At 37.0% G+C, this 72,089-nt stretch overlaps 1 long non-coding RNA gene, 1 other non-coding gene and 1 pseudogene across 2 annotated transcripts; 2 read left to right on the forward strand and 1 right to left on the reverse strand.

Annotated features, from left to right (window-relative positions):
* Window positions 1-23,437: 23,437 nt before the first annotated feature.
* On the forward strand, window positions 23,438-25,028 carry LOC127078652 (pentatricopeptide repeat-containing protein At5g06540-like; annotated as a pseudogene).
* A 6,945-nt stretch (window positions 25,029-31,973) lies between these two features.
* On the reverse strand, window positions 31,974-32,056 carry TRNAL-UAA (transfer RNA leucine (anticodon UAA)). The gene has a single exon. It is a non-coding gene; the product is annotated as a tRNA-Leu (tRNA).
* A 19,986-nt stretch (window positions 32,057-52,042) lies between these two features.
* On the forward strand, window positions 52,043-53,492 carry LOC127085003 (uncharacterized). Its single transcript, XR_007788882.1, has 2 exons — window positions 52,043-52,750; window positions 52,856-53,492. It is a non-coding gene; the product is annotated as an uncharacterized LOC127085003 (long non-coding RNA).
* Window positions 53,493-72,089: the final 18,597 nt, after the last annotated feature.

Here is a 72,089-nt window from a genome sequence, read left to right on the forward strand (position 1 = left end):
AAGTGGCGTACGCTGAGCAGAGGAAGCCAGGTGCTTCAATCACTTCTTACAAGCAGGCTAAGGAGGTTGTTGATTCTGGCAAAGCTGAAGGCTGGGGCAAGATGATGGACTTGCCAGTTAAAGAAGACAAATTTGGCGTTGGTTACGAGCCTCTCCAAGCAGAGCAAAATGGTCAAGCGGGTCCGAGTACCTTTACCAGCGCTGGGCTGATGAATCATGGTGACGTCTCCGCAACCGGTATTGAAGACTGTGACAGTGATTGTGATTTGGACAACTGGGTTCGCCCGTGTGCACCAGGGGGGTCTATCGACAACTGGACGGCTGAAGAAGTGGTTCAAGTTACTCTTCTGACAGAGTAATTTTCTGTTGTTTTGTCATTTTTGCATGAAAATCCTACGATCTGCCCAAGGCGTAGCGATTCATTGTAGGGCCTCATCATGTTTTAATGATTATCATTAATGAAGGACATTTTTTGCAATCAAACTTTGTGATCCATGTCTTTCTATTTTTTGTTTTCATCTTTTTTCAAAACAATAAAAATGGCAATGTTTTTGTTTTTTGTGACTTTTTGAACTCTTTTTCTAAAACAAAGCATTAAACATGCAGAAGCGATCTTATGGCATTCACTATGAACAGTTCTGTTATGGCTCAGTATGATTTCGACAATCCCATCTACCAAGCTGAAGAGGAGAGTGAGGAAGACTGTGAACTCCCTACAGAATTGGTCAGATTACTGAAGCAAGAGGAGAGGGTCATCCAACCTCATCAGGAGGAGTTGGAGGTTGTTAATTTGGGTACTGAGGACGCCAAAAGAGAAATCAAGATTGGGGCTGCTTTAGAGGACTCTGTCAAGAGGAGGCTGATTGAGATGCTGAGAGAATATGTGGAGATATTCGCCTGGTCATATCAAGAAATGCCTGGTTTGGATACAGACATTGTGGTGCACCGATTACCTCTTAGAGAAGGGTGTCCTGCGGTCAAGCAGAAGCTTCGTAGAACGAGTCCTGACATGGCAACTAAGATCAAGGAAGAGGTCCAGAAGCAGTGGGATGCAGGTTTTCTGGCTGTTACAAGTTATCCACCGTGGGTGGCCAACATCGTTCCTGTGCCGAAGAAGGATGGTAAAGTCAGAATGTGTGTCGATTACCGGGATTTGAACAGAGCGAGTCCGAAAGATGATTTCCCATTACCTCACATTGATGTATTGGTTGATAATACGGCTCAATCCTCGGTATTCTCTTTCATGGATGGTTTCTCCGGATACAATCAGATCAAGATGGCGCCAGAGGACATGGAAAAGACGACATTCATCACACCTTGGGGCACGTTCTGCTATAAGGTGATGCCATTTGGGCTAAAGAATGCTGGTGCTACCTATCAGAGGGCAATGACGACTCTCTTTCATGACATGATGCACAAAGAAATCGAAGTGTACGTAGATGATATGATCGCGAAGTCGCAGACAGAAGAGGAGCACCTGGTTAATTTGCAGAAGCTGTTTGACCGGTTGAGAAAGTTCAAGCTGAGGTTGAATCCGAACAAGTGTACGTTTGGGGTGAGATCAGGGAAGCTTTTAGGCTTCATTGTTAGTGAGAAAGGGATTGAGGTTGATCCAGCGAAAGTCAAAGCTATTCAAGAGATGCCTGAACCGAAAACGGAAAAGCAAGTCCGTGGGTTTTTAGGGAGATTGAACTACATTGCAAGGTTCATATCTCATCTAACTGCCACATGTGAACCAATTTTCAAACTGCTTAGAAAGAATCAAGCGATCAAGTGGAATGATGATTGTCAGAAAGCCTTTGACAAGATTAAAGAGTATTTATAGAAACCTCCAATCCTTATACCTCCAGTTCCAGGGAGACCTCTGATAATGTACCTGTCAGTGACTGAGAACTCGATGGGGTGTGTATTGGGACAGCATGACGAGTCTGGTCGAAAAGAGCATGCCATATACTACCTTAGCAAAAAGTTTACCGACTATGAAACAAGATATTCACTGCTCGAGAAAACTTGCTGTGCTTTGGCCTGGGCTGCTCGCCGACTGAGACAGTATATGTTGAACCATACTACCTTATTGATTTCTAAGATGGATCCAGTAAAGTACATCTTTGAGAAACCGGCTCTCACCGGACGCGTTGCCCGTTGGCAGATGATTCTAACAGAATATGACATTCAGTACACGTCTCAGAAGGCCATCAAGGGTAGTATTCTGTCAGACTACCTCGCCGAGCAACCGATTGAAGATTATCAGCCTATGATGTTTGAATTCCCTGATGAAGACATCATGTATCTGAAGATGAAAGATTGCGAAGAGCCTCTTGTCGAGGAAGGACCGGACCCGGATGACAAATGGACACTGATGTTTGATGGGGCTGTGAACATGAATGGAAACGGTGTTGGGGCAGTATTGATCAATCCTAAAGGTGCTCATATACCTTTTTCTGCCAGATTGACTTTTGACGTCACCAACAACGAAGCTGAGTATGAGGCTTGTATCATGGGGATAGAAGAAGCCATTGATCTGAGGATCAAAACTCTTGATATATTTGGAGATTCCGCTCTAGTGGTCAATCAAGTCAATGGAGATTGGAATACGAACCAGCCGCATCTGATTCCGTATAGAGATTACACCAGAAGAATACTGACGTTCTTCAAGAAAGTGAAGTTGTATCATGTCCCCCGGGATGAGAATCAAATGGCCGATGCCTTGGCTACTTTGTCGTCTATGATCAAAGTTCATTGGTGGAATCATGTGCCACATGTTGCGGTGAATCGACTTGAGAGACCTGCGTATGTGTTTGCAGCCGAGTCTGTTATGATTGATGAGAAGCCATGGTATTATGACATCAAGAACTTCCTCAAGACTCAAGAGTATCCTGAAGGTGCGTCTAAGAATGACAAGAAAACCCTGAGGAGGCTAGCTGGAAGCTTCTATTTGAATCAGGATGATGTGTTGTATAAGAGAAACTTTGACATGGTCTTGCTCAGATGCGTGGATAGACCCGAGGCAGACATGTTAATGCAGGAAGTTCATGAAGGTTCCTTCGGTACTCATGCCGGCGGACATGCAATGGCTAAGAAATTGTTGAGAGCGGGTTATTACTGGATGACTATGGAATCCGATTGTTTCAAGTATGCTCGGAAGTGCCATAAGTGTCAAATCTATGCTGATAAGGTGCATGTACCACCAAGCCCTCTGAATGTCATGAATTCGCCTTGGCCGTTTGCCATGTGGGGCATTGATATGATTGGGAAGATTGAGCCTACGGCTTCGAATGGACATCGCTTCATCTTGGTTGCGATTGACTATTTCACCAAATGGGTGGAAGCAGCTTCCTATGCTAATGTTACCAAACAAGTGGTTACCCGGTTCATCAAGAAAGAAATCATATGTCGTTACGGAGTTCCTGAGAGAATCATCACTGACAATGGTTCGAATCTCAACAACAAGATGATGAAAGAGCTTTGTAAAGATTTCAAGATTGAACATCACAACTCTTCTCCTTACAGACCGAAGATGAATGGTGTTGTAGAAGCGGCGAACAAGAATATCAAGAAGATTGTGCAGAAGATGGTCGTTACGTACAAGGATTGGCATGAGATGCTGCCTTTCGCTTTGCATGGGTACCGTACCTCAGTACGTACGTCGACCGGGGCAACCCCCTACTCCCTTGTGTATGGTATGGAAGCTGTCCTACCTATTGAAGTGGAGATTCCTTCTCTGAGAGTTTTATTGGATGTCAAGCTGGACGAAGCCGAGTGGATTCGAACAAGGTTTAACGAGTTGAGCCTTATCGAGGAGAGACGTCTAGCAGCTGTATGTCATGGACAGTTGTATCAGAGAAGGATGAAGCGAGCCTTTGATCAGAAAGTGTGTCCTCGAAACTATCAGATCGGTGATCTAGTCTTGAAGAGGATCCTCCCTCCCGGTACAGATAACAGGGGCAAGTGGACTCCTAATTATGAAGGTCCGTATGTTGTGAAAAAGGTATTCTCCGGTGGAGCCTTGATGCTTACAACTATGGATGGTGAAGATTTTCCGTCTCCTGTTAACTCAGATGTAGTCAAAAGATACTTCGCGTAAATAGACCCGCTGGACAAAAAGAAAAAAGAGTCCAGGCAAAAATGGGCATCCTGGTGAACCAAAAAACAGAAAGAAAAGGTTCGGGCAAAAATTAGGGATAAAATGAAAAGAATTCGTACACCCGGTAAGTCGAAAACCCGCAAGGGCGGCTTAGGCAAAAATGGGTATCCCGGTGGATTGAAAACCCGAAAAGGGCGATCCAGGCAAAAGTTAGGGATTAAAGCGAAGACTACAGTCTGAGTTATCTGTACTTCATCAAGCTTTGTCGTCTGCCATCTCGAAAGATGTGATCCGTCCAGTTATTCTTCTCAGAAAGCAAGGAGTGGGAGGAAAACTGATGATCTGTGAGTTATAACAGAATGGGGAAATAGTGGATGCCGTGTTCACGTTGCCATTAGGATAGATTTTTCCTTTTGTGCGCAATTACCTCTTTCTAGGAATTGCTTCCCAATGTATTCGCCTTTTCAGGCACATTTTCAATCAATAAAAGTCGTTATTCAGATAAATAGCTTTTTCTGTTTTTATTTTTACTGTTTTGTTTGCAAAATGTCCGAATTTTTGATAAGCATTGCATATAAGAACATGAAGGCTACACAATAACGTGCAGAAAGATAAAACATTTGAAAGTCATTTTGAATGTTGAGGACACTTGAGCGTATCTTGTCCATGTGTCCCCTGGGGGCATTTTGTTGTGCTGTTTTTCAGATTGGCATCTGTGAGGACGTTTCCTCAGCAGATATTTTCCCCAAGCAAGTTCGGAAGCTATCAGAGCTATGTTCCCCTGCAGAGACGTCTGTGGATAGTGCTTCCTATTTCCCAACAGATCTAAGGATTGCCTATCCCCAGCAGGCCTGTATTCGCCGATTTCCTCCCCGAGTGAGGCAGGTTCATTAAATTTATCTCCAGCATTTATCCTATCTGTGGACTGAAGGGTATCCCCAGCGGAGTTTACTTTTCCCCAGCAGCAGTGCTATTCTTCAACATGAGTGTGAAGTCGCTTTACCATTCCTCAAGCAGAGTTCCCCGCAGAGTATTTCCCCAAGAGGAATCTCCCCACAGAGTCAGAGTATCTGATCATTTCGGCTCCCTAGCCAGGGTTCATTTGCATTTTGCATGTAGTAATCATTGCATCCTCAAATTGCGTAGCATTCCCATTCAATATGGAGCATTACGCCATAGAAAAATTCAAACATATGCATTCATGTGTTAACTTCACCAGACCGTATCCCCGGCAGAGGCGGATCATTTCTTTCAACATCAGCACAGCAAGTCTGCTACAGTTGCTCTTGACAGCATTCAGGATTGATATCCCCATAGAGATTTATTTCCTCACCCGATGGCGACAGAAAGTTTGTTTCTCCCCAGTGAGACCCCCAGCAAATGATCAGCCTTGCCTTGACATATTTAAGATGTCGTTCTTGTGATACCGATAAGTGTCATGCCAACACCCGCGTGTGTTTTTATTTGGTGTCGGTAAACACCATTGTTTCGGTGTCTGTAAACATCGGATATTTTATCCAGTCATCAGTAAATGTCTGGTCATTATTTTTGGTGTCGGTAAACACCATTGTTTCGGTGTCTGTAAACATCGAGTATTCTCTCCAGTCATCGGTAAATGTCTGGTCATCATTTTTGGTGTCGGTAAACGCCATTGTTTCGGTGTCGGTAAACATCGAGTTCTCCCCAGTCATCAGTAAATGTCTGGTCATCATTTTTGGTGTCGGTAAACACCATTGTTTCGGTGTCTGTAAACATCGAGTCTCACCCCAGTCATCGGTAAATGTCTGGTCATTTTTTGATGTCGGTAAACATCGAGTCTCACCCCAGTCATCGGTAAATGTCTGGTCATTTTTTTTGATGTCAGTAAACATCATCTTTCGATGTCGGTAAACATCGAGTCTTTTCTGCAGTCGTCGGTAAACGTCTGATAATCCCCAGCCGGAAATCCCCAGTAAAGTCATCGGTAAATGTCCTATCTGGTTTCCAGTTGCAAATATTTGTATCTCCCCAATAAATTTCTCATTCCCAGTCATCGGTAAATGTCTGGTCATTCTTTTGATGTCGGTAAACATCATCTTTCGATGTCGGTAAACATCGAGTCTCATCCCCAGTCATCGGTAAATGTCTGGTCATTCTTTGGATGTCGGTAAACATCATCTTTCGATGTCGGTAAACATCGAGTCTCATCCCAGTCATCGGTAAATGTCTGGTCATTCTTTTGATGTCGGTAAACATCATCTTTCGATGTCGGTAAACATCGAGTCTCATCCCAGTCATCGGTAAATGTCTGGTCATTCTTTTGATGTCGGTAAACATCATCTTTCGATGTCGGTAAACATCGAGTCTCATCCCCAGTCATCGGTAAATGTCTGGTCATTCTTTGGATGTCGGTAAACATCATCTTTCGATGTCGGTAAACATCGAGTCTCATCCCAGTCATCGGTAAATGTCTGGTCATGCCTTGTTTCCTTGTTAACAAAATCAAGATCCCCAGAAGTCGTCGGTAAACGTCTTGTCTGATTACACCACAAAGATTTTGTTCCTCCCCAAGTGGAGATGCCATCGGTAAATGGCCCCGTTTTCTTCGATATCGGTAAATATCGGATCCCCAGTTGCAGTAGCCATCGGTAAATGGTCGAGTTGAAGTTGATATCGGTAAATGTCAAGTTTCTTTGAAGCCACCATCGGTAAATGGTCTTGCTTCCTTTTACATCAGATTTGTTTCCCAACAGCCATCGGTAAATGGTCTTGCTGAAGTTGATATCGGTAAATATCAAGTTTCCAGTTCCCAACCATCGGTAAACGGTTTTGTTTTTCTGAAGCTGTCATGCAGTTGTCATCGGTAAATGACGTGGTTCTTTTTGTATCATATCCAGCTGTGCAAATTCTACGGTTCTTTGGTATTCAATCCCTGTTTACCCTGAAAGTCTGACAGCCGTTGCTCTCATCCATTCGGGTTCCCAGCTGATTGAATAGGGGCAGCTGTAGCACCTCAAATTTGCACCTATCATTATGCATACATTTTCATATTAGGTCATAGCATATCATGGTCCACCGCATAGCATTGCATTGCCTCTCTTGCCTCAAGTGCAAGCCAATCAAGGAATTAGGTCAAACTGATCAGGAGATCAGTCAGTCAAGCAAGCAAGCACAATTCTCAAGGAGCCAAGGCCCTAGGATTTGTCCAACAAGTTCACATGACTTGGAGGTCCATTTGAAGTGTTAAAGTCAAGGGTTGAAGGCTCAGAGGTCATCAGTTCATGCACAGACAGTCAAAAGTCAAAGAAAGTCAACAGTCAGTCAAAGCAGTGGATGGTGACCATTCTGGTGGAATTTGGGCACCATGATCAATAATCAAGAGTTCATAGAACTTGGGACATCATTTGAAGTCAAATTCTCAAGGAATTAGGGTTTGGAAGTCCTCAGTCAATGAGCAGACAGCCAGAAACCCTAAAAGTCAACTGTTGGTCAACTGTCCATTTAATCAGTGATTCGATGATTGGAATTGGTTTGTGAGAGCTCATTCATGTCCAAATAGGCCTCATATATCATGTCAAACACCATGATGGAAGAATTTGAAGCCAGATCAAAAATTTCCAAAAATGGAAACTGGACCTGTAACTGAAACCTGCCATAAATGGAAAGTCTTGATCCTCAAACTTACATCATGATACAAGCTTCAAATGAATTTTTGCCCAACATGAAAGTTGAATATCTTGTTCTCCCATTTCCAAAAAGTCCAAGAACTCTCAATTCCCATGTGTAGTTGGCAAGTTATGATCGAATCGATTTCAGAAAATCTTGAACTTCAAAGGGCCATATCTCTCAAACCGTTTGGCCAATTTTGGTGGGGTTTTTTCCTACAAGTCACATTTGATCCCCTCTTTCCAAAAATATAAATTTCATGAGCCAAAACTTCACCAATCAAAATGGCATTTTTTGACCTATCTCATTTAAATGCAAGTTTGACCAATGTTTGACTTTTTGAAATAAACATTTTTCTAACATTTGGCCAATTGGAACAGCTCAGAAAAGTCATTTAAAACATGTTTGCAAGCTCAATTATGCAGTACATGAAGCCATTCTTTAACTTGCTTGAAATTTGGATAAAAGTACAAGTTTCACTATGCTACTCCATACTCCCATGAACCTTGCCATGCTTGGTACTTCTAGCAGCATTCTTAATCATTTTTCTGTCAATTTGAAGCCTCAATTTGCAGCCAAAAAACCAGCAAAAAGAAAGCCATCCCTTGCTTGCTTGGATTGAGAAAAAGTACATGTTTTCACCATACTTCCACAACCATGCTTTTACCACAGCATAGCAGTTTTGTGCATCATATTTTCTGTCATGGGAGTACATTACTGGCTGCACAACACAGCAGAACACCATGCTGCAAAGGCTTCACTTTGGCACTGTTGGAAGAAAGCTGTCAAAAACTCCATATTACCATGGCCATGCTTGGTACTGCAGAGCAGTCTTGTTCATTTTCTGTCTTACCACAAACCCTTGGCAACAGATGACCAACCAATTTTCACTCATGCAAAAGACCTTGCCTTGACATTTTTCAAAGGCAGCTGTCCAAAATTCCAAAGTTGCAACCCTGCCTTGCCACAGAAGCAACCTCTCAACAGCAGGTTTGGTGATGGATTTTTTCTGTCACTGAACACTACTAGCTGCAGCCATATGGGACAGACCAAGATTTTCACTCAAACTAAAAACCAAAAGCAACTGCTAAGGGCAGCCTAGTTCATGAATTTTTCTATCATTTTGGATAACACTGCTAGCAACATCCAACAGCAAAAAAAAAAAAAACCTTGCTTAACTCCCTCATCCTAAAACTGCCCTCACCTTGCTATTTGATTTCCAATGCTTCTGTCCAAACACAATGAACTAAACCTGGCTTGACAACATATCCTGCATCATTTCCTGTCACTTGTAGACAACAACTGCATAACACAAAGCCATGGCTCACTCATCCTAAAACTGCATTCATCTTGCTGTTTGCATTCAAAAGTTTTCTGTCAAAAGAATTCCCAAGGAACAAACCCTGCCATGCCAAGAGCAACATCCAACAGCAAACCAAACTTCATTTTCTGTCACTAACAAACTCTGCAGCTAACTTAACCAACAAACACAAACCATTGTGCACTCATTCTCCAAAAAATTCACTCATTGGCATCTTTCAAAACTCAGTCAAGAGCCCTCAATGAACTGAACCTTGGCCTTGGTTTTTTTTCCTTCATCCATTCATCAAAATCAAACCAGCTTGGCAGCCACAATACAGCATAAAAACATTGTTCCAAAAATTGCACTTTGGCCACTTTTCTAGAAAGCCTGTCAAAATCCAAAGTTGCAAGGCTTGGCATGACCACAAAAAGCATCATCCTAAATCAGTAGCAGCACAGCAATCCAAAGTTGCAAGGCTTGGCATGAGCTCACTCCAAGCCATTGCAATCCAAACAACCTTCACCATTCATCATCAGGAGGGCTCTAGGGCAACTGTTTCACTTCAATAGCACCAAACAACATCAAGAACACAACTGCCCTTCCCAATTTGGTAAATTTTCAACCTCCCTATTTTGTCAAATTGATGCATGCTTAATGTAGATCTTTTGATGCTGATTTCATGGATGGTTTTAGTTTTAAGAATGGTCAAGTAATGGTTGAGATGTTTTGAAATGAACATTGATGATCCAAACTTGTCTTACTTATTTCTCTTTGCCTAGCTTGATTTAATGAAAACCAATGTTAGGATGTTGTTGTTTGATGTTTGATGAACACAATGGTATGCTCAATTGACATTTCTGGAGAATTTTGAAAATCACGATTTGGGATGGTGATGAACAGTGGAAACCCTAATTTTCTTCAAGCTTGCCCAGAATTTCTTCCCTTTTCCCACGTGCATGGCTTTTCATTTCAATAGCCAATAGAAACATTTCAATTCTTGCCCAAAACGACTGTGTTTGGTTAAGTGAATCAGGGAATTACAAAAATGCCATTCTTTCAATATTAATTCAATTAATTTCTTCATTTTATTTCACTTTGATTACCAATCTTGCAAAATTCATAACTTGCTCATTTTTGATCCAAATTCAATGGGATTTTTTGTGTTGTGTTCATCATGATCTCTACTTTTTTATCATTATTTTTCCAGAATTTTTGGATGAGTAGTTTTTAAATGGCCTTAGGGTTTGTGACATGTGACCAATTTTTGTACACTTGGCCAAATCAATTGTGAAATGATGAGAATGTATCCAATGGCTCCCAAATTTTTTGTGCTTAAACTAGACACACTCATGGTGATTTTGGTGTAGAGTTTGTGAATTTATCATTTGTGGTTTGTGAGTTATGATTTTTTGAATTAGGGTGTGACAATTGGTGTCACACCATTAATGTCCAACTTCATGATTTTCATAGCCATGTCTCTTGACCTCCAATTGCCCCCAAATTTTGCATGAACCTACTCTTGTATGTCTAGTTTACATGTGATTTTTTGTGGATTCATTTGTGGCATTTCCTAATTGTTTGAGATTTTCTCCCCTGGTTAGTCATATGTTGACCTTGTGTGACACTTGTTCCCATTTCATTTGTGAAATTCTCATACTTTATTGGATGGACATGAAATTTTACATGAGATAACTAGACATCCTCATATTTGCCATGGTTTTGATCCCATTCATTTATCATACACCATCTCTGACTTATGATTTTTCTAAGTTGATGCATGTTTGGTTGACTTCTTTGAGCATGTTCAAAATTGCTTTGACTTTCTGATTTTCATTGACTGCCTTCCACTTGTCCAAATGAGATGAAATTTGACATGCTTACCATGCTATGTGTTAGGGTTGATCATGATTTATTTGATGATTTTTGGAAATGTTTAGGATTGCTTTTGATTCGAGTCTTGCTGTTGACTTCTATGAGCTTCTGTTTGCCATACTTTGACCTAAATGGTTCATGAAATGATGATGATGATTGATATGGATGTGGATCCAATTGGTTGTGTTTCCTAAATTGTTTGAACATGATTTTGGATACTTGCCCTTTGCTGTTTTGGCTTTCTCATTCATTTTTGACCCTAGGCTTGCCCTAGTGGTCCTGTTACTCACATTTGAGCTCATGTTTTCAGGTTGACCATCAAATGGCCATTGAGACCAATTCTTTTGATTGAGCTTGTTTAGAAATCATTGTCTAACTTGTTTGTTTTGTAGGTGGCTTGGCTCACATGCCCTAAGCCTTGTGCCTTGCACATCCATGTGCCTCTAATTGACTGTTGGTGTCTGTTTCTGTTTGTTTTGTTTTGAAGTTGCATACTAACATCTGCTTGACTGTTTCAGGTGCTTTAGTTGCTTAGTTCCTTGTGAACTTTTTGCTTTGCTTTGCTTGTATAAGCAATTTGCATTGAGGTATGTCTCTTTTACTTCATGTAGTCTGGAAGACCTGGCCTGTTACTTGGCCAGGCAACTGTCTGAAGTCCTCCTTAAGAGGCAATGTTTGTGGATGTTTAACTTTGTCCTTGCATAGAGTCAAAGTCCTCCTAAGTGAAGAGGCAATTGGTGGAAGGTAGGGATATGCAATCTATCCCCCACTATTCAGTGTGTCATCTGCTTTTGCTCACACCACTGTGTTGATGCATTGCAGATACAAACCCAAGATCTTGTACAATTGTACAGTTGAGTCAGTTTTAAATGTGTAGAAGGGTTCCCACTTTCTGAACCCACACATTCTTGTCTTGAGCTCTCCCAGGCCAGGGATAAGAGCTGTGAGGTCTCATCCTCACTTCATCCTTTCATCTGCTTCACCTTAGCCCCTCAATGGCAAGGTTAAGAGCAACACTCACCCCATTCCAGAGGTTTGTTTGTTGAGGTTGATATGACCCCTTGACTAAAACCTAACCCTTGTTTGAGCCACTTGCTTGTGTATAGTGTGTGCTATCTGTGCTTGTAGGATTGTTTGACTTGCTTCCTGTGCAAGTTAGGATTGTTTGACTTGCTTCCTGTGCAAGTTAGGATTGTTTGACTTGCTTCCTGTGCAAGTTAGGATTAGTTTAGACTTGCTTCCTGTGCAAGTTAGGTTTCGCTTGGCTTGCTTCCTGTGCAAGTTAAGTGTGTGTGGCTTGCTTCCTGTGTGAGCCATGCTTAGGATAGGTTGGCCCTTGTGCCATTTAGCTAGAAACCATAACTTAGGGTTGATTTTTTTTGCATGACAACATCTAGGCTCGAGTCGTAGTCTCCCTAGTGGTGTCTCCCTCTGTTATCTGGTTAGGCTAGGTCCTTTATCCCTCTGTAGGGGAACTACATCGCCCTGATCTTCACACCAGATGAAGTATGTAGGCAGGAGATTGAGCTGATCTCTCCGGGCGCCTTTTCTTTCTTTTGTGTGTGTTGTCTGACCTTTGCTAGGCTCGAGTCTGTGACTCCTTAGCATTTGCTGTCTGTCTGTGTGTGTGTGTTTGACAGTTATAGGCTCGAGTCCCCGACTCCCTATTAACCTGTTGTGTTGTTGTGTGCTTGGAAGCTGATGTAAGTCCATCGAGTGGCATTTGGGTTCCAGTGTGCGTGCGTTTGGTTCGGATGCTGATGTAAGTCCAGTGATTGGCATTCAGGCTCCACGTTTGCCTCTTTGTGTGAGTTTAGGTTCGGATGCTGACATAAGTCCAGTGATTGGCATTCAGGCTCCACGTTTGCCTCTTTGTGTGAGTTTAGGTTCGGATGCTGACATAAGTCCAGTGATTGGCAGTCGGGCTCCACGTTTGCCTGTGTTTGTGTTTGTTTGTGTGCGTGTCAGCCGAGCTACGAATGCTCTGATTCTTCTCTCGTCCGAGAAGATACGTATGCATAGGATGCGATATCCTAGCGAGCATGTGTCGTTTCCCCAGTCCGAACTACTTCGACTCTGATGTCTATGCCTGATAGACTAAGTAGGCCCAGGATGCGACATCCTGCCGAGTTCAGTTTCAGTCAGTCTCTTGCGTTTCTTTCAGCCAGTGTGTGTGAGTGTGAGCAGTGTTTAGCAACCGATTTTCCTTTCTAGTGTGCGTGGATCCCGTAGAGTACTACGGATGCGTAGGGGTGCTAATACCTTCCCTTCGCATAACCGACTCCCGAACCCATTCTCTTTGGTCGCGAGACCATGTCTTTTCCAGGTTTACTCTGAGCGTTTCCTTTCCCTCTTTTGGGATAAATAACGCACGGTGGCGGCTCTGTTGTTTCTTTCTTTTCCCGCCGGTTTTTCGCGTGATGCGACACTTGGTCCTTTTTATGACATGTTCATGATTGTTTAAATGAGCTTTATGTTGAGTTTTAGCTTCTGTTTTGACTTTTTTCTCTACCTTTGACCCTAGGCTTTGCCTTAGGGGTTTGAACTCACAATTTGAGCTTTGAATTTCAGGATCAAGCATTCATCTCCATGGTTGATGTTGCTTCCTCATTTGAGTTTTGCTATTTGCATTGTTTACTAACCCTTGGTTATTTTGTAGGTCCTTTGATAGTGAATCACTTGTGTTTGCCTCTTGTGGCTTACATGTCGTACATATTGGGATTGTCTGTCTGTTGTTATCTGTTAACTGTTGGTTGTTTGTCTGAATAGAATACTGATGGTTTAGATTTTCTTACAGGTACTTTAGCCGCTTTAACTCATTATTTGAGTTGCTTTGCTTTGCTTGTGGTTGGCATACCACCTAGGTAACCATTCTATTCTCCATGTAGTCTGGAAGACCTGCTATCTTTGGCAGGCACCTGTCTGAAGCCCTCCTAAAGAGGCAATGTTTGTGATTGTTTATATTTGTGCCATGTACTTCAAAGACCTCCTAAGTGAAGAGGCATTGGCAGATAAAAGGGATGTGCAATCCATCCCCTGCTATTCAGTTGAGTCTTTCATCTTGCTCGCACTACGTGCTGATGCATTTTGAATAAACACCCAAAATCTTGTATATAGAGTTAGTCATTGTGGAATAGAGTTCCTCATTCTGGACTCCCACACCTTCTTTGGTTCAAGCTCACCCAGGCCGGGTTAAGAGCTGTGAGGTCTAACCCTCATTACCTTTTCATCTGCTCACCCTGACGGTCAATGTCAGTGGTTAAGAGCCTCAGACACCTTTTCAGTATTTGGCTTGTTTGTCAAGGTCGATATGACCCCTCGACTAAAGCCCAACTTTGTATGAGCCACTTGTTTGCATATAGCGTGTGATACTTGTTCATCTATGCTTGTTTATCTGCTTTTGCTTCTCATCTCCTTTCTGTAGGAGTCGTATGATCAACTTTCGAGGAAGTTGAACGTACGTAGAGATAGACTTGAGTTGACTCACTGCCTGTGTGAGTCAAACTCTTGTTAGAAACCTCAACCTAGGACTATTGTGGATTGCATGACAACTTCTAGGCTCGAGTCGTAGTCTCCCTTTTAGTTGTTGTTTCCCGGTCTCTGGTTAGGATAGAAGTTTTTCCCTGTTAAGGGGAACTACGTCGCCCTGACCCTCATACCAGATGAGGTACGTAGGCAGGAGATCGTGCGAGATCTCTCCGGGCACCCCTTTTCTTTTTGTGTGTGTTTTGCTTGACAGTTATTAGGTCCGAGTTCCCGACTCCCTGTTAGTCTGTGTGTTCACCCTTTTTCTTTTGCAACCTTTTCTTTTTTGTGTGTGTTTGCTTGACAGCTATTAGGCTCGAGTTCCAGACTCCCTATTAGCTTGTCTGTTTGATAACCTTTTTGTGTGTGTTAGGAGTTGGATGTAAGACCAGCGATTGGCATTCCGTTTCCTATTTGTGGTGTGCTTGGAGTCTGATGTAAGCCCAGTGATTGGCATTCGGTTTCCCGTTTGTTTGTTGTGTGCTTGGAGTCTGATGTAAGTCCAGCAATTGGCATTCAGTTTCCTTTGCGTGTTTGTTGTGTGTGGAGTCTGATGTAAGTCCAGCGATTGGCATTCGGTTTCCCGTTTGTCTTTGTGTGTTCGGAGTTGGACGTAAGACCAACCATTGGCAGTCTGTTTCCGTTTGTGTGTTTACTTTGACGTCTCAGCGTTTCCTTTCAGTGTTTGTTTCGGCGTGCGTTAGCCGAACTACGGTAGCTCTGATTCTCATTCCAGATGAGATACGTAGGCATGGGATGCGATATCCTAGCGAGCCCATTCCCCATTTCCCCGAACTACGTCGACTCTGATGTTTGTTTTTGACAAACTACGTAGGCCCAGGATGCGACATCCAGCCGAGTCCGCTTCCGTCTTCTTCCATCTGTGTTTTATTCCAGTGTGTGTGCATTTTTTTCGAGCAGTTATTCAGCAACCTTATTCTATTCTTTTGAGCGTGGATCCCGTCGAGTACGACGGATGTGAGGGGTGTTAATACCTTCCCCTTGCGTAACCGACTCCCGATCCTTGCAATCTCCGGTCGTAAGACCATTTCCTTTCCAGGTTTACTTCGAGCGTTTCCTTTCCCTCCTTTGGGATAAATAACGCACGGTGGCGGCTCTATTTGTTTGTTTTTCCCGCCGGTTGTTTTTCGCGGATGCGACAGCAGCGATAGCAAGTAAAATCCGAACAGATTTAAGCATTGCAACTGGTGAAAAGGTTTCATCATAGTCAACCCCATGAATTTGTTTATATCCTTTTGCAACCAGTCTTGCCTTATAGGTATGTACCTTACCATCCATGTCAGTCTTCTTTTTGAAGACCCACTTGCATCCTATAGGATTAACTCCTACAAGAGGCTCTACCAAGGTCCAAACTTGGTTTGTGTACATGGAATCCATTTCAGATTTCATGGCTTCTAGCCACTTCTCAGACTCGGGACCAGTTATGGCCTCTTGGTAGGTCACAGGCTCATCTTTATCCATGAGTAATACATCACCTTGTTCTATTACGAGATACCCATATCTCTCAGGTAGGTGACGTATCCTGCTTGACCTACGCTGGTCTTGTTCTACTTGAGCAGGTTGTTCTTCCACAAATACTTGTGTTTCCTGCTCTAATTCCTCCATAGTTGTATCGATGCTTTGTGATTCTTGAATTTCTTCAAGCTCTACTTTCCTCCCACTGATTCCTTTGGAAATAAAATCCTTTTCCAGGAAAACTCCAGTTCGAGCGACAAACACTTTGCCCTCAGAGGGATTGTAGAAGTAATATCCTCTTGTTTCTTTAGGATACCCCACAAATAAGCATTTGTCAGATTTGGGCTCAAGCTTAGTTGAAATTTGTCGTTTCACATAAACTTCGCAACCCCAAATCCTCATGTAAGACATATATGGTTTCTTACCACTCCATATCTCATATGGTATCTTCTCAACCTTTTTGGATGGAACACGGTTAAGTGTGTAAGCTGCTGTCAATAGTGCATGTCCCCAAAAGGATTTTGGAAGATCGGCGTGACTCATCATGGATCGGACCATGTCTAACAGGGTTCGATTTCTTCTCTCAGATACACCATTCCATTGGGGTGTTCCAGGAGGAGTGAGTTGGGATAGAATCCCACACTCTTTCAGATGGTCATCAAACTCTAGGCTTAAATACTCACCACCTCGATCTGATCGAAGAGTTTTAATATTCTTACCTAGTTGGTTTTGTACTTCATTCTTGAATTCCTTGAACTCTTAAAAGGACTATGATTTGTGTTTCATTAAATACACATAACCATATCTACTGAAATCATCAGTAAATGTGATGAAGTACTGAAAACCTCCTCTGGCTAGCATGTTCAGTGGTCCACATACATCAGTATGTATGAGGGCCAAAAGATCATTATCTCTTTCACATTTTCCTGTGAATGGAGACTTTGTCATCGTTCCAATTAAACAAGATATGCGTGTCTCATATGATTCATAATCAAAAGAGTCCAACAATCCATTTTTATGGAGTTTGGAAATGCGTTTCTCATTTATGTGGCCTAATCGACAATGCCAAAGGTAAGTTGGATTTAACTCATTAGGTTTCATCCTTTTAGTATTAATGTTATAAATAGGCATTTCAAGATCAAGGACATATAGTCCATTGTTCATTTGTGCAGAAGCATAGAATATATCATTCAAATAAATTGAGCAACAGTTGTTCTTTATTATAAATGAAAAACCAAACTTGTCCAAACAAGAAATGGAAATAATATTCCTGCTAATTGCAGGTACATAATAACGGTTCTCTAACTGAGTTATTAAACCACTAGGTAAAGTCAATACATAAGTTCCTACGGCTAAAGCAGCAACCTTTGCTCCATAGCCAACTCGTAGGTCGACTTCACCTTTTGCCAAATCTCTACTCCTTTTTAGTCCCTGCACATTTGTACAAATGTGAGAACCGCATCCAGTATCTAATACCCATGATGCAGAAGTAGATAAATTAATTTCAATAACAAAAATACCTGAAGTTGAAGTCTCTACTCCATTCTTATTATCTTCCAGGTACTTTGGGCAGTTTCTCTTCCAGTGTCCGGTCTTACCGCAATGGAAGCAAGTGCCTTCTTTTGCTATACCTCCACTAGGCTTTAAAGCAACAACGGTGGGTTTGGGTTTGGCAACTTCCTTGCCTTTCCCTTTATCACCCTGCTTAGTGGGCCTTTTGTTCTCTCTCTTTCCATTTCCGATCATCAGAATGGACTTCCCTTTTGACTTTAGATTCTGCTCGGCAGTTCTTAACATGGCGAGCAGTTCAGGAAGCGATTTGTCCATATCATTCATATTGAAATTTAGGACAAATTGACTTAACCTATCTGGCAACGATTGCAAGATCAAATCAGTCGCAAGTTCCTTTCCGAGGGGAAAACCCAATCTCTCAAGGTTTTCCACATACCCAATCATCTTGAGTACATGGGGACCTACAGGGGTTCCCTTAGCTAACTTGCCTTGAAAAAGGGCTTTTGAAACTTCAAACCTCTCATGCCTTGCTAGCTCTTGATAGAGCATCTTCAGGTGTTCGATCATATCGAACGCTGCCATGTTCTCATGTTGCTTTTGCAATTCTGAGTTCATGGTAGCTAGCATGAGACAAGCAGTTTCATTGGCATCATCGACATGCTTCTTATAAGCATCTCTTTCTGCCTTAGGTGCAGAACTAGGAGGTTCCTCTCCAGGAACAGGTTTCTCCTAGACATACAACTTTTTATCATGTTTGAGGACAATCCTCAGGTTTCGGTGCCAATCTAGAAAATTTGTCAAAGACAATTTTTCCTTATCAAGGATTGATCGCAGAATGTTGTTAGAGGTGTTTGATGTCATGGTAATCTACATAAGGATTAATGAATTTGAGGGAATTTCAATTTTTCTGATCTCACCGGCTTATTTATCATATAAATCACCTCTCACATGCATCAACATACATTCACATGCATCAACATACATTCACATGCATCAACATACATACATACATAATGAAACAGTCATGACCCCTAGCGCAGTTGTTCTCCCAAGCCAGTGAGAGAACCTAAGCTAACCTAATAACGATCTAAGCTTCCCCAAGCAAGATCTTCAAGGTTGTCCACCTTTGACATTGACTTCTTTGCTTTCTTCATAACATTATATTACATAAAAGAAACTCGTTTTACATACGAGGGAGTGAGATGAGAAACGAAGTTACATTGAGAGATTAAAAGAGAGGCACGACACGCAGGTCGTATTTTAAAGACCAAAACAAAATAAAGGAAAACTAAGGCCATAACCGATCACCACAAGACAATAATAAACATAATATTATTGTTATTATTAATTCTTTTAATTAATTAAAACCAAATTAAATTTCGACGACCGATCACACTACGCAGAGTTAGCCGGGGGTCCGCTGCCCGGTCAGCGGGAACGGGTTTGAAAGGGAAGCGCCCCTGGCCGAAATTTTTAATGAACAATTCATTTAAAATCGACGTCGTTTTTTGCATCAACACTTGATACTTTAAAGCACTGATTTAGCCGAACGGGTGAACTTTGCCGTGCGTTAACCGGTTAACCAAATGCGTTAACCGGTTAACACTGTTTGAAATTTGTTCAAAAATTGTTTTCTGCCTTGCGTTAACCGGTTAACCAAATGTGTTAACCGGTCAACACTGTTTGAAAATCTCTTGGAAAACTGTATACCGTCTTGCGTTAATCGGTTAACCAAATGCGTTAACCAGTTAACACTATTTGAAAGTCTCTTAAAAGGCAGTATTTCGTATTGCGTTAACCGGTTAACCATATGCGTTAACCGGTTAACACTGTTCGGAAAAGTATTTAGAAAGCACAACTCTTGTGCAGTCACAACCCCAATCGCATAACTCTCTGACAACACAACCCTTGTGCACCAATTTCAGACCGTCAAACACATCTCGATTGTTGATTCAGTATGATTGATCAACACGTCATTGCTTCACCATACTAATGTCGGATCAAGAAGCAAATGACCATTGATCGCTCAAAGGAAAACAACCATTGAGTGTTTGAATGAACGAAACGAGAACATTATATCATATATAATGTATTTTGCATCAGGATTACATATATCATATATATAACTTGATCGATCTCAATTTAATCTTTGATTCATTCTGTCTTTAATCATATTAATACAGAACAAAAACAGTTATCAGATTCATGATTTCGTAAGTGGCTCTGATACCACTGAAGGAGAATTACCATCCAAGGCGCAGCGGAATTTAAAATTTCTCCATTTAGTGATCCTTACGAATGGGCATGATCAGTGATAGAATCGTTACCTCTTGTGGCGATCACGAACGTTGAACAATGACAACGTCTCTACTCAGTCCACACGAACGGATTCCTTCAATCGCAGTACTAGCTGTTATGAATGAAGGCTTTGAGTGAGAGAGAGAGGGAAACAAAATTCCAATTAGAGTTCACTTGAGTGTTAGTCTGAGTGACAATGCTTCTACCCAAGGGTTCTATTTATAGAACCACTTGTGTGGGCTTCAAGCTAAAAAGCCCACTTAAGTGTATTTTGGCCCATATCTTATAATATGCCCAAAATCACTTAAGTGTGTGGTACCTTACCATATTTCGTATTCCACTTAAGTGCACCGTACCTTACGGTGTTCCTTAGTTACTCTATTTCTCATTAATCCGTCCTTTGTGTGTGACCCTGTAGGTTTTCGCAACGTTGGCAATTATATTAAATCACGCATTTAACATAATAAACAGTAAGGGGTATCTAGCAACACATCACTGCTACCCAAGACACGAAAATGTCATGTGATCTGACAAAACCTCCGGTGATAATAATTATGTGTATAATTATCCCTTTGCTCTTATGTCTATATTGCACACAAGGTATAGACCGTGTCATCCTTGTCCAGTTCAATATTGGGTCCATAGACATTTATCCTGTTACGCGGGATGGGCAAATTCCATCTAGGTCACTCATGTCCCTCAGCATGCTTCGTGGAGTACCCATCAACTGTCTTTATGGTTATCCAGTTACGGATAATGTTGGATCAGCAACAAAGTACTCGACTCTACATCTAGGGTCTATAGTGGTTTCAGGTCGAAGAGTGGCATACACCATTATCACCATGAGAATAACTTATGACACTTTGCATAACTTTCTATATAGTATTCTCATAGCGGGTCAATCCGGTATAAATATTACTCTTAATATTCATACCTATGTTTAAGATTTGATAACTCTTTATCCATGATCCATGAGATGTGATCATCAGTCTACAAACATAATAGTCTTAATGCTTTAATGTTATCCCACTTCACAATAAAGCTCAACTATGGATACTTTAAGAATAGTGTCCTTATGTTTAATGTAATCTCATGATTAAGTCATACTTGATACATTAAACGAACTAACTATTCTAGCGACTTTATTAATCAAACATAATAAAGAAAATGCCTTTTATTATTAATAAATAATTCGATACAAGTACCAAAAGTATTGGCCTCTAGGGCTTACACCAACATGACGTCCTTGAATTAAAGCAAAGTTCCGAGATGGAAAAATAAAAATATCATTTTTATACCCCGACTTGAGTTTTGGAGTAATGTTCTAAATCCTAGACCGGTGATCATTCCAATTAAGGTACTGGATCATTGGGTCACTGGTCGGACCGCATGGTTGTTTATCCAATATATAAAAATAATAAAAAAAATATTAATTGACATAAAATTATGATTATAAAGCTCAAAATTTCCAATTATCAAGTTCATATAAAGTAAATATAAATTCTTTTCTAATAGGCGGTAACATAAAATTATTAATATTTAATTATCATTTCGTATCCAAAATTATCATAAGTACAAATATTAACATCAAACAAAACCAAAATAATGAGTCTTAAACCTTAAGCAAAATTACCAAATCAAATGACAAATGTTAAATGCAAAACAAAAATGTAACATTAAAATTGAATAACGATAACAATAATGCAAATGAGAGTAGTGAATTCAACAATAATAACAAAATTAAATAATAAGAACTAGTCATATAACAAGGAAGGAGATTGATTATGAGAGTGAAGAGTTTGAGGTGGATTAATGAATAAGAGGTAGATTCTTAAGACTCTAAAAGTCTCATATTTTGAGTTGAGACACGAGGGAGGAGATGTTTCAATTTTGGACTTTTATCACTCCTTACAAAATGTGTTAGTAAAAAAAGTGCAAACCCTTAATTCAAACAAACCCATTAGTTTATTGGTTTGACTATTTAATCGGTTCGGTCACACCGATTTTCACTTAATCGATTGAATATTCAGTCCCTTGACCTATTCAGTTCGCCATACCCTCTAGTTCACAGTCTGACCGGTCCGAACGGCCAGGTCAGGTCGGGTTTTAAAACACTGTTTGAGAAAGGTTAGTCTTTTCAAGGTCATTGGTGATGGGAATCTTATGGATAAGGTGTGTTTTGGGCCGTATGTAGAGCCCGTAGAAAAAGGTCCAAGAGCATACCTCAAGTTGAAAGGTGCTCATAACATGTAGACCTTTGTTTTAACCAAAAGCAGATAATTCTACACACCAACGCGTCTATCACTATCTGATTCAATCTGACACTTCTCCACATATCACGTTGCGTCACACATGAACAATTTTAACCACTCTTGATATATCAGGGCAAATCATGTCATTTTAGGTATTCTAGTCCTTTATCACTCACACATTACTTCTAATTTCTCCCACTAACTAGGGAATTTGAGCACTAATTTTTTAAGTTTGCCCCTTTGTCGCATCAGAAGTACTTATCTATTGCATCAGTATACGACTTCACCATCTCATTTTTCATATTTAGTTCCTAACCAAACATGGTGGAAGAGAAGGGCATGGTCGAAGAGGAAAAGGGCATGCTCCTCATAGAGGGGAAGATCTCACGTGTAAATGATTCTAATGAGAAAACAACTCCTATTCAGGAAAATTAGAAGTTTACTTTTGTTCTTATTGTTTTTGTATTCTATGCATTGTCTTTTTGTAACTCTGTCCTCGTAGGAGCATAAGATAGAATGAATTTTCCTTCGCTTTTGTTAAGTTATCAATGTAAAATTCTTTGTGGTGAGTACAATAATAGTGATCATACTTGTAATATGCTAAGCAATAAATCCTTAGGTGAAGTAATACATGACCTTGCCTTAGAGCTAGCTATATATAGTTTCATCTGACCTAACTAAACAAGCACGATATTAAGGCTATAGTCTTAGGTATGATTTGTGGATCACGTTTTATTAAACAAAGTGATGGATGAATCATCGTTGAAAACATAGAGTTATATGCCTAAAGAAGCATGCCATTCCTTGAGACTAACATCTCGACTATGACTTTCATCACCCCAATCCACTATGCAACATTTTGGGTGATTCATCGTCGAAAATGTAGGATGACACGACGAGATCACCTTTATGATTTGACATATCTCCTGCTTCACCTATCTTCGTTTAAATTCTCTATATGTATCTTATGTGACAATAGATGAGTGGACCGATGTCTATTGATAATGTATGAGCTTAGCTCATTTATTTCATAATAGTCGAATATTTCTAAAGCATAAGACATGTAAGAATGAAGTGGTTAAAGTGGAATAGAACGTTCTTTCAAACAAGCGGAGTGGTTTAAGTGAAAGAAAAATATCCACTCAAATTTTATTTATGCGAGTGTATAGCAATTAGGCAAAGGGTATACATGGAACATGACTCAATTTATTTTGTAAGTTGCCAAGATTTAAAAAAAAATAGTGGAACCGAAATATTATCTTTCTCTCTCAACAATTTCATGCAAACCAATCGAAAGAAGTTAATAAGAGTAACAATATCGATCGTTTTCCAGTGTCTTTGTTATTTTTAAAGCCATCGTGTCGGAGTTATTTGAATAATTGTTGGTATAACAGAGTTCTTTAATTCAACAACGTTTCTATATTAAAAAACGTTGCTTGAGCAACATCCTATGGTGGGTGTTGTGAGGTAATGAGCTCAACCAGACACAGTCCATGTCTTCATCTCTTACAACAATGGCAAAACCTAACCATGAAAGAAATGAAACAAATCCATGCTCACACCATCACCAACAACCTCACTCGTTTCTCCTACATCTCCAACAGAATCTTAGCCTTCTGCTCTTTCTCACCACGCGGAAATTTTCGCTATGCAGAAACCCTTTTCACCCACATCCCCAATCCCAATCTCTTCGATTACAACTCCATCATCACCTCTTACACAACAAACTCGCAATTCCACAAATCACTCTCAATCTTCACCAAGATGCTCAACACTAACATTCGCCCCAATTCAAACACTTTCACCGTGCTTGTAAAAGCATGTGTTACACTTTCCTATCTAGAGCAAGTCTTCACTCTGTCAATGAAAATGGGGAATTCATCTGACGTGTATTTCGTGAGCTCTGTTATCAATGTGTTTTCAAAACACGGAGCGATACACCTTGCCCGTAACATGTTCGATGAAAGTTCTAACAGAAAAGTGGTTTGTTGGACGAGTCTCGTGAGTAGCTATTGCAGTTGCGGGTTGGTTAATGATGCGAGGGAATTGTTTGACGAAATGCCACAATAAAATGATGCATCGTATAGTGCTATGGTTTCTGGGTATGTTAAGAACGGTTTTTCAGCGAGGGAATTGAACTTTTTCGTGAATTGAAGAAGAACAAGGGTTATGCACGTGTGAGACCCAATGGATCACTTTTTGTGAGTGTTCTTAATGCGTGTACCATGGTGGGTGCTTTTGAAGAAGGGAAATGGATTCATTCTTATGTTGAGGAAAATGGTTTGGAATATGAACTTGAACTTAGAACTGCTTTGATTGATTTTTACATGAAATGTGGATGGGTAAAAAGTGCAGTGCAAGTGTTTGACAAAATGCCTGTTAAAGATGTTGCTACTTGGAGTGCTATGATTTTGGGTTTAGCTATTAATGGGAAAAATTTGATGGCTCTGAAACTATTTGAAAATATGGAGAAGGTTGGAAAAAACCTAATGAAGTTACTTTCATTGGAGTTCTCACAGCTTGCAATCATAAAAATATGTTGGGTGTAGCGTTGCGGTCATTCGGAATTATGACTGAAAAATATGGCATAACACCATCCATTGAACACTATGGATGTGTGGTTGATGTTTTGGCTCGAAGTGGACAAGTAATAAAGGCCTTAAGTTTCATTAGAAATATGCATATTGAACCTGATGGAGCTATATGGGGGCCTTTGCTTAATGGGTGTTTGATGCATGGTTATTTTGAATTGGGACAGACAGTTGGCAAGTATTTGATAGAGTTTGAGCCTCAACATAGTGGTAGGTACGTCCTTCTCGCGAACATGTATGCCAATATGGGTAAGTGGGAAGGTGTTTCTGAGGTAAGAAAAATGATGAAAGACAGGGGAGTGGTGATTGTTTCTGCTTGGAGTTTCATTGAAATTGATCAAACCATCCACAAGTTTGTTGCTGACGATAAGTGTTGTTTGAATTCAGGAGAAATTTATGAAGTCTTAAGTGACTTGGGAAGGAAAGTTGAGGAATTTTCAGGAGACAAGGATGTCCTTTTTTTCATTTGAAATTTGAAAGAATATCTTATTTGGTAAAGATTTTGGAAATGAATTGTATATGCAAATTGAGACATTTTTTCAAGATAAATATAAGCATTTTAGCATGAGAGAACTCTCCCCAACACTCCATACTTTACTCATAATGGAATAGTTTCATGACATTGACTAAATTAAATAATGGAAGAGGAAGAAGTAAGTTGATAGATGATAATGAATTAAAGTCCTCTTCATGTTCGATTATTGAAATAGTTTCGCGTCATTTTCCCATGCATGACTCGTGAATATAAGAAGAGTTATATTTGAAATTCAAAGATTTGAAAGACCTTTCGATGAGTTGTGAAAATATTTTGAAGAAAACGAGTAAGTTATAGTTTCGAAGCAGGAACAAGTCAATTTTAAAGGAAGATATGCTCGAAGGACATATAGTTGGAGACCGAAGAGTACATCGTAGCCGAAGTGAAGTAATATTCATCCCAAAGACTTCCTAAACATGTCATATTCAAAGGAAGATATGCTCGAATGACATATAATCGAACACTAAAGAGAACAACATGATCGAAGTGAAACAATATTCGTCCCAAAGACTTGCTAAATAAGTTTTTAGACAATTAAGACAACTTTCGTTTAAGCAAAGCCACGTGCGAGGCATGCATACAAAAACATTTTATCTCGGATTGAGCAACCTGGTCAACCATCTCTAAAAAATCAACCTTGAGACGTTTTTAGATCAATTACTGGTTCAAACTTATATTTTTCTTCTCAATCTCGAATTTCCTCAATTGTTTTTTGAGTTTGAAAGTTTCCTTCTTTGATTTGAGTTCTGGTTTAGAACAAGCATCAAATTTTTCTTTCTAAACCTCTATCTTGAACTTGGTAGAAGATACATCATGGAGATGACGTTCGACATCCTAATCACTTTTCAACTTATGATTTTTTATCTTTATCCAACTCAAGATTAATTTGGTAAATCTCCTTAATATTATCAACCATTTTATTCATAACTTCGTGTTGCTAAGTAGTTAATAGAGTTTCATGGGAAATGAGTTTTGTCTTAACTTAATTTACAGTATTTTAAAGGGGCTTGACTTACTTCAAAATGTTGAGACAAATATCATTTTAAATCTATCTCTCAAAGTTATTGGTTGGGAGTTCTAATATTCACATCAACGCGTTTAGATACATGAATCCCAACTAAACATTTGCATTAGAGTCTTTTGAATAAATGAATGAAGAGATCAAGTCATCTATGGAATCAAAAACATCTTGGCTAAGTTAACTTTAAAAGGCATATACATCAAACCAATGGCTTTAAGAGCCACCAAACATATCGGAAGGAAGGTAAAGTTGGTCCATACTTATAATAAGATTGTCTTAATTTAGGGATTTCTTTGAAGAGTGGGAGTAATATTGGTGTTAACGAGATAACACATGTACTTGTTTAGAATTAACCATCTGGGAAAGTGCTAATGTGGTGCTCACATGGTGCAACATCGGGCAAGACATTTGGCCCTTTTTATGTGAGCTTTTGTGTTAGTAGAATTTTGCATTTCCTAATATTAGCTACTAATTGTTTGTATTATGCATGACCAAATATGTGAATGATTGCATTCTGATAATTGTTAGTTAGTAGGATTGCATGCTACTAACTATGAGTTGACTGAGTGTCATGCATGACTAAGTTATGAATGATTGCATGTCTGTCTGATTGATTCTAGAGCGTTGTTTTGTGTGACATTTATGACGAATGCTACTAATTTTCCACTGCTAAGCTTATCTCTGATATTTGGAAGACTGTTGATGATTGTATGATTTAAAGTTTGTCACTTATTATGGTCTAAATAAGTGATATATCTTGAAGAATTGTTTTGCATAATTTGACAAAAGGGGGAGATTGTTGTTCATTTTGGATTGAATACATTTTGTAAAACAATAACATAGAGAAGTGTCCAAAGTGTTCGAGATTAATCTAGTTTGCTTAAGCTATATGGAGGTGCAGAGGGGACACATGATGGATGAGATGTCACAACATATTGATACGACATATGGGTCTTACGCAACAAGTTCTTCCTGTTGTGTTTTGGAAAACTTTCTGGTCAAAGATTGGATCAGATTTTATTGCTAATTGATTTAGCAATATGATTAAGTGATTTGTTTGACAACTGGCTGATGTTTGATTCAGATTTAAATGAATATTTAAAATTGAGATTAAATTGAAATAAATCATATCGTGTTAGAGATATTTATGGAACAAATAATATCCAATAGATTATGCATTAATTCTAGACAAAATTAACGCTAATATCTAAGGGGAAAATCCCAGATTTATTATGCTATATAAGGAGCTCAAGCCTACATTAGAAAGAAAGCATTCACATTGAAGACTTTAGAGTTCTAGATTTTAGAAGAGTCCTTGTTATTTTATGTACACCTCTATGTTTCAGTAACTTAGCATAGAAGGTTTGTCTAGTTGAGGTGTATATTCAACATTTTTATGTACACCTCCATGTTTCAGCAACTTAGCATAAAAGATTTGTCTAGTTGAGTTGTAATATTCGACATTGATAATTGGGTCAAACACAAATCACTAGGATTTAGTGATTGAGAGAAAGTGGGATGGTTTCTCATTTTTAGGGAGAGTCCTAAATAGAAAGTCATTGGGTAGTGTTAGGAAGATATATTGAACAACATAGGATTTGTTGTTGCTTGTAAGAGTAATTGTACTAAGCTACCAATAGTGAATTTCCTTTCTTGGGTTCAACCTTTTAGACGTAGGTGATGTTTGCATCAAATTGGGTTACCAATTGTTGTGTTCTTTATTGCTTCATCATCTTGTACAACTTAATCTGTATTATTTATGGTGATTCTGATTCAACTTGTCGAACCAGTTGTCTAAGACATCGTGTTCGACATTTGTCCCCCAATGAACACAATTTCAAGATGAATTGCATTAAAGACTAAATGCAAAGATTATGATACTTATCAAGAAAAATAATCTAAATATGATAGTGAAAAGTATGATGAAATATAGAAGCCCCAGAAAAGAATTTTGATAAATTTCTAAAAAGAAGCAAGGCTATGAAATCAGATCAAGTAATAATTTTGTAAGAAATGATTAAACATCAAGTTCAAGACAAAAATTCACTTACTTTGAATGTGAAAAACTAGGATATTTTAAGAGTGAGTGTCATTTTATTCAAAACAAGAAGGATATAGAGCCAAAAAGAGCATATATATCGCTTGAGATGACAATGATGTTAGCACAACCTCAAATTCTGAAAATGAAGAACAATCACATACATCTTTGATGGTTTCACATCACTTCTATTATGACAAGGTTAATAATTTTAACTCAAGTAATAAACTTTATTATGATGAATTACAAGATTCTTTTAATGATTTGCATGACGAATGTCTAAAGATTTATAGATTGTATGCTAAACAAAAGAAGAGTATCACATTCCAATAAAATAAATCTAAAAGCATGTAAGATGAGTTAGATTAAGTTAAACATAAATTAGATGCTCAAATTGATTGTTTAACATGTGATAAATCTAAATCTCTTGAATCTAAGATTGTTGAATTAAATCAAGTTATAAACAACTATGAAAAAGGTACAAAGAATTTGAACATGTTGTTAAGTAAACAAATACATGCTAATAATAAAAGTGGAGTAGGTTATTCTTACAATGTAAATCTAGTGGAAGAAATACTTACAATATTACTAAATCAAGAAAGGTGTGCTATAATATACAACCTAGAAAGATATATAACAATAATGATATACTTGTTTTTATTGTAATATCATAAACTATACCCCTAACACTTGCTACATTAGAAATTTGGTGCACCTAGTGGTAAATATGTGTGAATTTAGAAAGAAATTAACCTAAAAGGACCCAAAGACTATTGGGAACCTACAAATAAATATTGATTTTCTTGTGTAGGTGTGCTTGAAAATCAAATGCTAACTTTCTAATATAAATATTGGTTGCTTAAGGCACAAGAAAATCACATGGTACCCGTGTGGTTAAAATTTCAATTTTGAAGATAAATTGAATAGATTAACAATTTCAATTAGCATCATAAAGACTGTCATAATGTATGGTTTTGTGTCACGTCATATAAACACTTTAATTGTCATGATGTATCTTTTCCTATATTATTTTGCCTTTGATTTTATTATTTTTATTATTTTTGATAATGTCAAAAGGGGGGAAAATGTATGTTGTGTTTTTGTTCGTCTTATTGCAAGATACCAAAGCCTACATTACAAAATAAATGGGGAGATATACAAGATAGGGGGTAATAAATATTTAACAAAAAAATTTAATCGATATAGTTTGTCATCAGTAGAAAGGAAGGATTGTAAATAAGATCTTTCTTATGAACTTTACTAGGTTTTTATGAAGACAACAATATCAACAAAGAAGAAAAATATGAAAACAATGAAAGATCAAAAGAAAATTGAAAAATCAATAAGTTAAGGTTAAAAGTCTTTAATAAATTGCTTTTATCTTTAATAGATCATTTCAAAGTTCAAATATCACTTAAAAAGGCTCATAGAACTCATATAATTAAAATATGACTTATTTCCACATTAAAAAAAAGGTAAAAACCATTGAAACATGTGTCATAAATTGAGTTTTCAAAAGGCTAGACAGTGATATTTACCTTATATGTGTAATCAGTTACATGATGCTCCAACATGTTTCCAGGTTAAAACATAGTGGTAATTGATTTCCATATATGTGTAATCGATTACAGGTTGCTTCAACTTGTTTTCAACATAAAAAAAAGTAAAAACACAGTGGTATTTGATTGTCATATATTTGAAATCGATTACACGAGGCTAAAAGTGTATTTTTTCTCAAATTAAAATTAGGTAATTGAATACCACATTTTTGTAATCAATTACATCCTATTAGGATATACTTTTTCACGAACCATTGTCTTTTCATGCAATGTTCAAGTTCACTTGTTGTTTCTTGTTGTCAATAGTAGTTAAAAGTGATTTCTTAAACCATGCCAATAACATTTGATATAAAGATGGTGTTAAATACATGAGTTGCAATGATTGAATAAACACAAATATATAATAAAATACAATTATTGATAATATATAATCTATTAAGAAATCTTTCTTCCATTTTTCAGATAAGATATCGATAAAAGGTTTGAATATATTTTTTGCATGGATTTCATGTTTGTTTATATCTGACATAGTGGTTCCACCAGTAAATTTGATCAGAAACTTATGTTTGGAAGTTTTGAACATTAGATCATTTGTTTAAGGGAGAAAGTTTGTAACAGTGTAGGCGTTGTTTATGAATAAATCTGAATTGAACGCCGTCTCCAATGCAATCGATATTACAACATGAATATCAGTCCCTTGAAAATAAAGAGTGTATATTTGTTATCATTAATAGAAATAAACAATGAACTAATTGAAAACCTAAAAAGTATATATATATATATATATATATATATATATATATATATATATATATATATATATATATATATATATATATAACATTAGCTGATTTTACACAAATAATCCATGAGTGTCAACAACCTATTTTTAAATACACGTTACAAAAGAAGACTTATGAAAACTTACATTTGCACCAGCAAAGACGAAATTCAAGTGCTCATTGTTATTGGTAAGGACAAACCATTTGTGATAAGTTTTTATATATATTTTTCACATTTCTTTTGTTGTAATCTTCTAAAAGGACTTTGCTTATCCTTGCTGCGAATATGTCGAAAACATAAATATTAATAGATAAACAATAACACAAACACAAACATAGATACACAAACATAAGCAGAAAGATAAACACATACATAAACACAAATATAAAAACAAATACAAACAGAAAGATGAACCCAAAGAGTAACCCAATGACAAACATAAATAATACTCATTTGATCACAATTAGTCTCTCCTCTCATAAAAATTCACATTTTTTTTATATAATTTTTTTTGGCAATTTTGAATATCAATAAATATTTATTATTTTTTTCTATTATATTTTTATTGATTAAATTTCTTTTATTTAACTATTTCACTAATTATAATTATAATTATTAATATTAATTTCATCATTAAAGTTAACTCAATTAATTATTGTTTAAAATATTACACAACCCAAATGTTTTACTTAAAATTTGAGATGAAAGAAGTATAAGAAGAAGAACAAATATTTTAAATTTGATCACTATTATAAATAAAAACTAATTATTTTTAATATATCATTTATTTAATTTATATTAATAGATAAACAATAACACAAATACAAACATATATACACAAACATGAAAGATAAACACAAAAAGTTACAGGAAACACAAATATAACAACAAATACAAACAGAAAGATGAACCCAAAGAATAATCCAATGACAAACATAAAGAGTACCCATTTGATCACAATTACTCTCTTCTCTCATATAAAAATTTACATTTTTTTTATTTAGAATTTTTTTGACAATTTAGAATATCAATAAATATTTATTATTTTTTTTCTATTATATTTTTATTGATTAAATTTATTTTATTTAATTATTTCACTAATTATAATTATTAATATTAATTTCATCATTAAAATTAACTCAACTAATTATTGTTTAAAAAAATACACAACCAAATGTTGCACTTAAAATTTGAGATGGAAGAAGTATAAGAAGAAGAACAAATATTTTAAATTTTATAAATAAAAACTAATTATTTTTAACATATCATTCATTTAATTTAGTGTGAGGAGTTAAGTGAGTTTTTGTACTAAAATTAAAAAAAATGAAAATTTATCAAATTAATAATATTGAATCAGTTTTTTAAAAAACTGAATCATATTGAAGTAAAGTTTATTTATCTTTCTTCTTATAATTAAGTGAATAGTAGCATTAAAACATGCAAAGGTGAACATCTTAAAATGTATATTAAAAAATATAATGCAGGCTGTGGGGTTCGAACCCACGCGCATTGAAATGCAGAAGATCTTAAGTCTTCCCCCTTAACCTCTCGGGCAAACCTGCTTGTGATATTAATGTTTAACTTAAAATTACTAATACTATCATAGCTTCTTGGAAAAGCTGTAAAAACTAGTTATTGATTAATAGATTTCCCACTAAAATACATACACATAAATCACACCTAAACCAAAGAGTAACAGCATTACGAAAAATCTAAATACTTAGACAAAAATAACTAAGATTAGTACTACTAATTTACAAGGCAGCAAATGCATCATCCACCCATCTCTTTTGCTGAACACTTCCCTCACCGCCATCGCCAGTATCCTTTGAAGAACCTCTAAATATGCCTCCAACAGCAGCTCGCACCTTGTTCATCCTTTTCCGGTGACGAATTCGTCGAAGAACCACTTCTTTGTTAAGATTCTTACAGTTCTCAATCGGTTTCATCGACAACTGACTCGTCACACTCATCACTGACTCTTCATCTTCCTCGGCACCAACCTCGACTTGTTTTTCATTTGAAACGTCGCTCCGTCGTTTTGTTGCCTTGTTGTTGTTTTTGTTGAGAGAAGTAGAAGACATGCTTTCTTGTCTGTTTGTTTGTGTATGAAAAGTAATGCGAAAACTGTTTGGGATTCTTGAGTTAAAAGAGTGAATAAGAGCATCTGCATAAGTTGAAAAGAAGGGACTGCTTTTATAAGTGGTGACAGAATATTTGGATTCTGAATTATCCATTTTTTTATATGTACAGTTATGAATTTTTATTTGCAGTTTGAAAAGGTCGGTCAAGCGCAATGTACGATGTATCTTAAACACCGACAGTGGTAAATAATTGTTTTTTTTTGTGTGGGGAATATGAATGAATGACATGTTCATTGAGAAAAAAAAATCTATAAATATTTTAGAAAACTGTTTGATTATACCTTATATATTTGTCCTAAATTTTAGAGTTTTTCTTTTTTTTTATTAAAACTGTCTCGTTCGCATAATATACAATTTGGATGCAACAATATTTAGTGTGTTTGAACAGTGTTCTCTAATTCGTATAGTGGTATTAGGACACATGTTTTTAATATAAATTATTTTGTTATTTATTTGGAATGATGTGGTTGAGAAAGAAAATAATGTATTTGAATGATAATATCTACAACGTATTACAGTTTCATAAAAATCATATAACATATAACATAGTTATATTTCAACACCATAAACATAATAATTGTCTTAAATTACACAAATTATACATATGTATCTCTTAATATTGGATAATTATTTGAGTTTTTTATCCATTCTCGAAATCATCTAAATAGTATCATCCAGAATCATATGACATGCCTTCGGATTGTAACTTTCATACGTTATGAATGGTTGTTTAAACTCTCTTTGTTTTCAATGGTTGAAGGTATGATGCATCTGAATGGTGTGTCGAATGATCCAAACTAGGTGGTATACACATTGATGTTGGAAAAGAATTACCAGTGAATATGAGTTTAGGTTACACAATCTATGTTTTAATGGGCCTATGTGGAAGTTGCGAAATTAAGTTTTGGGATAATAATCGGAAGGTCTGATTCTAGTTTAGATAAAAGATAAATGTTTACTACAATTAAATTTGAAAGAAATGGTAAGTATAAAGAACTTATCCGGAAATTGAAATGTTATGACACAGGAGCAAGAAAATTTGGATGTCCTTTTAAGTTGCACGGGTATCACACGACAACAAATATTATGAAACTTAATATTATGTGTGGTGCATAAAACCATGGTTTGAATCACAAGTAACCGGTCTTCTGATTGTTAGTCGTTTAGATTCTAAAAAAAAGAAAATTGTTCCATCTTTACAAACTATATGCCTAGAAACACATTGACGCTATCTAATAATTTTAGCAGATGTTGCATTTCATTTCTTTGACACCTAATTGCCTTGTTGTTTTTGTGTCAAACATTATAAGCTTGCTTTATATTTGATACACGTTTAAGTATTTTCTATTTCAAAGTTACGAATACATTTTTAGGTTGAACCATGTTCAATGTCATCTTAACAACAATTTTCTTTTTTTTTAGAATCTAAATGACTAACAATCAGATGACCGGTTACTTGTGATCCAAACCATGATTTTATGCACCACACATAATATTAAGTTTCATAATTTTTGTTCCATCTCGAATACTTCATCAAGTTGTATTACACATTTTCCACTGCATTGATAATTGATTCAACGTATAAGATCCACAAATATATATTTCCTCTTCTTGATATTGTTAGTATTACTTCTAGGAATATGACATATTCTGTTGGCTTCACTTATTTGGAATTTAAAAAAGAGGATAATGTTACATGGGCTCTACAAATATGTAACAACCTATTTGTGAATCTATGTGCTTGCAGGTATAATGAATGCATCAATCAGTTGACCTATTTGGTTTTGACGATGACAATATTGTGAGGTAAAGTATTCATCTATTGTGATGATCAAGTTGTGATGCTTGGAGGTCAAGATGCCAAAGTCTATCTCTAAAGAGAAACACCTAATGTTAAGTGGATTTTTGTGGAACCCCTAATGATTGCATTCAAGAAGTCTTTATAATAACGGTGTGTATAATGAATCCTTATGAAGCCTCTTCAGATATAAGAAGTCAAGTTCTAGATAAAGTGATGAATCAATGATAATACAAGCAAGGGATTTTGAATCTTCATAATTGTGAAAGAGGGGAAGTGTGAAAGCCCGCATTTTCCGCGTCGAGTGATATGTGTCTATAAAGGTATATGATTAGCACTTGAATTGTTAAGGCAAATCACTTACACACACTTCTGAATGATCTAAAAGCCTATATAATTTTATTAAAACTACCGAAAAACCTTTTTGTGCCTATCTAATGGATTAGAGACCCATTCTAATCATTTAAGAGGGTTTTTACATGGAATAATAAATTTGTGATGACATCATTTGAAAACCTTCCATATTTGAGCTAAACCAAGTTAAAAAGATTTTGTTTTATTTATGAGGATTTCCGTCAAAATATCACATTTGGTTAGTGAGTTTCGTCTGTTGTAAAATCTTTCGTTTGGTTTAAGAGATTTTCCTTTTAAATCTCTGGTTTAGTTTATGAGTTTGTCCTGCGGTAAAAGCTCTAGTTTGGTTCAAGAGATTGTCCATTAAAATCTTAACTCAGTTCATGATTTGTGCCATGTATAAAAGCTTTCATTTGGTTTAGGATTAGCCTTGTACAAAATCTCATATTTTGTTTGGAGGATAGTCAATGTAAAACTCCAGTTTGTTTGTAAGGAGGTTTGTGGGCAAAACTTGTAAAAAACTTATAACATAATGGAAACTCTCAAGAAGAATGTTATGAAAATGATGTCGAAATTATAAAGTATAATTGGTTTCTTGATTGGTAAGAAACCCACAAGGGTAGAAAATAAAAAAATAATAAGAACACAATGAAATTGGTTATAACCTTCTATTCTTTACTTTCTCTTTAAAGCAATATCACAAGTGTTACCAAATAACAAATAATCTCTCTCACCCTAATTAGGATTTGTATTATGCAATGATGAGAGATTAGTATGCTATTTATAAGAAAACTAACACACTAAAATAATGGTCTTTTACACACATGTCCATCACACAAGCCAACTTAGAAAACAAGCTAACTTAAACAATTGGGCATAACAAACAAACATAATTCGACATGCTAACAATCCTAGCATACTTCGACTATGTCATATGAACATACTTTGCGGGCATTCTAATGATCATGTCGGATTATCGAACTAAGAAGCTACCCTTCCACCATACTAGAGTTCAATCCAATATCTCACAAATCTCCGACTTGGAACAAACTCTATAACATCAAGGGAACAAACCAACTTTCTTCATACAGCTTTATCAACTACATACAGTGGAAAATTTTGCAACTTATTAATGTCTTGGTGATCATATCAGCAACAATGTAATTTGTCAACACTTCAGCACTTGAACTTCTCTGTGCTCTCCCTTCAACGCTTTTAAACAATCCTACTGAACCAGTATGGCTTTCATCTTCAAGCGCCACAATCGAAATCATTCACTCTGATGAAATTTTCAGTCTCATACTTTATTGACGGCATCTTATCCACGCTTACCGCACCATTTTGTTATGAAAATGATATCGGAATTACAAAGTATAATTGGTTTCTTGATCGATAAGAAACCCACAAGGGTAGAAAAGAAGAAAACAATAAGAACACAATAAAATTGGTTATAACCTGCTATTATTTACTTTCTCTTGAAACAAGACTATAAGTGTTACAAAATAACAAATAGCCTCCCTCACCCTAATTAAGATTTGCATTATACAATGATGAGAAACTAGTATGCTATTTATAAGAAAACTAACACACTAAACTAATGGGATTTTACACACAGGCTCATTACACAAGCTAACTTAGAGAACACGATAACTTAAACAAGTGGGCATAACAAACATGTCCAATTCGACATGATAATAATTCTAACATACTTCGACTACAACATGTGAACAAACTTTGACGACATGTTAATGATCCTGTCGGATTGTCGAACCACGAAGCTACCATTCAACCATACTAGAGTTCAATCTAATATCTCACAAAGAAATTATTGGGGAAAAGAGTAGTCTGAGTGGTTAGGCTAAACCTTTATAAATATTTGGTTCATCTTCTTTATCTTACCTCATTATGTTTCATGCATTTATTTATTTCTACTATGATTTTCTTTATTTCATTGCTTATTCCTTGTTTTCTTTACAAACTTGCTTTAAGCTCTTATTCTGTAAAAGATTTTTATTTGAACATCATTTTTCAAATTCACCCCCCCCCCAATTCGTATTTGAAGTCATTTGTCTTACACTATTGAAATACTCTCTGAATACACCACTAGTGACTGCGACTAGTTGTGATACCTCATTGTTGAATTTTATTACAAATTTATTTATGACATCTTATGCTTTATTGTGTCAGTATCATATAATAAAAAGTGTGAGAGGTAAAATTAAGGGAATATTAAGAAACAAATAAAGGGCAGATATGGGAAATGATAAAACCTACTTAAAAATATTGGAACCTAAAATCATGGAGTGGAGTGTTATAATAAATTCTTCTATAAATGAGTCATATGTTAACTATGTCATGAAGTTCATAAGTGTGTATGAGAAATATCATGGATTTCTAAGATATGTTTAAAATACAGTATTAAAACAGGTGAAGGATAAAATATTTTGTGCATGGAATGTTCACTTCTGAAGCCATAGAATTACCACAACTAGCATAATTGAATATGTTCATGGTAGATTGAACAAAATGATTGGGAGATAGTAGGGGTAATTTTTGCAAGGGCTGGGGATCAGTAAAAAGAATTATTGAAATGCATAATAACGAAATACATACATCATTTGGTCAAAGCATCATAGTATTATAACATAAATTCAAGGATAAAATTTGCATTGAAAATTGACTCACAATATATCTCAGGTGAGATTGAACTTTATCTATGACGAAGTTGTGCGAGCATAGAAAAAACCCAAATAGTTGTAAGTGTAGTTGTACCATTAGAAGAACATACAATGCTCCTTGTGCTTGTTTTTAATAGCCAAGAAATAGACATATGCATATGGATGAAGTAAACACACATTGGAAAAGGCTTTAGTTTGATGATAATAGTATAATTAATTATGGTAAATGATATATTTCTATAATGGCAGAATGAGAGGTGGTTCAAGGGATATTTTTGAAAGTTATAACATGAAGCTCAACATCAAAGAGAATATGCACAATATAACCTATTTAGAAACCAATAATATGAAACCACCAAAGAAACTAGTAAAAACTAAGGGTGCTCCTTTGAAGATCAAACCATCTCCTTATGATAATTCTACCAAGTAGTTCACCATCATATTTTGAGCATGTTGACTCACTTTATTTGGATTCTCCACTTTCACAATCCAAAAAAAGTTCTAGTAAATGGTTATCACCTAGCCAAACCCCCGTCTTCCCCATCTTTACCAAAAATGCAACATATTAAGGAGATGCATGTATTTATCCATAAATACATTGACAAGATTGTAGATGTTAAGGATGATGGTAACTACAAATTTTGAGTTGTTTCACTCTTAGTAGGTATGGAAGAGGGTAATTCTAAAAGTTTTTACATCATACCAAAGACTTACAGGCTCATAAGGAAGAATACATTAGCTTATATGAGATACAAAAACGATATGATGAAATTCTAGAAGCTGTGATTCCTGGTAAAATTAGTTTTTCAACACCAAATGACAAGTGGACGTGTTTCGTTGAAATGGATTATTTTTGAAGCAATTACATATGATAGAGTTTTTATCGAGCTCAAAAAAATGACTTCTACAAAAAAACTCCCAATATGAAGTGGTCCACCAAAAAATCATGTTGGGTGGATTCTCTATATTGGATTGCTTTCAAGATTGTTGCATTCTGTACAAGTTTATTTGAAACCAGGATGTCATATACCATTAACATTTGTAGAGTGCAAATCTCACGTCAAAGACACCATAGTTGATCAGGAGAATAATTTTTTGGTTTGGAAGGATGAGTTTGATAATTTAAAAGTTGTTGAAATAGATTCAAATAAAAAAAAATCTAATGCGAAAGCACCAATAAATTTGGATGGTTTAATACATTTTAATGAGTTTTAATTTGTATTGAATATTGTATGTATAAACTTTTACATTTGCAAGATGCACAATTTTAAATTTAACTTATTGGGAAAATATGTGTTTGGCTTTTTACATTATGCATTAATATCAATATTGGGGATTTGTCCCGATAACACTATTTGGACAAACCCTTGATGGAAATTAATACATATGCATGATATTAAATTTTAAACGCATGGTTTTCGGAATAACACTCTCCATACACACCTTTAATTATAGATGGCAAACGAGTATGCTTGTCCTATAAAAACCCACAAAAAATAGTTGGGGCGAGCATAATTAAGGGTGTAGGCCTAAGATTTTGGCTTGTGCAGTAAAAAAATAGGGTCGGGCAGGATAAGACCGCGGCGGACATTGCACTTCTTAAGCCTAAAAATTTCAACAAAAAAAATGTTAATGCCCGCACCTTTAAAATCGATAAAAACACGACGAAAGGGTGTGCATATTAGAGGTGAGGGCCTAAAACCTTGGTCCATCCCGCGAAAAAAATGCGGGCAAAACAAGCATGTCCGGTGGGCTGAACCCGTTTTTTCACCCCTACCCTTAATGCTAATTAATAACCATGTTTTACACTAGATTTTAAACGTAATGTTTGTATGGATAAAACTCTCCGAACAAACCCCAAATGGAGTTCACTAACCATGTACTATGTAACACCCCAATTAAAATAAGATAATTATTTAATTTAAATTAATATTTTATTTATTAATTTAATTGAATAATTGGAAGTTTGGATTATTATCATTATTTTGGAATAATAATTATTGGGTTATTATTTTATTGGAATAAAATAAGTTGGAATAACAAAAGTCCCATTTGTGGTAAAAAGGGTTTTCACGTGAAAAGGAACAGAGAAGCGGCTGAAAGTGGAAAAAGGCAAAGAGGCAGAGCAAGAGAAGAGGAAAAGCTTGAAGCTAACGGAAGTGCCGGATTAACTCAGGTAAGGGGGGTTTATCATCGAATAACGGGTATTATGGGATGATATGTACTGGGTAGTGAGAAACTATTGTTTTACCTCTGATTTGATTGATGCATGCTGAAATTGGTAGAATATTGGATGAACGGAATTGGGATTAAAATTGATGAAATTCGTAGGAATTAGAGGTAGAAACGTTAGAAAATTTTGGAATCGAAAGTGTATCATTCGTGTTAGATGAGATGAATGAATTATGTGTGAAATTTGGACTGTGGAAGGTTGGATTGGGTAGATCTCGTAGCAGAGAAAGCCATTGCAGATCTGAGAGTTCTGGTCTCTGGTCATACGCGTATGGCACTAGGCAATACGCGTATGAGATGGCTGGTACGCGTATGGCACTAGGCAATACGCGTATGGATGAGGAAGATGATGTTTTGAACGTGTTTTGGTCTCTGTTGGTACGCGTATGGGAATGTGATACGCGTAGCATACGCGTATGGGCGTGGGCATTACGCGTATGGATTTGGTCAGGCGTGGGCAATACGCGTATGGGCATAGGCAATACGCGTATGGGCAGAATTGTGTATTTTCTGTGTTGTTGTTGTGCAGTTTTGGTTGTTTAGACTGAGTGTTGTAATTCAGCTGATGTATGACATATTAGGGATCATTTCCCGTGGCTTTGAGTAGTATAGGTATTAGTAGAGTGTACTAATACTGTGGTTGTTGTTTGGCATGATCTGATATGCTTATGTGATAAAATATTGAGGATGTCTGATGATATGCATATTGTTGTGAATGTATATATTATGCATGGCATAGCCTTTGGGGCTGTAGCTAATTCTCATGGTGAGGAATTAGTGAGTGAATCATTGTGGATTTGTTGTTGATGTTTGCATGCTAGATGATTAGTGTGCATAGTCTAGCCTTCGGGGCTGTAGCTAATTCCCATGGTGAGGAATTGGTGAGTGAGTCATTAGATCTCAAATGAGTGGGACTAGTGAGCTTAGTAGCCGTATCTGGAGTTGATCGGTGAGCTTGAACTGTATGTTCAAGGATAGTCGGTACCGCATGTGTGGAGTCTCATTTCATAATGAATGTATGGCATATAATATGAATGGATGTATTCCAGTATTATATGTGTGTTATGTGTTGTGTTGTTGATGTTGAGTATGGTTGAGATTATACATATGCTATATGTTACTGTTGAATATGATGTTGGAACGGATATTGCCGTTGCTGAGTGCGTAGTCTGATTAGGGTGAATTGATGTGTTAATTACTTAGCATTACATGTTGTTCTATAATGCTTATTATATTGATTGAGGAACTCACCCTTACATCTATTTTTCAGGTAACGAGCAATGAGTTGAGTAGAAGCTAGTGCTATGGAGTCTAGTGTCGTCCTTAGTGGGTCATGCTCTGGTAGATGTAACATCGGGAGGGGATGTTTGAATATGTTTTAATACAGTTGTTGATCAACTTTACATGCAATGTAGTACATGCTTTGAATGTCGATGTTTTGTATCCGCTGCGAATTATGCAAAAGAGTCTTATTTTGATTAAATAAATGAGCATGACAGGATATTTTGATAATTGTTGTGAAATGATTGTGTGACACCCTTCGGGGCATAATTACTCTGATTGATATGTTATTATTTTAATTAAATATTTTGGGGTATTTAGAAGGGTGTTACATTAGTGGTATCAGAGCATAGTCGGTCGAGTCGAGTCGTAATTATTCTGTTTTCCCTGTACGGGATAGGTGTTGTGTAACCCTATCAGTACTTATTGTTTTAGTTTGTTTGGGTTTTCAGAATAAAGATGGCTGGAAGAGGTAGAGATGATGCTGCAATTGCTGAGGCTCTGGGTATGCTAGCTGGAGTACTTGGAGGAAATCCGAATGTTGTGGGAATGGGAGCTGCTCGTCAACTGAGTGAGTTCCAGAAGAACAATCCTCCAATGTTTAAGGGAGCATACGATCCAGATGGCGCTCAGAAGTGGTTGAAGGAGATCGAGAGAATCTTCCGAGTAACTGAGTGTGCCGATAACCAGAAGGTCAGGTTCGGTACGCATATGCTGGCAGAAGAAGCTGATGATTGGTGGGTTGCTACCCGCACTGAGTTGGAAGCTGCTGGAAATGCTGAGATCACTTGGGCTGTGTTCAGAGAGAGATTTCTGAGGAAGTACTTTCCAGAGGATGTCAGAGGAAAGAAAGAAATAGAATTCTTGGAATTGAAGCAGGGTAACCGGTCTGTTACTGAGTATGCTGCTAAGTTCACAGAGCTGTCCAAGTATTATACTCCCTATAGTGAGGCTACTGGGGAATTTTCTAAGTGTGTGAAGTTTGAGAACGGGCTGCGTCCCGAGATCAAACAGGCTATTGGATATCAGCGGATCAGGGTGTTTTCTGATTTGGTTGACTGTTGCAGGATTTTCGAACAGGATTCCAAGGCTAGAGCAGAGAGCTATCAGCAAAGGGTTGATAGGAAGGGTAAGAATCAGATTGATCGTGGAAAATCGTATGCAGCTGGCAAAGGTTTCCAGAGACAGAGTGGGATGAAGAGGCCTAGTGGGGGAGACTCTAGTGCCCCTGTTAAGTGTTATAGATGTGGTCGGGCTGGACATCGTGTCCATGAGTGTACCAGTGCTGAGATGAAGTGTTTCAAGTGTGGAAAAGGTGGTCATTTGGCTGCAGAGTGTCGGTTGAAGACTGTGACTTGTTTCAACTGTGGAGAGTTGGGTCATATCAGTCCACAGTGTCCTAAGCCGAAGAAAGAGAATCAGTCAGGAGGCAAGGCCTTTGCTTTATCGGGTTCCGAGACTTCTGCAGATGATCGTTTGATCCGAGGTACGTGTTATATTAATGGCTTTCCTCTTGTAGCTATTATTGACACAGGTGCTACTCATTCTTTTATATCTTTGGATTGTGCGGTGAAACTTAAGTTAGAGATATCTGAGATGTATGGTAGTATGGTGATTGATACTCCTGCAAAGGGTTCAGTGACTACTACTTCAGTTTGTTTGAATTGTCCTTTGAGTATTTTTGGTAGAGATTTTGGGATAGACCTTGTGTGTCTTCCACTAGTGCAGATTGACGTTATCTTGGGTATGAACTGGTTGGTGTTTAACCGAGTTTCTATCAACTGTTTTGATAAGACTGTGATCTTTCCTGAGATTGAGGAAGGAAAGAGTTTGTTTCTATCAGCAAGGCAGGTGAATGAGGCAGTGGCAGATGGGGCAGAGTTGTTTATGCTGTTAGCGACTTTGGAGGCTAAAGATAAACTGGCGATTTGTGATCTAGCCGTGGTGTGTGATTTTCCTGATGTGTTTCCAGAAGAAGTGAATGAATTACCGCCAGAGCGTGAAGTTGAGTTCTCGATTGATTTGGTACCTGGTACTAGACCGATATCGATGGCTCCGTACCGTATGTCTGCTGTTGAGTTAGCTGAATTGAAGAGTCAGCTGGAAGATCTGTTGGATAAGAAGTTTATTCGTCCGAGTGTGTCACCGTGGGGTGCACCAGTGTTATTGGTTAAGAAGAAAGAAGGTACTATGAGGTTGTGTGTGGACTACAGGCAACTGAATAAAGTGACGATCAAGAATCGGTATCCTTTGCCGAGGATTGATGATTTGATGGATCAGTTGGTTGGTGCGAGTGTGTTCAGCAAAATAGATTTGAGGTCGGGATATCATCAGATACGTGTGAAAGCTGAGGATATTCAGAAGACTGCTTTCAGAACGAGGTATGGACATTATGAGTATTCTGTAATGCCTTTTGGTGTGACTAATGCGCCTGGAGTATTTATGGAGTATATGAATAGGATTTTCCATCCGTACCTAGATAAGTTTGTTGTGGTGTTTATTGATGACATTTTGGTGTATTCGAAATCTGAAGAAGAGCATGCTGAGCAATTGAGAGTGGTTTTAGGAGTTCTACGAGAAAAGAAGTTATTTGCTAAACTATCCAAGTGTGAATTTTGGTTAGAAGAGGTTAGTTTTCTTGGTCATGTGATTTCAAGAGGTGGTGTTGCGGTTGATCCTTCTAAGATAGAAGCGGTGTCTAAGTGGGAAGCTCCGAAGTCTGTTGCTGAGATTCGAAGTTTTCTTGGTTTGGCTGGTTATTATAGGAAGTTCATTGAGGGATTTTCTAAGTTGGCGTTACCGTTGACGATGTTGACTAGAAAGGGGCAAGCATTTGTTTGGGACTCAAAATGTGAAGAAGGTTTCCAAGAGTTAAAGAGAAGGTTAACTACTGCTCCTATTTTGATATTACCGAGTCCGTCAGAACTATTTGAGGTTTTCTGTGATGCTTCATTGTTGGGTTTGGGTGGTGTGTTGATGCAGAATAAGCAGGTTATAGCTTATGCTTCGAGACAGCTAAGAGTTCATGAGAGGAACTATCCGACACACGATTTAGAGTTGGCAGCTGTGGTATTTGTTCTGAAGTTATGGAGGCATTACTTGTATGGATCAAGATTTGAGGTTTTCAGTGACCATAAGAGTTTAAAGTATTTATTTGATCAGAAAGAGCTGAATATGAGACAGAGGAGATGGTTAGAATTTCTAAAGGATTATGACTTTGGTTTGAATTACCATCCGGGTAAAGCAAATGTAGTGGCTGATGCATTGAGTCGGAAATCATTGCATATGTCTATGTTAATGGTTAAAGAATTGGATTTGATTGAGCAGTTTAGAGACTTGAGTTTGGTGTGTGAGAGTACTCACAATAGTGTTAAATTGGGTATGCTGAAGTTAACAAGTGGTATTCTGGATGAGATCAGAGAGGGTCAGAAATCCGATATGCTTTTGGTTGATAAGTTGACTTTAGTGAATCAAGGTCAAGGTGGTGAATTCAGAGTTGACGAGAATGGCATTTTGAAATTTGGTAATCGGGTGTGTATTCCGGATGTTACCGAACTTAAGAAGAGTATTCTAGAAGAAGGACATCGTAGTGGTTTGAGTATTCATCCTGGAGCTACGAAGATGTATCATGATTTGAAAAAGTTATTTTGGTGGCCGGGAATGAAGAAAGAAATTGCGAGTTTTGTTTATTCCTGTTTGACTTGTCAGAAGTCAAAGATTGAGCATCAGAAGCCGTCTGGGCTAATGCAACCGTTGGCTATTCCAGAGTGGAAGTGGGATAGTATTAGTATGGATTTTGTTTCTGGTTTGCCGAGGACAAATAAGAATTTTGAAGCTATTTGGGTGATAGTTGACAGATTGACGAAGTCGGCTCATTTCATTCCGATCAGAATGGATTATCCATTAGAGAGATTAGCCGAGTTGTATATTGAGAAGATTGTAAGTTTGCATGGTATTCCGTCCAGTATTGTTTCGGACAGAGATCCTAGATTTACATCGAAATTTTGGGAAGGTTTGCAGAGAGCTTTGGGAACTAAGCTGAGATTGAGTTCTGCATATCATCCGCAGACTGATGGTCAGACTGAGAGGACGATTCAGTCATTAGAAGATCTTTTGAGAGCTTGTGTTTTGGAAAAGGGAGGTGCTTGGGATTGTTATTTGCCTTTGATTGAGTTTACCTACAACAATAGTTTTCATTCGAGCATTGGTATGGCACCGTTTGAAGCTTTGTATGGTAGGAGATGTCAGACACCTTTATGTTGGTATGAGTCCGGTGAGAGTGTTGTGGTTGGACCGGAGATTGTTCAACAAACTACGGAAAGGATTAAGATGATTCAGGAGAAGATGAGAATTGCTCAGAGTCGTCAGAAGAGTTATCATGATAAGAGGAGGAAGTCACTTGAGTTCCAAGAGGGAGATCATGTGTTTCTTCGTGTTACTCCGATAACTGGTGTTGGTCGAGCTTTGAAGTCAAGGAAGTTGACACCTCGATTTATTGGTCCTTATCAGATTTTGGAGAGGATAGGAGAGGTAGCCTATCGTGTCGCTTTACCGCCGTCACTTGCAAATTTGCATGAGGTTTTTCATGTGTCTCAGTTGAGGAGGTACATTCATGATCCGTCGCATGTAGTCCAAATAGATGATGTACAGGTGAGAGATAACCTGACTGTGGAAACATCACCTATGAGGATTGAGGATCGAGAATTGAAGCAGTTGCGGGGTAAAGAGATTGCCTTGGTGAAGGTAGCTTGGGGAGGACCAGCAGGTGGCAATGTGACTTGGGAACTTGAGAGCCAGATGAAGGAGTCTTATCCTGAGTTGTTCGCTTAAGGTATGTTTTCGAGGACGAAAACTCTTTTAGTGGGGGAGAGTTGTAACACCCCAATTAAAATAAGATAATTATTTAATTTAAATTAATATTTTATTTATTAATTTAATTGAATAATTGGAAGTTTGGATTATTATCATTATTTTGGAATAATAATTATTGGGTTATTATTTTATTGGAATAAAATAAGTTGGAATAACAAAAGTCCCATTTGTGGTAAAAAGGGTTTTCACGTGAAAAGGAACAGAGAAGCGGCTGAAAGTGGAAAAAGGCAAAGAGGCAGAGCAAGAGAAGAGGAAAAGCTTGAAGCTAACGGAAGTGCCGGATTAACTCAGGTAAGGGGGGTTTATCATCGAATAACGGGTATTATGGGATGATATGTACTGGGTAGTGAGAAACTATTGTTTTACCTTTGATTTGATTGATGCATGCTGAAATTGGTAGAATATTGGATGAACGGAATTGGGATTAAAATTGATGAAATTCGTAGGAATTAGAGGTAGAAACGTTAGAAAATTTTGGAATCGAAAGTGTATCATTCGTGTTAGATGAGATGAATGAATTATGTGTGAAATTTGGACTGTGGAAGGTTGGATTGGGTAGATCTCGTAGCAGAGAAAGCCATTGCAGATCTGAGAGTTCTGGTCTCTGGTCATACGCGTATGGCACTAGGCAATACGCGTATGAGATGGCTGGTACGCGTATGGCACTAGGCAATACGCGTATGGATGAGGAAGATGATGTTTTGAACGTGTTTTGGTCTCTGTTGGTACGCGTATGGGAATGTGATACGCGTAGCATACGCGTATGGGCGTGGGCATTACGCGTATGGATTTGGTCAGGCGTGGACAATACGCGTATGGGCATAGGCAATACGCGTATGGGCAGAATTGTGTATTTTCTGTGCTGTTGTTGTGCAGTTTTGGTTGTTTAGACTGAGTGTTGTAATTCAGCTGATGTATGACATATTAGGGATCATTTCCCGTGGCTTTGAGTAGTATAGGTATTAGTAGAGTGTACTAATACTGTGGTTGTTGTTTGGCATGATCTGATATGCTTATGTGATAAAATATTGAGGATGTCTGATGATATGCATATTGTTGTGAATGTATATATTATGCATGGCATAGCCTTTGGGGCTGTAGCTAATTCTCATGGTGAGGAATTAGTGAGTGAATCATTGTGGATTTGTTGTTGATGTTTGCATGCTAGATGATTAGTGTGCATAGTCTAGCCTTCGGGGCTGTAGCTAATTCCCATGGTGAGGAATTGGTGAGTGAGTCATTAGATCTCAAATGAGTGGGACTAGTGAGCTTAGTAGCCGTATCTGGAGTTGATCGGTGAGCTTGAACTGTATGTTCAAGGATAGTCGGTACCGCATGTGTGGAGTCTCATTTCATAATGAATGTATGGCATATAATATGAATGGATGTATTCCAGTATTATATGTGTGTTATGTGTTGTGTTGTTGATGTTGAGTATGGTTGAGATTATACATATGCTATATGTTACTGTTGAATATGATGTTGGAACGGATATTGCCGTTGCTGAGTGCGTAGTCTGATTAGGGTGAATTGATGTGTTAATTACTTAGCATTACATGTTGTTCTATAATGCTTATTATATTGATTGAGGAACTCACCCTTACATCTATTTTTCAGGTAACGAGCAATGAGTTGAGTAGAAGCTAGTGCTATGGAGTCTAGTGTCGTCCTTAGTGGGTCATGCTCTGGTAGATGTAACATCGGGAGGGGATGTTTGAATATGTTTTAATACAGTTGTTGATCAACTTTACATGCAATGTAGTACATGCTTTGAATGTCGATGTTTTGTATCCGCTGCGAATTATGCAAAAGAGTCTTATTTTGATTAAATAAATGAGCATGACAGGATATTTTGATAATTGTTGTGAAATGATTGTGTGACACCCTTCGGGGCATAATTACTCTGATTGATATGTTATTATTTTAATTAAATATTTTGGGGTATTTAGAAGGGTGTTACATACTACATTAGATTTTACACTGAGGGTTTATCTATATGACAACCTCTAGACACACCCTGATTAGAAAAAAAACATTATTTCTCGTTTGTGCTATACACAGGGTTTATTCGGATAACACTCCCTAGAAAAACCCATAATGAAATGACATTTCTTACTTTTAACAGACATAACACTGCATTAAAAAACATGGTTTATTTACGAAGCATTAACATACAAAAATTGCTTGCGTGAAAGAAATAAAATGAGATATTGTATGTAAATCGAGTTATTATATATAAGTTGGTTATCACAAAATAAAACTCAAGATACAACTTAAAATGTTTACAACTCAAAATGTGTGTTGTAACACCCCTAATTTATTTAATTTTTTTATTTAATTATAACATTTTATGAATTATTTGATAATTTGTTTATGTGATATTGGTGTGTTTTGGGGTGTTTTATGATATTCTAGAGTATTCGATGGTATTTTAGTAATTTAATAATTATTAAAATATTTTGTTGAGAGCGGTAGATTTTATTTAATTATTTAAAATAATGATAATAATTATTTGAGATTTATAAATATTATTATTTAATTATTTAAATATAGTGTGACACCTTATGTTAAAAATATATTTTCTTTTTAAAAAATCAAATAAATATTTTGTTTAAATATTAAAAATGTGACACTTAATTGAATAATTATTTACTTTAAGATTTATTTTATTTTATTTATCAATTAAATAAATATTTTGTTTGGAATTAAATATTCGAGAATTAAACTTAAAGTAGAATTAAATATAATATATATCGTAAGGGAAAGTGTGAGAGTGAGGGTAAAATTAAGGTTTAAGACATATCGTTAAACAGTGCATCTGAGTCTAGGGAGACCATTGAGGCAGCGATTTAGAGAGGGAGGAACATCAAAATATTGAAAGCTCAATCTTACATGGGGAGATTGCTTAATATAGGATGGGTTTTAGGCAGCAAAATGATGAGAGTTCTCTTACCCTCTTATTAGCGCCATGTTATCACCCTGATTTACTCTGATCATATGGGGTTTGACCCAACCCCTTTGGTATGTATGATTTTGTATGAATAATATGTTTTATATTGAAATTTTGGTTTTGGGAGTCGATCGTCGTTACGATCTGTGTCCAAATGGGATAATCTCATTTGGTGATCAATATGATTTTGGGTGATCAATATGATTTTTGGATCAATAAAATAGTTTTTGGTGATTTGTTAATAAAATTGAATTTTGACGTTAAATCACACTATAATATGAAATTGAAGGTTTGTGATTGTTTTATTAAAAAGTATTGATCCCTGAATGTTTGACCAAATTGATTTTTCCCAAAACCCCTTTGGTCAGTTCCATATGATAATATCTCACAAGTGTTTATAGGGGTAATCTCATTTTGTCACTCTTTGTCCTTTATTTTTAGGGTTCTGTTAACCGTAATCCTTTAGGGTTCTGTTAACCGTAATCCTTTCGGGAAAAATCTAAAAACTCTAAAATTAATCTTTAGGGGAAAATCATAATTTTTGGGAATTTGTCATTGGAAATGGTATGTTGTAAGAATTCGACATTGGGAGGCGGAAATTTGGAAAATCTGAGATAGGAGGGTTGGTTGCACGTATAGAATGAGAAATCGCGGTTCAGCTGGCGCAAGTTTGGCGTCCGATGTCAGAATAAGTTTGACGCAAAATTCGACTATTCATTTTTTTAAGTCGTTTAAGCTCGTTTAAATTTCGAAAACAGTGTTTTACTATTTTTTTCTGAGATTTTAACAATTTACTTTTTATTTGTTTTATGTATTTAAAGACATTTGATAATGACATAAGGATTAACCTTTTGATTATAATAAATTTTAAATTTTGTTTAATCTTTCTGGTGAATAATAATTTTTTTTTATAAATAAAGTTAAAACTAACAAAATATTTGTTCTTAGTTGATATTGTGATAAAATAATCCTAAAGTAATTAAATATACCTTTTATAAAATATTATAAAAATATTAGTATATTTAACTCACATTTAGGAATATAATTAACTAAATAATTTTGGGTGTAAGAAAAGTGAATATACTGTTTAATAAATAAAATTTTAGGTGATTTGAATTTGGGTGATCCTTATTGGATAATTTGTGGTTCATGAATGGAACATATTTTGGTGATATCCTTTGGGATAATTTTGGTGTTTATGAGTATTATTATATATAATTTTGGTGAATTATGATATTTGTCCATGAAATGCATATTCGGGATTCATATTACTATGCATTCATGTATTTTGGAGATTAGGTGGGACTTCGGTCCATTTTGGTGGCCTTAGATCCATTGGTGGGGATCGTTGGTCTTGGTGGAAAAGACCAGGGGCGAGTCTCAGATCCATTGGCGGGGATCGTTGGTCTAGGTGGGAAGGACCAGAGACTAGTAGAATAAAATCAGTAACATTCCTCTGATTCCACAATATATTTTTGGTACCATATGCATAAAGGTGATGGAGTTAGTGGATCATAGCATTGCATTTTGTTGTGATGTGTGTTTGTGATTGTAATTGATTGATACATATATATCATTTATGTATGATTATTGTGTTTCTTTAATGTCATTCTATTTCTAAAATCACACAGATACTATTGTAAGTATATTCTCACCCCTTTATAATTTGCTTGGTTTTGTGGTGTGCTTTGCACAGGTGTGTCGCTACGCGAAAAATACAGAGTCGCCATCGGTTTTTATTTATTCCAAAGGAAAGGGAAAATATCGAGAAAACCCCAAAGAATGGTCGTCGCAACCACGAACAGGTTCGGAAGTCGGTTATGCAAGGGGAAGGTATTAGCACCCCTCACATCCATGGTACTCCATGGGAACCATCTAGGATGTTTGCGCTTACGTGTGTATTTTTTATCGAATGCTTGATTGCCAAAGGTTTACGGAGTGGAGGTAGATTTTAAATTAGTGTGCTCGCCAAGGAATGGATCATCGTGCCTACGTATGCCCACTTGTTGAAGTGAGAAATCAGAGTCTTCGTAGTTCGTGGGTTTAAAATGTTTGTTTGCTTTGTTGATTTTATTACCTTGAAGAAGGGTTTTCGATGGTGTCGCCCTAAGGCTCAAACAAAAGGTTTGAATGCGTTGAGTTGTTTTTAGGTTTGAGAAAGTGTTATTGATTTCGGATTGCACTAAAGACTATGGATAAAAGTGAATACCTCAAACTACCAAGTCAAACGTCTTGTGTTCGAAGCATTCAAAATGAGTGTAGGAAAGCTCCAGTCTCATCCCTTCTTTATCGCTTAAGGCTCGTGACGTACAATCCTAATTGCCATTTATTATGTTTTTGAGTTTGATTTGAGAAAAGAGACCGCTTGACGTTGGATCAAGGGTTTGCTTATTGTTTTTGATTTGAGAAAGAGGCCGCTTGACATTGGATCAAGGGTTTGTTTATTGAATTTGATTTGAAAAGACTGCTTGACGTTGGATCAAGGGTTTGATTATCGATTGCGAAATGGTGAGTGCTCCTAATGCCTAAGGGGTAACTATAAAGCAATAAGAGAAAGCAAGTAAATGCATACATCGAAAAGGGGAGGGGGTACATGTAAAGTACAAAGGAGTGCAGGAAATAAATTGTCTCATTATCAGGTAGCCCAAGAGAAAGCCATGTGTGTGCAATTGTGTCCTAAACTAGAAAGCACATAAAAGATTACAATTTGTCTTGGACCTTGAATGCTCCACCCATGTTCGGGTTAAATATTTGTCCAAGGTCTTTCGCAAGGGTCATAACAATAATCGCTAAGTCCATTCCAATGTCCATTACATGTTTGAGAATTATCTTTTTTTTTTTAAAGTCTTATCCATTTTTAGTCATTTTTGAGATGAAGTGAGAATGTACAAATATGATGTAATATAGTATGTACAAAGCACAGTAAAGCAACATAAGGTAGATGACAAAAATTAAAGGTTAGGAATTATATGCGAAATTATAAAGTGTTAGAAATTAGATGCGGAATAGTAAAGAGTTAGATGTTAATGGTTAGATGTTAGGAATCAAAGTAGAAAATATAAGAGAATTAAATCCAACTATCAATTCTAAAAATATTAACAAAATAAAATCTAAACAATTAACCAACCAATAAAAAATCTCACCAATCATTACCGAATTAAAGTCTAATCAACAAACCAAAATTAATTCCAAAAATAACAATCAATTAATATCCACAATTAAAAAATTAAGATCTAAAATCAAAGTTAATATTCACAATTAACAATCAATTAATATCCTCAATTAACAAATCAAGATCTAAAGTTATCTAACTATCCTAATTAAAACCTAATATTAATCTAAATTATGATTAATTAACAAATTATAACAACAAAAAGAGGATAATGGATCAAATAGAGAAAAAGGAATGGGCCTTGGGGAGAAAGAATGAAAGGCCCACTCGTAGGGGGGTAAACGGTCCATGGAGGGAGTGTGCGAACCAGAGTTCACTTTGGGCTTCATAGACGCTCAAGGGCCAATCCGTTGGATACGAGGGCCCTGGAAATCCCAACATCTTCAACACCTGCTCAGTGACACAGAGGGAGAGAAAAGGGAAAAACAAGAAAGACGAAAGCCGACACGCTCAAAAGCTCCCCGCGCCGGAGATCTTCGTCGGCGGCGGCGGAGTACAACCTAATCCAAAGCTCGATCTGCTCTCTCTCACCTCAACCGAATTCATAAACAAACTTCTCATCTCACATAGAAATCAAGAAACGCTAGTAAATCTTACGCTAAACCTCCTCTTCAAACCAAAATCTCGCGATATGAATATATTGATGGAAGAAGTGCATTACCGTACGCGTCGTCAAATGCTTAGTGTTCTTCAATCACCGCGCGTCGCATCCGAAAGTGAAGGCTCCATTTGAATCGTCGTGGCGTTCAAATTCCGTGCTCACTCTTGCTAACCGGTATGCTTCGCTTCCGCCGATTCCTGTTACGCCTCAATTATTTCCTCCTTTACGAATCTCGATGTACTTCGGTACCACTAATGGTATTATGGTGATGTTGTGCAGAATTGAAGTGGAGCGTTGATGCCGGTGAAGTTGGTGGTGGTGTATTAGATTGGTTGCGGTGGAAACGGTGGTTGGTTGAAGGTTTTGGTTGTGGAGGTTTAGCAGGTTGAAGAAGAAGGAGGTGAAAGAGTTCGTTATTGGCGGTGGTTAGGATTTCAAAAGAGAGGGGGAGCGCGCGGAGCGGAGAGGATCACGGTGTTGATGAAGATTGCGATGGAGGAAAAAAGTTTGTTACGGTTGCTCTCGGTGGTGGAAATAACAGAGAATGGAGGAAGAAATTCCGCAGAAGAGAAAAAAAAATCCCTCTCCTCTTCACTGCTTGCGTTCTTATAGCTTTTTGTTCATCTGCGTTTTGCTTTCATTTTCTACAACAGCTTTTGCATGCCGTTTACGGCAACTGCTGTCGTTTATGCTGTTAAGCTGCATTTTTGAACTGGTGTTGCAGCAGCTTATGCAGTTTGGCTTTGGTGTTAGCGATTTGCCGTTGATGGCTTTAGGTTCGTCGTTTGGATTACGTTTTTGTGAGCTGCGTTTTTACTTGGCTTCGGTTGCAGCTGTTGTAAGTAGTTTGAGCTGTTATGGAATTTGTGTGGCAGCAGCTTTTTGTTGTTTATCTTATGCAGCTCATTTTAATTCATTGTCGTTTTGCAAGTTGGTAGTTGTAGCAGCCTTTTTCAATCTGCGTTTTGCTCATGGCTTAAGTTGCGTTTGGTGTGAGCTGCTTTTGGCGTTTCAATTTGTTGCCCCCCTTTTTTGAGTTGTACTGATATGGGTAATTGGTGTAGGCCATGGATCCAATGGATTGTATACAAATGGATTTAAATGGTTATTGGTAAAAACTGAAACTTGGTTAAATGGATATGGGTCAAAAAATGAAAACAACTTGGACTTAGAAATGGATATTGGTTATTTGGAAGAATAAAAATGAATAATGGGCTAAAAAAGAAATGAATTACTGGAAAAAATGTTAAATGAAACAAAGTATTGGATATTGAAAATGGACTTTAACAAAAAGATGAATGGGCTTCAAAAATAAAAAATGATTAAATTTCCAAAATCGATTCGACTTTTCTAGAATCAATTTGGATCGTCCAACTTAACTTGAATTTCCAAAATTAATTTGAAAAAGAACAAAATGATTTCTAAAAAGTAAATTTATTTTTCAAGATCAAATCTAACCACGAAATCAACTTAAACTTCAAAAGTTGATTTGAAGTTGAAATTAATATGACGTTAGAATTAATCAGAACAACTATTGACATGATGACGACGTGATGACCGTATATGCAATGGACTAGTGAAGTCAACTGCCGTGACCTATAAATCATATTGAACCATGCTTATTCAGATGAAATGAATGGATGAGGATGATATGAAAATGTTTGGAATTAGTGACCTATATGATTATGTGAATGGTAGGTCGAATTTCAGGGTATGACAACTGCCCCTATTTAATTTTCTCGGACCTGAATGTATGGATAGCAACGGCTTCCAAAAAATCAAGGTAAGAGATGATTAAATACCTGAATGTATGGATGGCTTTAGGTTAATTTAGAAATATTAGTTGAACTTGGTGTGTTGTTATGCTATGGTATAGTGAACTAACTGCTATTGATTATGTTGTTTGAACTAACATGAAATGTTGGCATGGTTGTTAGTTAGTATGAAATACAATTTGATGATATGTGCTAATGTGATGTGTATGGCTTTTGTAGATGCTTTTGTAACATGTTGGTTTTTGGCATAGTTTGTGTATGAATGGTTATTGATTGTGGTGTGTATTTTGTAGGGTCAATATGCCTAAAGTGGAATGGAAAAGGTTCAATTGTGACATGTTCAACGTCAATCATTGAGGACTTGGAGGCCCAAATAAGGGGAGACCCGTGTGGAAGCAAGTAGGATAGGGTAGTGAGTTGACTTTGGTCAACTGTTTGACCAAAAAGTCAACATTTGACCACAAAGTCAACTATAGGAAACATGTGTAGTTTTGTGTACTGGTTTTTGTAATTTGGATTTATAATGTAAAATGTTTGTTCTTGAAATGAAAAAATGGCCCTTTGCATAAAGTTGAGCGTGGGCTTGAGGAAGATGCAGTGTAGAAAAGTTGTGCTTTGAGAAATCAAGAGGCGGAAAGAAGAAGAAACGAGAATGAGAAATAGAGGTGGTATTTATAGTAATAGATAAAAACTCTTCATTTCTTCCTTTTTTACAAATGACGCCTATTTTGAGGACATATGTTTTTTGCCTAGAGGCGGAATAAAGGGTGAAGAACTTGATGGCCCATGTTCTCATAGGAAAGTGGAGTCATGATAAGAGGTGGTGGTTGCTCGTCTTGAAAAGACATTTTGATGAAGTTTCCATGATGTCAATGACGTCAACGCATTACTTGACATAGTGGTGAGAAGTTTAAAAAACGACCTTATCTCTCAATTGGTCGAAAGTGGATTTTTTTTATGAGGGGGGGGGGGGGGGGGGTTGGGATGGATCTTCGACATCATTAAACTTGACAAGAGGAAAATGGATTATGAAAATACTTAATAAAATGATGATGTGTGATGGCATTTCGACAAGAGGGATCCTTAGCCAAGGGCGTCGAAGTAGTTATGTTAAACCTGAAGTTGGGAACTTAGCATGTTTTCTCAGATTAAGAAGGATAACATTCTCAGAACTCGATGAGGACTGGTGTTCGACAGTGGTAATTGAAGTGGAATGATGAGATCAAATTGTATAACTGTCTTTTGGTCTTATCCATGCATCAAAAACACGTGGAAGCTAGCCAGAAGGGTGTAAACCATGCAACTAGATATGTGTCGATCACTAGAAATCAAGTTATGTAGGAAGTTATTTGTGTGTGTGTGTGTGTGTGTGTGTGTGTGTGTGTGTGTGTATTAGGATTCAAGGTGGCAATATCATTACAAAAACTCTAAAAAAACTCAAAGTATCTAAACAAGAGTGAGAAACGAGTCAGTAAGAAAACATGTATGATCATGCACGCCATTCTTTTCATATCTAAGCAAACTCTTTTTTCTTGCTTTTCACATTCCTTTTCAGCAATTTAATTGTCTTTTATCTTGCATTTTTACAAGGATCTCGACCCTGTCAAAATACCTTGCTTTTCTTTACAAGTTTTGCCTTTATTTTCTTACAAATTTAGAATCTATGCTACATTTACAACAAACAGTGAAACACTCTTTTAAGAATTTATGCACATATATTCTAGGATTCACAACTTGATCATGCAAATAACTTTTCTAAAAGACTAGTTGTTTACCAAAAATAGGGATAAACCCCTAGCGAATATCGTGTCCACAAGCATTTAGTATGTTCCCCATGCATTTTTTAGTCCAAACGACATAACATCGTAGTAATAATTGCTTCTACTTATCATGAAAGTAGTTTTCGGAGCATCAAAGGGTTTCAACCTGACCTAGTTATAACTGGAGTAACCATCTATGAAGCTTAGTGTTTTAAAACCCAAAGCATCATCGATAAGCCTGTCAATGCTCGACAATAAATATGGATCTTTAGGGAATGCCTTATTAAGATCAATGAAATCGACACATATCCTCCACTTTCCCGAGCTCTTTTTTACCATTACTATGTTTGTCAGCCACGTTGGATATTTGATTTCTTGATTGAACTTTGCTTCCACCAACCTTCTCACCTCTTCCTCTACAGCCAACCTTCTCACTTCTTCCTCTACAGCCAACCTTTTCCCCTCTTATTTTTTCTCTTTCTATGCGTAATAGGCTTTAGCTCGGGAATAATAGACAACTAGTGACAAACCATTACCCAGATCTATCGGGCATGTCGGTAGGTAACCAAGTAAACATATTGACATCATCTCGTAACAGTTGTGTTATCTCAGATTCTTCTATAGTCAACAAGGTGGTCACAATATATGGTGTTTGGTATTCCTTAGGCCCGATCTAAATGACTTTCAATTCTTCAAGGGACATTAAACCATCCTATAGAGGATCACCTCGTGGGTCAAGATCTACAAAACACACTTTGTGGGCATCTAGAATAGGCATATGATCATTCTTCCTGTTCAGTTTCAGACTGTTATGGTAGCAATGTCGGGCCAATTCCTAGTTTCCTTTTACCACTCTAACTCACCTATTGTTTAGAGGGTATTTAATTATCAAGTACAATGTAACACCCCGATAATAATAAAATAATTATTTAAATTGAGTTAATAATTTATTTATTAATTTAATTAAATAATTGGAAATTTTATTATTATTATTATTGGATTATTATTATTATTTGGAAAATATATATATGTTGGAAATAAGAGAAAGAATCCCATTTGGTAAAAAGAAAGTTTCACGTGAAAACAGAGAAACGATCGTGACAGAGGAAAAGGGCAAAGAGACAGAGCAAGGGCTGAAGGTTGAAGAACGGAAAAGCTTGAAGCTCAAAGATTTTCCGGATTAACTCAGGTAAGGGGGGTTTATCGTCGATTAATGGGTATTATGGGATAATATGTGATGGGTAGTGATAAGCCGTTAATTTGACCCTAATTGGGATTGTTGATGCTGAAGAATTGAATTGGATAAATTGTATTTAGACTGTAATTGAATCTGTGTTTGGGCTAGTTGTGAAATTCCGAACGTATAGCTTTTTACGGAATTGGAATCGGAGGTCCGGAAGTCCTCCAACGGCGGAAAATGCGGAGAATTCTGCATTCTGCCTTGAGTTAGCGCAGGAACAGCTTCTGTCTTGCGTTAACCGGTTAACCCAGGGTGTTAACCGGTTAACACTGTTTTGAATTGTGAAAATGTGATGTTTTGCTTGCGTTAACCGGTTAACCCAGGGCGTTAACCGGTTAACACTGTTGTGATTGCTGAAATATTGTTGTTTGTGCTGCGTTAACCGGTTAACCCAGGGCGTTAACCGGTTAACACTGTTAAGTTTTGGGACAGGAAGCGTGTTGGGCTGCGTTAACCGGTTAACCCAGGGCGTTAACCGGTTAACACTGTTGCAGAGTGGAAAAATTGGCTTTTTAATGTTGTGTACATAATTGAGAGTTGGCCTATGTTGGCGTATGATGTAATAGGGATTATATCCCGCTGTTTTGAGCAGTATCGGTATTAGTAGAGTGTGCTAATACTGTGTTTAATTGATTTACATGATAATGATGTGTTGATACATGTGTTGATGATGTATGATGATATGCATACTGACGTGAATGTATATATTATGCATGTATGTGTGAACGGACTGTTGTATGGCTTAGAGTGTGAGCATATGTCTATTCTTGAATTGTTGTTGATGTTGCATTGCTAGATGATTAGCGTGCGTGGCATAGCCTCTGGGGCTGTAGCTAATTCCCATGGTGAGGAATTAGTGAGTGAATCATTGTGGATTTGTTGTTGATGTTTGCATGCTAGATGATTAGTGTGCATAGTCTAGCCTTTGGGGCTGTAGCTAATTCCCATGGTGAGGAATTAGTGAGTGAGTCATTAGATCTCAAATGAGTGGGACTAGTGAGCTTTGTAGCCGTATCTGGATTTGATCGGTGAGCTTGAACTATATGTTCAAGAACAGTCGGTACCGCATGTGTGGAGTCTCATTGCATAATGTATGTATGGCGTATAATATGAATGGATGTATTCCAATATTATACGTGTGTTTGTGTTGTTATGGAGTATGATTTGAGATTATACTTGTGCTTATTGTGGGTGTTGAGTATAATGTTGAGCTGATGTGCTGTTACTGATTGTATGTTGTGATTAGGGTGATTAATATGTTAAATTACTTAACATGACATTATATTCTATAATGCTTATTATATTGATTGAGGAACTCACCCTTACAACTATTTTTCAGGTAACGAGAAATGAGTTGAGTAGAAGCGAATGCTTGGAGTCTAGTGTAGTCTCCCTAGTAGGTCGTGCTCTGATAGATGTAACATCGGGATGGGATGTTTTATGTTGTTGAATAATTTACATGTGAATGTTACATGTTTTACATGATTGAGGAGATCTCTATCCGCTGCGTTTTATGCACATGTTTATGTTTTGAATTAATAAAAGAGCATGACCGTTATATGGTTGAATGGTGTGAATATTATGTGTGACACCCTTGAATGGCATAATTACTCTGATTTGTTATATGTTTATTATTTTTAATTAAATATTTGGGGTATTTTAGAAGGGTGTTACATTAGTGGTATCAGAGCATAGTCGGTCGAGTCGAGTCGTAATTATTCTAATTCCCCTGTACGGTATAGGTGTTGTGTAACCCTATCAGTACTTATTGTTTTAGTTTGTTTGGGTTTTCAGAATAGAGATGGCTGGAAGAGGTAGAGATGATGTTGCGATTGCTGAGGCCCTGGGTATGCTAGCTGGAGTACTTGGAGGAAATCTGAATGTTGTGGGAATGGGAGCTGCTCGTCAACTGAGTGAGTTCCAGAAGAACAATCCTCCAATGTTCAAGGGGGCATACGATCCAGATGGTGCTCAGAAGTGGTTGAAGGAGATCGAGAGGATCTTCCGAGTAACTGAGTGTGCCGATAACCAGAAGGTCAGATTCGGTACGCATATGCTGTCAGAGGAAGCTGATGATTGGTGGGTTGCTACCCGCACTGAGTTGGAAACTGCTGGTAATGCTGAGATCTCTTGGGATGTATTCAGAGAGAGATTCCTGAGAAAGTACTTTCCAGAGGATGTCAGAGGAAAGAAAGAGATAGAGTTTTTGGAATTGAAGCAGGGTAACAAGTCTAATACTGAATATGCTGCTAAGTTCACAGAGCTGTCAAAGTATTATACTCCCTATAATGAGGCTGCTGGAGAATTTTCGAAATGTGTGAAGTTTGAGAACGGGTTGCGTCCCGAGATCAAACAGGCTATTGGATATCAGCGGATCAGAGTGTTTTCTGACTTGGTTGACTGTTGCAGGATTTTTGAACAGGATTCCAAGGCCAGAGCAGAGAGCTATCAGCAGAGGGTTGATAGGAAAGGCAAGAATCAGAATGATCGTGGAAAACTGTATGCAGTTGGCAAAGGTTTTCAGAAGCAGGGTGTGATGAAGAGGCCTAGTGGGGGAGACTCTAGTGCTCCTGTTAAGTGTTATAGATGTGGTCGGGCTGGACATCGTGTCCATGAGTGTACCAGTGCTGAGATGAAGTGTTTCAAGTGTGGCAAAGGTGGTCATTTGGCTGCAGAGTGTCGGTTGAAGACTGTAACTTGTTTCAACTGTGGAGAGGTGGGTCATATCAGTCCACAGTGTCCTAAGCCGAAGAAGGAGAACCAGTCAGGAGGCAAGGTCTTTGCTTTATCGGGTTCTGAGACTTCTGCAGATGATCGTTTGATCCGAGGTACGTGTTATATTAATGGCTTTCCTCTTGTAGCTATTATTGACACAGGTGCGACTCATTCCTTTATATCTTTGGATTGTGCTGTGAAACTTAAGTTAGAAATATCTGAGATGCTTGGAAGTATGGTGATTGATACTCCTGCGAAGGGTTCAGTGACTACTACTTCAGTTTGTTTAAATTGTCCTTTGAGTATTTTTGGTAGAGACTTTGGGATAGACCTTGTATGTCTTCCACTAGTGCAGATTGATGTTATATTGGGTATGAACTGGTTGGTGTTTAACCGAGTTTCTATCAACTGTTTTGATAAGACTGTGATATTTCCTGAGATTGAGGAAGGAAAGGATTTGTTTCTATCAGCAAGGCAGGTGAATGAGGAAGTAGCAGATGCGGCAGAGTTGTTTATGCTGTTAGCAACTTTGGAGGCTAAAGATAAACTGGTAATTGGCGATCTAGCCGTGGTGTGTGATTTTCCTGATGTGTTTCCGGAAGAAGTGAATGAATTGCCGCCAGAGCGTGAAGTTGAGTTCTCAATTGATTTGGTACCTGGTACTAGACCGATATCGATGGCTCCGTACCGGATGTCTGCTGTTGAGTTAGCTGAATTGAAGAGTCAGTTGGAAGATCTGTTGGATAAGAAATTTATTCGTCCGAGTGTGTCACCGTGGGGTGCACCAGTGTTGTTGGTTAAGAAGAAAGAAGGTACTATGAGGTTGTGTGTGGACTACAGGCAACTGAATAAAGTGACGATCAAGAATCGGTATCCTTTGCCGAGGATTGATGATTTGATGGATCAGTTGGTTGGTGCGAGTGTGTTCAGCAAGATAGATTTGAGATCTGGGTATCATCAGATACGTGTGAAAACTGAGGATATTCAGAAGACTGCTTTCAGAACAAGGTATGGACATTATGAGTATTCTGTAATGCCTTTTGGTGTGACTAATGCGCCTGGAGTATTTATGGAGTACATGAATAGGATTTTCCATCCGTACCTGGATCAGTTTGTTGTGGTGTTTATTGATGATATTTTGGTGTATTCGAAATCTAAAGAAGAGCATGCTGAGCATTTGAGAGTGGTTTTAGAAGTTCTACGAGAAAAGAAGTTATTTGCTAAACTCTCTAAATGTGAATTTTGGTTAGAAGAGGTTAGTTTTCTTGGTCATGTGATTTCAAGAGGTGGTGTTGCTGTTGATCCTTCAAAGATAGCAGCGGTATCTAAGTGGGAAGCTCCGAAGTCAGTTTCTGAGATAAGGAGTTTTCTTGGACTTGCAGGTTATTATAGGAAGTTCATTGAGGGATTTTCTAAGTTGGCGTTACCGTTGACGATGTTGACTAGAAAGGGGCAAGCATTTGTTTGGGACTCAAAATGTGAAGAAGGTTTCCAAGAGTTAAAGAGAAGGTTGACTACTGCTCCTATTCTGATATTACCGAGTTCGTCGGAATCATTTGAGGTTTACTGTGATGCTTCATTGTTGGGCTTGGGTGGTGTGTTGATGCAGAATAAGCAGGTTATAGCTTATGCTTCGAGACAACTGAGGGTTCATGAGAGGAACTATCTGACACACGATTTAGAGTTGGCAGCTGTGGTGTTTGTTCTGAAGTTATGGAGGCATTACTTGTATGGTTCAAGATTTGAGGTTTTCAGTGACCATAAAAGTTTAAAGTATTTGTTTGATCAGAAAGAGCTGAATATGAGACAGAGGAGATGGTTAGAATTTCTGAAGGATTATGACTTTGGTTTGAATTACCATCCGGGTAAAGCAAATGTAGTGGCTGATGCGTTGAGTCGGAAATCATTACATATGTCTATGTTAATGGTTAGAGAATTGGATTTAATTGAGCAGTTTAGAGACTTGAGTTTGGTGTGTGAGAGTACTCACAATAGTGTTAAATTGGGAATGTTGAAGTTAACAAGTGGTATTCTGGATGAGATCAGAGAGGGTCAGAAATCCGATGTGTTTTTGGTTGATAAGTTGACCTTAGTGAATCAAGGCCAAGGTGGTGAATTCAGAGTTGATGAGAATGGTATTTTGAAATTTGGTAGTCGGGTGTGTATTCCGGATGTTACTGAGCTTAAGAAGAGTATTCTGGAGGAAGGACATCGTAGTGGCTTGAGTATTCATCCTGGAGCTACGAAGATGTATCATGATTTGAAGAAGTTATTTTGGTGGCCGGGAATGAAAAGAGAAATTGCGAGTTTTGTTTATTCCTGTTTGACTTGTCAGAAGTCAAAGATTGAGCATCAGAAGCCGTCTGGGCTAATGCAACCGTTGGCTGTTCCAGAGTGAAAGTGGGATAGTATCAGTATGGATTTTGTTTCTGGTTTACCGAGGACAAGTAAGAATTTTGAAGCTATTTGGGTGATTGTTGATAGATTGACGAAATCGGCTCATTTCATTCCGATCAGAATGGATTATCCGTTAGAGAGACTAGCCGAGTTGTATATTGAGAAGATTGTAAGTTTGCATGGTATTCCGTCTAGTATTGTTTCGGACAGAGATCCTAGATTTACATCGAAGTTCTGGGAAGGTTTGCAGAGGGCTTTGGGAACTAAGCTGAGGTTGAGTTCTGCATATCATCCGCAGACTGATGGTCAGACTGAGAGGACGATTCAGTCATTAGAGGATCTTTTGAGAGCTTGTGTTTTGGAAAAGGGAGGTGCTTGGGATTGTTATTTGCCTTTGATTGAGTTTACCTACAACAATAGTTTTCATTCGAGCATTGGTATGGCACCGTTTGAAGCTTTGTATGGTAGGAGATGTCGGACACCGTTATGTTGGTATGAGTCCGGTGAGAGTGTTGTGGTTGGACCGGAGATTGTTCAATAGACTACAGAAAAGATTAAGATGATTCAGGAGAAGATGAGAATTGCTCAGAGTCGTCAGAAGAGTTATCATGATAAGAGGAGGAAGTCACTTGAGTTCCAAGAGGGAGATCATGTGTTTCTTCGTGTTACTCCGATAACTGGTGTTGGTCGAGCTTTGAAGTCGAAGAAGTTGACACCTCGATTTATTGGTCCTTATCAGATTTTGGAGAGGATAGGGGAAGTAGCCTATCGTATCGCTTTACCGCCGTCACTTGCGAATTTGCATGAGGTTTTTCATGTGTCTCAGTTGAGGAGGTACATTCATGATCCGTCGCATGTAGTCCAAGTAAATGATGTACAGGTGAGAGATAACCTGACTGTTGAAACATCACCTATGAGGATCGAGGATCGAGAGTTGAAGCAGTTGCGAGGTAAAGAGATTGCATTGGTGAAGGTAGCTTGGGGAGGACCAGCAGGTGGCAATGTGACTTGGGAACTTGAGAGTAAGATGAAGGAGTCTTACCCAGAGTTGTTCGCTTGAGGTATGTTTTCGAGGACGAAAACTCTTTTAGTGGGGGAGAGTTGTAACACCCCGATAATAATAAAATAATTATTTAAATTGAGTTAATAATTTATTTATTAATTTAATTAAATAATTGGAAATTTTATTATTATTATTATTGGATTATTATTATTATTTGGAAAATATATATATGTTGGAAATAAGAGAAAGAATCCCATTTGGTAAAAAGAAAGTTTCACGTGAAAACAGAGAAACGATCGTGACAGAGGAAAAGGGCAAAGAGACAGAGCAAGCGCTGAAGGTTGAAGAACGGAAAAGCTTGAAGCTCAAAGATTTGCCGGATTAACTCAGGTAAGGGGGGTTTATCGTCGATTAATGGGTATTATGGGATAATATGTGATGGGTAGTGATAAGCCGTTAATTTGACCCTAATTGGGATTGTTGATGCTGAAGAATTGAATTGGATAAATTGTATTTAGACTGTAATTGAATCTGTGTTTGGGTTAGTTGTGAAATTCCGAACGTATAGCTTTTTACGGAATTGGAATCGGAGGTCCGGAAGTCCTCCAACGGCGGAAAATGCGGAGAATTCTGCATTCTGCCTTGAGTTAGCGCAGGAACAACTTCTGTCTTGCGTTAACCGGTTAACCCAGGGTGTTAACCGGTTAACACTGTTTTGAATTGTGAAAATGTGCTGTTTTGCTTGCGTTAACCGGTTAACCCAGGGCGTTAACCGGTTAACACTGTTGTGATTGCTGAAATATTGTTGTTTGTGCTGCGTTAACCGGTTAACCCAGGGCGTTAACCGGTTAACACTGTTAAGTTTTGGGACAGGAAGCGTGTTGGGCTGCGTTAACCGGTTAACCCAGGGCGTTAACCGGTTAACACTGTTGCAGAGTGGAAAAATTGGCTTTTTAATGTTGTGTACATAATTGAGAGTTGGCCTATGTTGGCGTATGATGTAATAGGGATTATATCCCGCTGTTTTGAGCAGTATCGGTATTAGTAGAGTGTGCTAATACTGTGTTTAATTGATTTACATGATAATGATGTGTTGATACATGTGTTGATGATGTATGATGATATGCATACTGACGTGAATGTATATATTATGCATGTATGTGTGAACGGACTGTTGTATGGCTTAGAGTGTGAGCATATGTCTATTCTTGAATTGTTGTTGATGTTGCATTGCTAGATGATTAGCGTGCGTGGCATAGCCTCTGGGGCTGTAGCTAATTCCCATGGTGAGGAATTAGTGAGTGAATCATTGTGGATTTGTTGTTGATGTTTGCATGCTAGATGATTAGTGTGCATAGTCTAGCCTTTGGGGCTGTAGCTAATTCCCATGGTGAGGAATTAGTGAGTGAGTCATTAGATCTCAAATGAGTGGGACTAGTGAGCTTAGTAGCCGTATCTGGATTTGATCGGTGAGCTTGAACTATATGTTCAAGAACAGTTGGTACCGCATGTGTGGAGTCTCATTGCATAATGTATGTATGGCGTATAATATGAATGGATGTATTCCAATATTATACGTGTGTTTGTGTTGTTATGGAGTATGATTTGAGATTATACTTGTGCTTATTGTGGGTGTTGAGTATAATGTTGAGCTGATGTGCTGTTACTGATTGTATGTTGTGATTAGGGTGATTAATATGTTAAATTACTTAACATGACATTATATTCTATAATGCTTATTATATTGATTGAGGAACTCACCCTTACAACTATTTTTCAGGTAACGAGAAATGAGTTGAGTAGAAGCGAATGCTTGGAGTCTAGTGTAGTCTCCCTAGTAGGTCGTGCTCTGATAGATGTAACATCGGGATGGGATGTTTTATGTTGTTGAATAATTTACATGTGAATGTTACATGTTTTACATGATTGAGGAGATCTTTATCCGCTGTGTTTTATGCACATGTTTATGTTTTGAATTAATAAAAGAGCATGACCGTTATATGGTTGAATGGTGTGAATATTATGTGTGACACCCTTGAATGGCATAATTACTCTGATTTGTTATATGTTTATTATTTTTAATTAAATATTTGGGGTATTTTAGAAGGGTGTTACATACAACATTGAAAAAACTTTTTCCAAAGCATTGAAGGTTGGCCTTCTGATAATTATGTTGTAAGGAGAGAGAAGATTGATCCCTGTCTACCTAACTTTTATCGTCTTGGAATTTTCTTTGTTCCTGAAAGTGGTTCTCATGGCGATGTATCCTAAAGCATGTACTTGTTCCCTTGAGAAGCCGACCAAGGATCCTTTAAAAGGCTGCAAAAGCTCTTGGACCAACATTAAGCCCTGGAAAGCGTCCCAGTAGAGGATGTCTGCTGAGCTACCTTGATCAATCAACACCCTCTTCACATTCCAATTTTTGATATAGAGATTTGTCACTATTTAATCATCTTTATGGGGGATAATCCATTCTCAACCCCGCCTAGAAAAACTGATTTCTAATTCAAGGGCTTTTGATTCGGCAAGAAGGGCATTAATGACATGTATTACTTTCCTTACGTATCTCATGTGTGTGTCGCGGCGCGAAAAATACCCAAGCGTAGGGAACGCTCGAAATATAAATAAAACAGAGTCGCCACCGAACTTTATTTATTCCCAAAGAGGGAAAGGGGAAATATCGATAAAACCCACAAAAATAAAAAAAGAAATGGTCGTCGCAACCAAATCGGGTTCGGGAGTCGGTTATGCAAGGGGAAGGTATTAGCACCCCTCACATCCATCGTACTCGATGGGACCCATTTAGCTAGTTTCGTGTTAGAGTGTTGGCGTGATATCGTTTGTGATCTTCTACTTATCGGGTGAGAAAAGAGAAAGAAAGAAAGGAAAGACTTAGGGTTTTTAATATTAATGTGCCTGACAAGATTTCGCAATCCTGCTCCTACGTATCTCCAGGTGCTATGAAGAACTCAAGGCATACGTAGTTCTACCCAAAGAGAACTACTGGGTGGATTGCTTTTAAAGAGAGTGATGCTTGGATCACATTTGAGCGATTAAACCTTTACTTGCTGCTCGCTCTTGGAGGCTGAAGTCTTTGTTTGTTTCGCATCAAAATGGATGTTGCATATTCTTTTCTGAGAATGTTTTCGGAGTCGCACAAGGGCGGAAAATAAGTTTGAGTTGATTTTAAGCGGAGACAAGCATCTAAGCAGGGAGCTCTACTGCAGTACTCAGATGCTCGAAAAGGAAGAGGCCTAAGCCCAATCACTCTCTTTTCATCCAAAATTTATTATGAAAATGTATGGCAAATTAGGCCAAAGTTCGTTAACGGAAGACGATTAGTCAGACAGAGAGCTCTACAGCAGTGTCCAAATAATCGGGAAAGAGAAGGTCGATACCCAATCAATCTTTTTCTTCTATAAGAGAAATGACCTAATTCTGGTAATTATTGTATTTTTATATGGAAGACGAATGTTTGAACATTGAGCTCTACAGCAGTATCCTAACATCCGGAACAGAGAAAGTCTAAACTTAATCAGTTTCTTCCATTTTTATTGTAAAAAGTTTTTGAAAATAGGGGGACGACTTGACGTTGGATCAAGCGTCTGAAGATGACTTTATGAAAATAGTTTGGATGTGGCGGGGGTACATTTGACTTTGCAATTAATTTGGATTTGATTTGGGAAAAAAGACTCGACGTTGGATCGAGTGTTTGTTTTTGTTCTTTTCTAAAGGGGTTGATTTTAATCTTTGTTAACAATCAACTAGTACCGTAAAGTAAATGAAAGCGGTAAATTTATTACACATGTTTAGGAATGGGGGTACAGTTTATCGAATGGGGATACAACACGATAATTAAATTATATAAGCTTTGAAAGACAATTGAAAAAATAAAAGAATCTCGTTGTAAGAAGGCCCAAGAGAAAGCCACGGGACTCGAAGTAAAAATCAGAAGTTAAATTGAATTTTTAACTTTAAAATTGCTACGCATCTGAGTAAAACCGATCAGACAAATAAATCAATTTTTTTCTATTTAATAATTAAAATAAAATAACTAATTAGTCAATAAAAAAAATATAACAATAATAATAATAATAACAATCAAATAAAAATAAACAAATAAAATAAATAAATAATAATAATAATAATAATAATAAATAATAACAATAATAACAATTAATAATGATAATGATAATAATAATAATAATAGTTAAATGATAATGATAATTAGTAAAACAAAATAATAATCAATAATGATATTTAACAATAATAATTTAACAAAAATAAATATGAACAAGAATAATGAATAATAATAATAATAAATAACAACAATAAATTTAATTAGTAAATAATAATAATTAATAATCAAATAATAATAGACAATAACTATTAACAATTGTAAATAATAGAAATAATAATAATAATAATAATACATAACAAAAATTAATAATAAGCAATAATAACTAATAATAATAACTGATAGAAAGAATAATTATAATAATAATAGTAATAATAGCAACAATTAATAACTTAAAAATAGTAATTAATAATAATTATTACCCATGATAATAAATAATAATAATAATAATAATAGTTAAAAGAAAAAAAAACAATATAAACACTAACGAAACATATAAATGATAGATAAAAGATAGTAATAATAATATTTAATAATAATAATAATAATAATAATAAAATAAAACAATAGAATATTAATAATAATAAATATATAAAGAAAAAGGGAAAGAGGCGGTTCATGCTTATCTTCAGCCACCCATTACACTTGTGACACATGGCACCCAATTTATTAAATCAAAATACATAAATAAATAAAAAAATAAATATAAGATGAATCATTAAAATAAAGGAACGATTCAGATTTTTTTTGGTCAAAAGTTTTAATAATCATCCAATCTCTATTGGACACATGGGAGAGAGAGTATAACAAAATGGTAAAAACAAATTCCTCACCGTCTTCCTCACGACTAGTTTCTTCTGTTTACAGTAATAACAAACCCATTTTTTTATTAAAAAAAAATTAAACAAACATATCTCTTCCAATCTCTCATGTTATGCCATGAACATGTAAGATCAATCAAAAACAAAACCTATAATAATAAAAATAGCCGTAAAATTAAAATGAAATAAACCGTTTTTTTTGTGATTTCCGACGAGTTTGAAGTTAACGGGAGGTGGTATAACAACAGTGGACAGAACATATGATGGTGTTGTCGTCGAATGTTGTTGTTGCACGACTGTGTGAAGCAAATGCTGGTGTTCAGTTATCGTCGGAAAAGATAAAGCGGTGGTAGTTATATTGTGATTATTTTTATGATGTTATTGAGAGGTTTTTATGTTGTTGATGAACTGAGATGTGAGATGAGGGAATGAGAGAGGAGGTTTGTGTTTTTGTTTTTTTTTACTTAAGTGATGAAGATGAGTAAGATGTAAAAGTTGTTTTTGTTGGAGAGAAGGAGTAATGAGAGAAAAAGTGGAAAAGATGTTGTACTTTGTTGTGTATGTGTAGTAGCAGAGATGGGTGATGGATTTGAAAAAGTCAGATGAGGGTTAGTGAAAGTTGACATATGCTTTTTGATTGGTTTCTTTCAAAAGTCAGTCCCCAACGAAATGGTGTCGTTTGTCCACTAGATTAGAGGAAATATTTTCTAATTTATTTCATTTTCTTTAAATAAGATTTGATTAAAAAAAAACTAAAATTGAAAACTTACTAATTAAAATAAAATCAACACATAAAATAAAATAAAATTTTAACAACACAATTAATTCTACTAATTAATTTGGAAAAAATACAAAAATATAACCGGACAAAAACTGAATAAAAATCAGGCGCAAAAATGCTCAAAAAAATAAATAAATAAATAAATAAAATTATTGCGCTAAAATGATCAACATGAAATAAATTTATTGGAAACATGCAGGTTTTGGTCGAATTTTAAAAATAAAAAAAATGACTGGTATAAAGGCTTAGATTGTTTGAAATGCGACCGAAAAAAGTAGTTGAACAAATAAAATGAGTGCGTCAGATTAAACTACGCGGATCGTAGATTAATAAAATTGACATTTGCAAGCTCAGTTTTGAAATTTTTCGCCCGCTAATTCGACATACAGTTGAGAAACGGTGCGACCGATTTGTCTGTAGATCCGAAAAATTAACCTAGCTGAAATTCCAAGCACTATGCAAAATAAAATGCATGTGGTGACAAGTATAAAATGCAAACGTCTAGTGAATGCACTGATTCATTGACTGAATAAATATGAACAGACAATTAGACGCAGATGAATCGCTTTTGTACAATTTGCTATTGATTCTCAAGCACAAACAAAACCTACAAAGATTCAGACGATGACAATTACTCTTGATTATCACATTCCGAACCTCTAAAATACGATGCAATAAAAATAAGCGATGCAACGAGATTGAGAAATCAAGTCCTTTGACTTCTTAATCAACAGACGACTGAATGAGTATTATCAAAGTCAGATAAAATGTCAGAATTCCTGACTTTTTACCTGAACCCTGATGAATGCTTTAAACTGATGAAATACACGACAAAAATGGATTGATTTATGCTGGTGATGCGAGTGAAAACTCAGGGTAAAATTTAGGGTATGACAGCTGCCCCTATTTAAACATCTTTAACTAAAGGATATGAAGAACTCTTCTTCAAATCATCATGGTGAAAGATGGTTTAAATACTAAACAGACCCAAATTTTGCCCTCTTATGTAGAAGAATGATATGCTTATGGTTATGACTGAATGCACTCGGATTTAAGAAATACTCTTGATTTCTTAATCAACAGACAATAATGCAAATGAATGCAACGAGATTTAAGAAATACTCTTGATTTCCTAATCGTCGAGCTATATGCATGTAAATGAAGGTTAAGATGTACTCTTGACTCCTTAAAAAATGAATGCGAATGAATTGAGAAATACTCTTGATTTCTCAACCGTATGAATGACAAATGATATGGATGTTAAGAAGTAATCTTGACTCCTTGGAGATGAACTAATTAAGAAATACTCTCGATCTCTTAATCATCACATAGATGAATGAAAATGCAGATGAATTAAGAAATACTCTTTATTTCTTAGTCATGAATGTAAATGAAATGTATATAAGTTAAGAAATACTCTTGATTTCTTAATCATCGGAAGATAAATGATATGAGAAATGCTCTTGATTTCTCAGATGCTATACAGGTTAAGAAGTACTCTTGACTTCTTAAAATATGAAATGGTATGAGTTAAGAAATACTCTTGATTTCTTAATCATGAATGTAAATGAATTGAGAAATGCTCTTGATTTCTCAAAAGATATGAAAGTAAATTAAGAAATACTCTTGATTTCTTAATCATGAATGTAAATGAATTGAGAAATGCTCTTGATTTCTCAGATGACATGCAGATGAGTTAAGAAATACTCTTGATTTCTTAATCATGAATGTAAATGAAATATGTACAAGTTAAGAAATACTCTTGATTTCTTAATCACGAAAATGCATATGAATTAAGAAATACTCTTGATTCCTTAATCATGAATGTAAATGAGAAATGTTCTTGATTTCTCAGATGACATGCAAATGTCTGGGGATGAGAGAATCACGTTCAGTTGCTCTTGACTGACATTAGGTACTCCTGGGAGAACAAATGATCATATTCAGCTGCTTTTGGCTAAAGATGTCATATTCAACAATTCTTGGCTGAAACTGATGCATTCAACGACTCTTGATTGAAGTAAACCGGTGGAAAATAAAATAGTATTCAGCTGCTCTTGGCTGAAACTAATGCATTCAACTGCTCTTGGTTGATGCAAATTGCTGGAAAATAAAATAGCATTCAATTGCTCTTGGCTGAAACTAATGCATTCAACTGCTCTTGGTTGATGCAAATTGCTGGGAAATAAACAAAATGCTTCCTTTGGGGAATAACCGCATATTCAGCTGCTCTTGGCTGGCATAAGACTCTTTTGGGGAATGAGAAGATCCCAGAGACTTGCTGGGGAGTTCATGAAATTTTGCTGGAGAAAATACAATGTTGGAGAAACTCTGTGTGGAGATATCTACTGGGGAAACCAAGCAGAAATTCTGTTTATACCAAAGTTCCACCGGAAGGAAATAAATCACCTTGCTGGGGAAGAAACTTGTCTTAAGAATCATTACCAACAATGACTGTATTCTGAAAATACTATAGTACTAGAGAAGATAACCGCTCTACTCTTGAGAACACCTCTTGCATCTCGGTCTGCTGAGGATTACACTGAACTTTCTTGAGAGGTTGTTGAATTCGGTTGAGGTTTATGCATGATCTGTTTTTGTACATGATATGCAAAATGAACGTGAAAGCATGAATATATTAGTTTATGCATTTTGTGGGTATCAAGCTCGGATTCCCCAACACCTTGTCTTGGATAGTTTTGTCACCATGAAGATGATCTTTTTTTGTTGCGAAAAATTCTGATTTCTGCTTTTCTGCCAAGCGGCTTCAATGAGGACTTCTTACTTCCGGAAGAAAATCCACTTCAAACTTGCTTTAGATTACAATGATCTAGGAAATGTCCCACGTCTTGTGAACCAGATGCATTATTGTAAACCAACAAA

The sequence above is a fragment of the Lathyrus oleraceus genome, chromosome 5 (genome assembly GCF_024323335.1).
Source record: "Lathyrus oleraceus cultivar Zhongwan6 chromosome 5, CAAS_Psat_ZW6_1.0, whole genome shotgun sequence".
In the NCBI taxonomy this organism is placed as follows: domain Eukaryota; kingdom Viridiplantae; phylum Streptophyta; class Magnoliopsida; order Fabales; family Fabaceae; genus Lathyrus; species Lathyrus oleraceus.